The sequence below is a fragment of the Oncorhynchus kisutch genome, linkage group LG5, assembly GCF_002021735.2.
Source record: "Oncorhynchus kisutch isolate 150728-3 linkage group LG5, Okis_V2, whole genome shotgun sequence".
Classification (NCBI taxonomy): Eukaryota; Metazoa; Chordata; class Actinopteri; order Salmoniformes; family Salmonidae; genus Oncorhynchus; species Oncorhynchus kisutch.
In genome coordinates, this window is record NC_034178.2 from 76,020,414 (window position 1) to 76,091,187 (window position 70,774).

A 70,774-nucleotide genomic window follows, 5' to 3' on the forward strand; every position below is an offset into this window, starting at 1 on the left:
GTTGAGCTCCGAGAAGGGATTGTGTCGAGGCACAGATCTGGGGAAGCGTACCAAAAAAAATGTCTGCAGCATTGAAGGTCCCCAAGAACACAGTGGCCTCCCTCATTCTTAAATGGAAGAAGTTTGGAACCAACAAGACTCTTCTTAGAACTGGCCTGAGCAATCAGGGGAGAAGGGTCTTGGACAGGGGAGTGACCAAGAACCCGATGATGACCAGAGTTCCTCTGTGGAGATGGGAGAACCTTCCAGAAGGACAACCATCTCTACAGAACTCCACCAATCAGGCCTTCATGGAAGAGTGGCGAGAGGGAAGCCACTCCTCAGTAAAAGGCACATAACAGTCCGCTTGGAGTTTGCCAAAAGGCCCCTAAAGACTCACACCATAAGAAACAAAATTCTCTGGTCTGATGAAACCAAGATTGAACTCTTTGGCCTGAATGCCAAGCGTCACATTTGGAGGAAACCTGGCACCATCCCTATGGTGAAGCATGGTGATGGCAGCATCATGCTGTGGGGTTGTTTTTCAGCATCAGGGACTGGGAGAATAGTCAGGATCGAGGGAAAGATGTACAGAGCAAAGTAGAGAGATCCTTGATGAAAACCTGCTCCAGAGCACTCAGGAGTGCAGACTGTGGCAAAAGTACACCTTCCAACAGGACAACGACCCTAAGTACACAGCCAAGACAACACAGGAGTGGCTTCGGGACAAGTCTCAATTGTCCTTGAGGGGCCCAGCCAGAGTCTGGACTTGAACCCTATCGAACATCTCTGTGGAGCAAAAAGGGTCTGAATATTTATGTAAATGTGTTATCTAAATTCTATTTCAGTATTTTATTTTGAATAAAATGAGCAAAAATTCTAAAAACCTGTTTTTGCTTTGTCATTATGGGGTGTTGTGATGTCATTATGGGGTGTTGTGATGTCATTATGGGGTGTTGTGATGTCATTATGGGGTGTTGTGATGTCATTATGGGGTGTTGTGATGTCATTATGGGGTGTTGTGATGTCATTATGGGGTGTTGTGATGTCATTATGGGGTATTGTGATGTCATTATGGGGTGTTGTGTGTAGATTGATGAAGGGCAAAAAACTATTATCCATTTTAGAATAAGGCTGTAACGTAACAACATTTGGAAAAAGTCAAGGGGTCTGAATACTTTCCAAAGGCACTGTATATATGAAATATAAATGTGATGAAATGTTATACACCTTTAGTATTTATAGTTACCTGATTTGATATATTCTGTTATTAGTGTACCTTAGTTCATGGCTCTCCCTCTTGCACATTCATTGTACTGTGACGTGTGTTAGTGTTAGGATTAAGGCGGGATTAAGGCAGGAAGTTGGGCCCTGGGTGGGAGGAGTCCTAGGTAGACGCGGTATAGTGTTTTGATCACACACACACATACTATATTATGTCTTTTCATTGCCAGTTATCTATGATTTAAGTTGATCAGATCATTATTTTGTTTGTTAAAAAAAGGAAAATAAATCCTGTTTTGTTGCATCATATCAGATCTTTGTGAAATATGTTTTGCCATTTGGGAACTTTGAATGTGGACTGTATATGCATCCAAAACAACCCTGCCTCAGGCTTGGGCATTTTTAAATGGTAAGGAAGGAAATCTCTCTCTAACACACACACTCCCTGTCCTGAGGGGCTGTACACATGAATAACATATAATATATCCCACAAGGCACTCTATTCACTATTTAGTACACTACTACCCATAGGGCCCTGGTCAAAAGTAGTGCACTACATAGGGATTAGGGTGCCATTTGGGACCGGTGAAGAAACATAATCATGTCTCCCGTGAGACAACCGTAAACACAGTAAACAAACAAGGTGTTGGCTTGACGAAGTAATTTCAAACTACAACCCGTAACAACCAACCAGAGGAGTTTCCTGTCCCCCAGTGTGACCAAACAGAGGAGTTTCCTGTCCCCCAGTGTGACCAAACAGAGGAGTTTCCTGTCCCCCAGTGTGACCAACCAACCAGAGGAGTTTCCTGTCCCCCAGTGTGACCAACCAGAGGAGTTTCCTCTCCCCCAGTGTGACCAACCAACCAGGGGAGTTTCCTGTCCCCCAGTGTGACCAACCAACCAGAGGAGTTTCCTGTCCCCCAGTGTGCCCAACCAGAGGAGTTTCCTCTCCCCCAGTGTGACCAACCAACCAAACAGAGGAGTTTCCTGTCCTCCAGTGTGACCAACCAACCAGAGGAGTTTCCTATCCCCCAGTGTGAGCATGGAGCAGCATCCTCATTCCGGTAGCAACGCACATGCCCTGCCCACCTGAGGATCGGTCTCCTTCAGTCATCTCGTTCCTGTGTTTGATGTAAAAATCCACTTGTCACCTAAATTTTCCTGGATTGTCCGTTTTCATTTTACTCCTGCGACTCTTTCATACTCTTGCTTGTGCCTGTCGTTTTCCCCACGTTAACGTTACGACAGCGGAAATGTTTGTATTGACCTGTCAAACACCACGGTAATGAGTGAAATGGGCTCAATAGAGTACGTTGTCTTTCCGCTGCATCTATAAGAACGCTAAAGCTTTGTCGGGGATTCAATGCCTCGACGTTTACATCACAGGGAAGATAACTTTATTTTGATGGGTGTTATTTTTTTGGTGGAATTGAAAAAAAAGAAGTTATAATTTAATACAATTGAAATGTTTACAAATTAAAAGCTCTGAAATGAAACTAACTTCCTGAAAATGAACATTATATTATATTAATTTATATTATGTCTGATCTCACAATGTAAAGTATTTTTAGATAGGTGTCATCTAGAACCTGTTGATTTTTAAACCTAGGGTGTCCTGCTATTGAATTGTACAACAGAATGTGACAACAGTAATTAATGAGGTCTAGACACAGGTGAGTGCAGGTGACACAGGTGAGTGCAGGTAGGCTGAGACAAAGCACATTTTTTTTTGTGGTTGCAGCCTTGTCCCAATAGTTTATGTTAATGTATTCATATATGCAAATACACCCTGTGTATTTATGCAAATGAGGTACTTAGAAATTGTATTTATTTTCACACAAAATATAGAAAGATACCTGATACCATCAGAACATGTAAATATGAGAGCATTAAAATACACTGCTCCAAAAAATGAAGGGAACACTAAAATAACACGTCCCAGATCTGAATGAATGAAATATTCTTATTAAATACTTTTTTCTTTACATAGTTGAATGTGCTGACAACAAAATCACACAAAAATGATCAATGGAAATCAAATGTATCAACCCATGGAGGTCTGAATTTGGAGTCACACTCAAAATTAAAGTGGACAACCACACTACAGGCTGATCCAACTTTGATGTAATGTCCTTAAAACAAGTCAAAATGAGGCTCAGTAGTGTGTGTGGCCTCCACGTGCCTGTATGACCTCCCTACAACGCCTGGGCACGCTCCTGATGAGGTGGGGGATGGTCTCCTGAGGGATCTCCTCCGATGTCCCAGATGTGCTCAATTGGATTCAGGTCTGGGGAATGGGCGGGCCAGTCCATAGCATCAATGCCTTCCTCTTGCAGGAACTGCTGACACACTCCAGCCACATGAGGTCTAGCATTGTCTTGCATTAGGAGGAACCCAGGGCCAACCGCACCAGCATATGGTCTCACAAGGGGTCTGAGGATCTCATCTCGGTACCTAATGGCAGTCAGGCTACCTCTGGCGAGCACATGGAGGGCTGTGAGGCCCCCTAAAGAAATGCCACCCCACACCATGACTGACCCACCACCAAACCGGTCATGCTGAAGAATGTTGCAGGCAGCAGAACGTTCTCCACGGCGTCTCCAGACTCTGTCACGTCTGTCATGTGCTCAGTGTGAACCTGCTTTCATCTGTGAAGAGCACAGGGCGCCAGTGGCGAATTTGCCAATCTTGGTGTTCTCTGGCAAATGCCAAACGTCCTGCACGGTGTTGGGCTGTAAGCACAACCCCCACCTGTGGACGTCGGGCCCTCATACCACCCTCATGGAGTCTGTTTCTGACCGTTTGAGCAGACACATGCACATTTGTGGCCTGCTGGAGGTCATTTTGCAGGGCTCTGGCAGTGCTCCTCCTGCTCCTGCTTGCACAAAGGCGGAGGTAGCGGTCCTGCTGCTGGGTTGTTGCCCTCCTCCGGCCTCCTCCACATCTCCTGATGTACTGGCCTGTCTCCTGGTAGTGCCTTCATGCTCTGGACACTACGCTGACAGACACAGCAAACCTTCTTGCCACAGCTCGCATTGATGTGCCATCCTGGATGAGCTGCACTACCTGAGCCACTTGTGTGGGTTGTAGACTCCGTCTCATGCTACCACTAGAGTGAAATCACCGCCAGCATTCAAAAGTGACCAAAACATCAGCCAGGAAGCATAGGAACTGAGAAGTGGTCTGTGGTCACCACCTGCAGAACCACTCCTTTATTGGGGGTGTCTCGCTAAATGCCTATAATTTCCACCTGTTGTCTTTTCCATTTGCACAACAGCATGTGAAATGTATTGTCAATCAGTGTTGCTTCCTAAGTGGACAGTTTGATTTCACAGAAGTGTGATTGACTTGGAGTTACATTGTGTTGTTTAAGTGTTCCCTTTATTTTTTTGAGCAGTGTATATTTAATACCCAAATTCCCATCAAAATACCAGAACCATTATTCGTCTGCACCCAGCAACATGTTTTATGTGTTATAATTCAGTTAATACCTGATGGATTTTTTTTTACTCAAAACATTGAGTATCTTCATCTATTGTTCAAATTGTTGCATTTATTATATATATAAAAATATATATTTTTTATTGTTCTTAATTTTTGGGGTGATTGTTGCTACATTCAGGTCGATGACGGGCAGAATGTCAGGTGTCACTCTACACTCCATGACCAAAAGTATGTGGACAACTGCTCATCAAATATATTCCAAAAACATTTTATAACTCGGTGTTCCCGCTCTGTGAACTTGTGTGGCCTACCACTTCCCGAATGAGCCGTTGTTGCTCCTAGACTATTCCACTTACAGTTGACTTACAGTTGACCGGGGCAGCTCTAACAGGACAGAAATTTGGCTAACTGACTTGTTGGCAATGTGGCATCCTATGACGGTGCCACGTTGAAAGTCACTGAGCTCGTAGGGGTGGAGTCCCGTAGGCCAGGGAAACCAGAATGTCACCACACCTCTCAGTGAGATATAGGGAGGCTTGCTGTTTCTGTGTCCCAAATTCCCAATAAAAAGCGCCCAAATCATTTTTACCCCTTTTTCTCCTCAATTTCATTGTTTCCAATTGGTAGTTACAGTCTTGTCTCATCACTGCAACTCCCGTATGGACTTAGGAGAGGTGAAGCTTGAGAGCTGTGCGCCCTCCGAAATATGACCCTGCCAAGCCACACTGCTTCTTAACACAAACCCTCCCCTAACCTGGACGACGCTGGGCCAATTGTGAGACACCTCATAGATCTAACGGTCACGGCCGGCTGTGACACAGCCTGGGATCGAACCCGGGTCTGTAATGACGCAGCTAGCAGGCCTACTTGTGACCCACAGTGAGAGGATGCAGGAACACACATACACACAAACACACGAGACACAAAGTGACAATAAGATTCTGCAACACTATATTTATACACAAAATCAAAGCAGTATCAAAATGATGTAGAAGGTAGTTTTGGGGTGAAGCCCTCTGCATAGCATTCACACAGTACAAAGTCTGAGCAGAAAGTGATTCTTAACATTGTAACAGCCAGGATAAGAACTACAACTGAAAAGACTAGAAAGACTACAAACCCCTAGAGAACAGCATCAGGCTGAAATGGCCTCTGGCTGCATTCCATTATGAAACATGGCTGCCTTGTCTCTGCCCTTAAACACTTGTACACTGGGCATATCAGCTCTCCACAAGTGCATAGGGGATAGAGGGAAGTGGTTAAGGACTTTGGATGAAAGCCAGCGAGATGGGTGACTGAGGCCAAGTGAACTGTACTCAACTATTCACCTTGTACTGTGGGAAAGTGGTTCATGAATGGGGCGTGACTTCATATGTCTCTGAATGGGACGTGGCCGGGGCATGACTTCATATGTCTCTGAATGGGACGTGGCCGGGGCATGACTTCATATGTCTCTGAATGGGACGTGGCAGGGGGGGGGAGACTTCATAGGTCTCTGAATGAGACGTAGCCGGGGGGACGACGACGACGACGACTTCATATGTCTCTGAATGGGACGTGGCCGGGCCGTGACGTCACAGACCTCGATGTGTAAGTGTGCGTTTACATTCCCACAAGCCATTTCAATAACACACATGGTTTGTTAATCTATCACTAACTGATACAGGGAAGTCTGTTTGGATTTAGTCATTTGGAAAAACCATGGACTCATACGTTCTTCTCCTCTCTTCTCATAATCTCTTGGTTGTTTTAAAAGGTGAACGTAGCAGAGTGGTTGATTAGGTAAAACCATGGACTCATACGTTCTTCTCCTCTCTTCTCATAATCTCTTGGTTGTTTTAAAAGGTGAACGTAGCAGAGTGGTTGATTAGGTAAAACCATGGACTCATACGTTCTTCTCCTCTCTTCTCATAATCTCTTGGTTGTTTTAAAAGGTGAACGTAGCAGAGTGGTTGATTTGGAAAAACCATGGACTCATACGTTCTTCTCCTCTCTTCTCATAATCTCTTGGTTGTTTTAAAAGGTGAACGTAGCAGAGTGGTTGATTAGGTAAAAACATTGGACTCATACGTTCTTCTCCTCTCTTCTCATAATCTCTTGGTTGTTTTAAAAGGTGAACGTAGCAGAGTGGTTGATTAGGTAAAAACATTGGACTCATATGTTCTTCTCCTCTCTTCTCATAATCTCTTGGTTGTTTTAAAAGGTGAACGTAGCAGAGTGGTTGATTAGGTAAAACCATGGACTCATACGTTCTTCTCCTCTCTTCTCATAATCTCTTGGTTGTTTTAAAAGGTGAACGTAGCAGAGTGGTTGATTAGGTAAAACCATGGACTCATACGTTCTTCTCCTCTCTTCTCATAATCTCTTGGTTGTTTTAAAAGGTGAACGTAGCAGAGTGGTTGATTAGGTAAAACCATGGACTCATACGTTCTTCTCCTCTCTTCTCATAATCTCTTGGTTGTTTTAAAAGGTGAACGTAGCAGAGTGGTTGATTAGGTAAAACCATGGACTCATACGTTCTTCTCCTCTCTTCTCATAATCTCTTGGTTGTTTTAAAAGGTGAACGTAGCAGAGTGGTTGATTAGGTAAAACCATGGACTCATACGTTCTTCTCCTCTCTTCTCATAATCTCTTGGTTGTTTTAAAAGGTGAACGTAGCAGAGTGGTTGATTAGGTAAAAACATTGGACTCATACGTTCTTCTCCTCTCTTCTCATAATCTCTTGGTTGTTTTAAAAGGTGAACGTAGCAGAGTGGTTGATTAGGTAAAAACATTGGACTCATACGTTCTTCTCCTCTCTTCTCATAATCTCTTGGTTGTTTTAAAAGGTGAACGTAGCAGAGTGGTTGATTAGGTAAAAACATTGGACTCATACGTTCTTCTCCTCTCTTCTCATAATCTCTTGGTTGTTTTAAAAGGTGAACGTAGCAGAGTGGTTGATTAGGTAAAACCATGGACTCATACGTTCTTCTCCTCTCTTCTCATAATCTCTTGGTTGTTTTAAAAGGTGAACGTAGCAGAGTGGTTGATTAGGTAAAAACATTGGACTCATACGTTCTTCTCCTCTCTTCTCATAATCTCTTGGTTGTTTTAAAAGGTGAACGTAGCAGAGTGGTTGATTAGGTAAAAACCATGGACTCATACGTTCTTCTCCTCTCTTCTCATAATCTCTTGGTTGTTTTAAAAGGTGAACGTAGCAGAGTGGTTGATTAGGTAAAAACATGGACTCATACGTTCTTCTCCTCTCTTCTCATAATCTCTTGGTTGTTTTAAAAGGTGAACGTAGCAGAGTGGTTGATTAGGTAAAACCATGGACTCATACGTTCTTCTCCTCTCTTCTCATAATCTCTTGGTTGTTTTAAAAGGTGAACGTAGCAGAGTGGTTGATTAGGTAAAAACATTGGACTCATACGTTCTTCTCCTCTCTTCTCATAATCTCTTGGTTGTTTTAAAAGGTGAACGTAGCAGAGTGGTTGATTAGGTAAAAACATTGGACTCATACGTTCTTCTCCTCTCTTCTCATAATCTCTTGGTTGTTTTAAAAGGTGAACGTAGCAGAGTGGTTGATTAGGTAAAACCATGGACTCATACGTTCTTCTCCTCTCTTCTCATAATCTCTTGGTTGTTTTAAAAGGTGAACGTAGCAGAGTGGTTGATTAGGTAAAACCATGGACTCATACGTTCTTCTCCTCTCTTCTCATAATCTCTTGGTTGTTTTAAAAGGTGAACGTAGCAGAGTGGTTGATTAGGTAAAACCATGGACTCATACGTTCTTCTCCTCTCTTCTCATAATCTCTTGGTTGTTTTAAAAGGTGAACGTAGCAGAGTGGTTGATTAGGTAAAACCATGGACTCATACGTTCTTCTCCTCTCTTCTCATAATCTCTTGGTTGTTTTAAAAGGTGAACGTAGCAGAGTGGTTGATTAGGTAAAACCATGGACTCATATGTTCTTCTCCTCTCTTCTCATAATCTCTTGGTTGTTTTAAAAGGTGAACGTAGCAGAGTGGTTGATTAGGTAAAAACATTGGACTCATACGTTCTTCTCCTCTCTTCTCATAATCTCTTGGTTGTTTTAAAAGGTGAACGTAGCAGAGTGGTTGATTAGGTAAAAACATTGGACTCATACGTTCTTCTCCTCTCTTCTCATAATCTCTTGGTTGTTTTAAAAGGTGAACGTAGCAGAGTGGTTGATTAGGTAAAAACCATGGACTCATACGTTCTTCTCCTCTCTTCTCATAATCTCTTGGTTGTTTTAAAAGGTGAACGTAGCAGAGTGGTTGATTAGGTAAAAACATTGGACTCATACGTTCTTCTCCTCTCTTCTCATAATCTCTTGGTTGTTTTAAAAGGTGAACGTAGCAGAGTGGTTGATTAGGTAAAAACATTGGACTCATACGTTCTTCTCCTCTCTTCTCATAATCTCTTGGTTGTTTTAAAAGGTGAACGTAGCAGAGTGGTTGATTAGGTAAAAACCATGGACTCATACGTTCTTCTCCTCTCTTCTCATAATCTCTTGGTTGTTTTAAAAGGTGAACGTAGCAGAGTGGTTGATTAGGTAAAAACCATGGACTCATACGTTCTTCTCCTCTCTTCTCATAATCTCTTGGTTGTTTTAAAAGGTGAACGTAGCAGAGTGGTTGATTAGGTAAAAACATTGGACTCATACGTTCTTCTCCTCTCTTCTCATAATCTCTTGGTTGTTTTAAAAGGTGAACGTAGCAGAGTGGTTGATTAGGTAAAAACCATGGACTCATACGTTCTTCTCCTCTCTTCTCATAATCTCTTGGTTGTTTTAAAAGGTGAACGTAGCAGAGTGGTTGATTAGGTAAAAACATTGGACTCATACGTTCTTCTCCTCTCTTCTCATAATCTCTTGGTTGTTTTAAAAGGTGAACGTAGCAGAGTGGTTGATTAGGTAAAAACATTGGCTAATCAAAATAAATGCTTTTTAAAAACATTAAAACTGGTCATGAAAAATAAACTTCTATGCTTTAAGAAAATCCATGCACTCCCCAGTGAGTCGATAACCCTTATTGCTTCTGTTTTACAACACGTGTATGAGTGGGTGTTTCCCTGTGTGTGTGTGTATATATGTCTCATAGGGCAGGTCTCTGTGTGTCTGGGACCGTGTGATTGGCTGAGGGCTGTAATTTCTTCCTCCTCTTCATCAGAAGGGGATTGGAGGACTCCTCAATGGTCTTGATTTTGACTTGCTCATAGTCCACTCTCATGGTCGCTAAGGCGCTATTCATCTCCTCCTGAGACACACACAGACAGGAAGTTCATCAGACAACGTTCTGTAAAAACATCCCACTGACGTCTAGGTAGGAAGACATATTTAATTAAAAAATTTCTTTACCAAGACACCGGCGGCCCCAAAAACTGCATCCCACTAGGCTTGACTTGGACCCCCCCTCACTGGGCTTGGACTTCCCCCTCACTGGGCTTGGCTTGGCTTGGACCCCCCCCCCCCCCCCCCACCACTGGGCTTGGACACCCCCCCACCACATCTATAAGAACGCTAAAGCTTTGTCGGGGATTCAACGCCTCGACGTTTACATCACAGGGAAGATAACTTTATTTTGATGGGTGTTATTTTTTTGGTGGAATTGAAAAAAAAGAAGTTATAATTTAATACAATTGAAATGTTTACAAATTAAAAGCTCTGAAATGAAACTAACTTCCTGAAAATGAACATTATATTATATTAATTTATATTATGTTAATTTATATTATGTTAATTTATATTATGTCTGATCTCACAATGTAAAGTATTTTTAGATAGGTGTCATCTAGAACCTGTTGATTTTTAAACCTAGGGTGTCCTGCTATTGAATTGTGCAACAGAATGTGACAACAGTAATTAATGAGGTCTAGACACAGGTGAGTGCAGGTGACACAGGTGAGTGCAGGTAGGCCGAGACAAAGCACATTTTTTTTGTAGTTGCAGCCTTGTCCCAATAGTTTATGTTAATGTATTCATATATGCAAATACACCCTGTGTATTTATGCAAATGAGGTACTTAGAAATTGTATTTATTTTCACACAAAATATAGAAAGATACCTGATACCATCAGAACATGTAAATATGAGAGCATTAAAATACACTGCTCCAAAAAATGAAGGGAACACTAAAATAACACATCCTAGATCTGAATGAATGAAATATTCTTATTCAATACTTTTTCCCCTTTACATAGTTGAATGTGTTGACAACAAAATCACACAAAAATTATCAATGGAAATCAAATGTATCAACTCATGGAGGTCTGAATTTGGAGTCACACTCAAAATTAAAGTGGAAAACCACACTACAGGCTGATCCAACTTTGATGTAATGTCCTTAAAACAAGTCAAAATGAGGCTCAGTAGTGTGTGTGGCCTCCACGTGCCTGTATGACCTCCCTACAATGCCTGGGCACGCTCCTGATGAGGTGGGGGATGGTCTCCTGAGGGATCTCCTCCGATGTCCCAGATGTGCTCAATTGGATTCAGGTCTGGGGAATGGGCGGGCCAGTCCATAGCATCAATGCCTTCCTCTTGCAGGAACTGCTGACACACTCCAGCCACATGAGGTCTAGCATTGTCTTGCATTAGGAGGAACCCAGGGCCAACCGCACCAGCATATGGTCTCACAAGGGGTCTGAGGATCTCATCTCGGTACCTAATGGCAGTCAGGCTACCTCTGGCGAGCACATGGAGGGCTGTGAGGCCCCCTAAAGAAATGCCACCCCACACCATGACTGACCCACCACCAAACCGGTCATGCTGAAGAATGTTGCAGGCAGCAGAACGTTCTCCACGGCGTCTCCAGACTCTGTCACGTCTGTCATGTGCTCAGTGTGAACCTGCTTTCATCTGTGAAGAGCACAGGGCGCCAGTGGCGAATTTGCCAATCTTGGTGTTCTCTGGCAAATGCCAAACGTCCTGCACGGTGTTGGGCTGTAAGCACAACCCCCACCTGTGGACGTCGGGCCCTCATACCACCCTCATGGAGTCTGTTTCTGACCGTTTGAGCAGACACATGCACATTTGTGGCCTGCTGGAGGTCATTTTGCAGGGCTCTGGCAGTGCTCCTCCTGCTCCTGCTTGCACAAAGGCGGAGGTAGCGGTCCTGCTGCTGGGTTGTTGCCCTCCTCCGGCCTCCTCCACATCTCCTGATGTACTGGCCTGTCTCCTGGTAGTGCCTTCATGCTCTGGACACTACGCTGACAGACACAGCAAACCTTCTTGCCACAGCTCGCATTGATGTGCCATCCTGGATGAGCTGCACTACCTGAGCCACTTGTGTGGGTTGTAGACTCCGTCTCATGCTACCACTAGAGTGAAATCACCGCCAGCATTCAAAAGTGACCAAAACATCAGCCAGGAAGCATAGGAACTGAGAAGTGGTCTGTGGTCACCACCTGCAGAACCACTCCTTTATTGGGGGTGTCTCGCTAAATGCCTATAATTTCCACCTGTTGTCTTTTCCATTTGCACAACAGCATGTGAAATGTATTGTCAATCAGTGTTGCTTCCTAAGTGGACAGTTTGATTTCACAGAAGTGTGATTGACTTGGAGTTACATTGTGTTGTTTAAGTGTTCCCTTTATTTTTTTGAGCAGTGTATATTTAATACCCAAATTCCCATCAAAATACCAGAACCATTATTCGTCTGCACCCAGCAACATGTTTTATGTGTTATAATTCAGTTAATACCTGATGGATTTTTTTTTACTCAAAACATTGAGTATCTTCATCTATTGTTCAAATTGTTGCATTTATTATATATATAAAAATATATATTTTTATTGTTCTTAATTTTTGGGGTGATTGTTGCTACATTCAGGTCGATGACGGGCAGAATGTCAGGTGTCACTCTACACTCCATGACCAAAAGTATGTGGACAACTGCTCATCAAATATATTCCAAAACATTTTATAACTCGGTGTTCCCGCTCTGTGAACTTGTGTGGCCTACCACTTCCCGAATGAGCCGTTGTTGCTCCTAGACTATTCCACTTACAGTTGACTTACAGTTGACCGGGGCAGCTCTAACAGGACAGAAATTTGGCTAACTGACTTGTTGGCAATGTGGCATCCTATGACGGTGCCACGTTGAAAGTCACTGAGCTCGTAGGGGTGGAGTCCCGTAGGCCAGGGAAACCAGAATGTCACCACACCTCTCAGTGAGATATAGGGAGGCTTGCTGTTTCTGTGTCCCAAATTCCCAATAAAAAGCGCCCAAATCATTTTTACCCCTTTTTCTCCTCAATTTCATTGTTTCCAATTGGTAGTTACAGTCTTGTCTCATCACTGCAACTCCCGTATGGACTTAGGAGAGGTGAAGCTTGAGAGCTGTGCGCCCTCCGAAATATGACCCTGCCAAGCCACACTGCTTCTTAACACAAACCCTCCCCTAACCTGGACGACGCTGGGCCAATTGTGAGACACCTCATAGATCTAACGGTCACGGCCGGCTGTGACACAGCCTGGGATCGAACCCGGGTCTGTAATGACGCAGCTAGCAGGCCTACTTGTGACCCACAGTGAGAGGATGCAGGAACACACATACACACAAACACACGAGACACAAAGTGACAATAAGATTCTGCAACACTATATTTATACACAAAATCAAAGCAGTATCAAAATGATGTAGAAGGTAGTTTTGGGGTGAAGCCCTCTGCATAGCATTCACACAGTACAAAGTCTGAGCAGAAAGTGATTCTTAACATTGTAACAGCCAGGATAAGAACTACAACTGAAAAGACTAGAAAGACTACAAACCCCTAGAGAACAGCATCAGGCTGAAATGGCCTCTGGCTGCATTCCATTATGAAACATGGCTGCCTTGTCTCTGCCCTTAAACACTTGTACACTGGGCATATCAGCTCTCCACAAGTGCATAGGGGATAGAGGGAAGTGGTTAAGGACTTTGGATGAAAGCCAGCGAGATGGGTGACTGAGGCCAAGTGAACTGTACTCAACTATTCACCTTGTACTGTGGGAAAGTGGTTCATGAATGGGGCGTGACTTCATATGTCTCTGAATGGGACGTGGCCGGGGCATGACTTCATATGTCTCTGAATGGGACGTGGCCGGGGCATGACTTCATATGTCTCTGAATGGGACGTGGCAGGGGGGGGAGACTTCATAGGTCTCTGAATGAGACGTAGCCGGGGGGACGACGACGACGACGACTTCATATGTCTCTGAATGGGACGTGGCCGGGCCGTGACGTCACAGACCTCGATGTGTAAGTGTGCGTTTACATTCCCACAAGCCATTTCAATAACACACATGGTTTGTTAATCTATCACTAACTGATACAGGGAAGTCTGTTTGGATTTAGTCATTTGGAAAAACCATGGACTCATACGTTCTTCTCCTCTCTTCTCATAATCTCTTGGTTGTTTTAAAAGGTGAACGTAGCAGAGTGGTTGATTAGGGAAAAACCATGGACTCATACGTTCTTCTCCTCTCTTCTCATAATCTCTTGGTTGTTTTAAAAGGTGAACGTAGCAGAGTGGTTGATTAGGTAAAACCATGGACTCATACGTTCTTCTCCTCTCTTCTCATAATCTCTTGGTTGTTTTAAAAGGTGAACGTAGCAGAGTGGTTGATTAGGTAAAACCATGGACTCATACGTTCTTCTCCTCTCTTCTCATAATCTCTTGGTTGTTTTAAAAGGTGAACGTAGCAGAGTGGTTGATTAGGTAAAACCATGGACTCATACGTTCTTCTCCTCTCTTCTCATAATCTCTTGGTTGTTTTAAAAGGTGAACGTAGCAGAGTGGTTGATTAGGTAAAACCATGGACTCATACGTTCTTCTCCTCTCTTCTCATAATCTCTTGGTTGTTTTAAAAGGTGAACGTAGCAGAGTGGTTGATTAGGTAAAACCATGGACTCATACGTTCTTCTCCTCTCTTCTCATAATCTCTTGGTTGTTTTAAAAGGTGAACGTAGCAGAGTGGTTGATTAGGTAAAACCATGGACTCATACGTTCTTCTCCTCTCTTCTCATAATCTCTTGGTTGTTTTAAAAGGTGAACGTAGCAGAGTGGTTGATTAGGTAAAAACCATGGACTCATACGTTCTTCTCCTCTCTTCTCATAATCTCTTGGTTGTTTTAAAAGGTGAACGTAGCAGAGTGGTTGATTAGGTAAAAACCATGGACTCATACGTTCTTCTCCTCTCTTCTCATAATCTCTTGGTTGTTTTAAAAGGTGAACGTAGCAGAGTGGTTGATTAGGTAAAAACCATGGACTCATACGTTCTTCTCCTCTCTTCTCATAATCTCTTGGTTGTTTTAAAAGGTGAACGTAGCAGAGTGGTTGATTAGGTAAAAACATTGGACTCATACGTTCTTCTCCTCTCTTCTCATAATCTCTTGGTTGTTTTAAAAGGTGAACGTAGCAGAGTGGTTGATTAGGTAAAACCATGGACTCATACGTTCTTCTCCTCTCTTCTCATAATCTCTTGGTTGTTTTAAAAGGTGAACGTAGCAGAGTGGTTGATTAGGTAAAAACATTGGACTCATACGTTCTTCTCCTCTCTTCTCATAATCTCTTGGTTGTTTTAAAAGGTGAACGTAGCAGAGTGGTTGATTAGGTAAAAACCATGGACTCATATGTTCTTCTCCTCTCTTCTCATAATCTCTTGGTTGTTTTAAAAGGTGAACGTAGCAGAGTGGTTGATTAGGTAAAAACCATGGACTCATATGTTCTTCTCCTCTCTTCTCATAATCTCTTGGTTGTTTTAAAAGGTGAACGTAGCAGAGTGGTTGATTAGGTAAAAACATTGGACTCATACGTTCTTCTCCTCTCTTCTCATAATCTCTTGGTTGTTTTAAAAGGTGAACGTAGCAGAGTGGTTGATTAGGTAAAACCATGGACTCATACGTTCTTCTCCTCTCTTCTCATAATCTCTTGGTTGTTTTAAAAGGTGAACGTAGCAGAGTGGTTGATTAGGTAAAAACATTGGACTCATACGTTCTTCTCCTCTCTTCTCATAATCTCTTGGTTGTTTTAAAAGGTGAACGTAGCAGAGTGGTTGATTAGGTAAAAACATTGGACTCATACGTTCTTCTCCTCTCTTCTCATAATCTCTTGGTTGTTTTAAAAGGTGAACGTAGCAGAGTGGTTGATTAGGTAAAAACCATGGACTCATACGTTCTTCTCCTCTCTTCTCATAATCTCTTGGTTGTTTTAAAAGGTGAACGTAGCAGAGTGGTTGATTAGGTAAAAACATTGGACTCATACGTTCTTCTCCTCTCTTCTCATAATCTCTTGGTTGTTTTAAAAGGTGAACGTAGCAGAGTGGTTGATTAGGTAAAAACATTGGACTCATACGTTCTTCTCCTCTCTTCTCATAATCTCTTGGTTGTTTTAAAAGGTGAACGTAGCAGAGTGGTTGATTAGGTAAAAACATTGGACTCATACGTTCTTCTCCTCTCTTCTCATAATCTCTTGGTTGTTTTAAAAGGTGAACGTAGCAGAGTGGTTGATTAGGTAAAAACCATGGACTCATACGTTCTTCTCCTCTCTTCTCATAATCTCTTGGTTGTTTTAAAAGGTGAACGTAGCAGAGTGGTTGATTAGGTAAAAACATTGGACTCATACGTTCTTCTCCTCTCTTCTCATAATCTCTTGGTTGTTTTAAAAGGTGAACGTAGCAGAGTGGTTGATTAGGTAAAAACCATGGACTCATATGTTCTTCTCCTCTCTTCTCATAATCTCTTGGTTGTTTTAAAAGGTGAACGTAGCAGAGTGGTTGATTAGGTAAAAACATTGGACTCATACGTTCTTCTCCTCTCTTCTCATAATCTCTTGGTTGTTTTAAAAGGTGAACGTAGCAGAGTGGTTGATTAGGTAAAAACATTGGACTCATACGTTCTTCTCCTCTCTTCTCATAATCTCTTGGTTGTTTTAAAAGGTGAACGTAGCAGAGTGGTTGATTAGGTAAAAACATTGGACTCATACGTTCTTCTCCTCTCTTCTCATAATCTCTTGGTTGTTTTAAAAGGTGAACGTAGCAGAGTGGTTGAAGGTAAAAACATTGACTAATCAAAATAAATGCTTTTTAAAAACATTAAAACTGGTCATGAAAAATAAACTTCTATGCTTTAAGAAAATCCATGCACTCCCCAGTGAGTCGATAACCCTTATTGCTTCTGTTTTACAACACGTGTATGAGTGGGTGTTTCCCTGTGTGTGTGTGTATATATGTCTCATAGGGCAGGTCTCTGTGTGTTTGGGACCGTGTGATTGGCTGAGGGCTGTAATTTCTTCCTCCTCTTCATCAGAAGGGGATTGGAGGACTCCTCAATGGTCTTGATTTTGACTTGCTCATAGTCCACTCTCATGGTCGCTAAGGCGCTATTCATCTCCTCCTGAGACACACACAGACAGGAAGTTCATCAGACAACGTTCTGTAAAAACATCCCACTGACGTCTAGGTAGGAAGACATATTTAATTAAAAAATTTCTTTACCAAGACACCGGCGGCCCCAAAAACTGCATCCCACTAGGCTTGACTTGGACCCCCCCTCACTGGGCTTGGACTTCCCCCTCACTGGGCTTGGCTTGGACCCCCCCCCCCCCCCCACCACTGGGCTTGGACTCCCCCCCCCCACCACTGGACTTGGACTCCCCCCCCCCCCCCCACCACTGGACTTGGACTCCCCCCCCCACCACTGGACTTGGACTCCCCCCCCCCACCACTGGGCTTGGCTTGGACCCCCCCTCACTGGGCTTGGACTCCCCGCTCACTGGGCTTGGACTCCCCGCTCACTGGGCTTGGACTCCCCGCTCACTGGGCTTGGACTCCCCGCTCACTGGGCTTGGACTCCCCGCTCACTGGGCTTGGACTCCCCGCTCACTGGGCTTGGACTCCCCGCTCACTGGGCTTGGACTCCCCGCTCACTGGGCTTGGACTCCCCGCTCACTGGGCTTGGACTCCCCGCTCACTGGGCTTGGACTCCCCGCTCACTGGGCTTGGACTCCCCGCTCACTGGGCTTGGACTCCCCGCTCACTGGGCTTGGACTCCCCGCTCACTGGGCTTGGACTCCCCGCTCACTGGGCTTGGACTCCCCGCTCACTGGGCTTGGACTCCCCGCTCACTGGGCTTGGACTCCCCGCTCACTGGGCTTGGACTCCCCGCTCACTGGGCTTGGACTCCCCGCTCACTGGGCTTGGACTCCCCGCTCACTGGGCTTGGACTCCCCGCTCACTGGGCTTGGACTCCCCGCTCACTGGGCTTGGACTCCCCGCTCACTGGGCTTGGACTCCCCGCTCACTGGGCTTGGACTCCCCGCTCACTGGGCTTGGACTCCCCGCTCACTGGGCTTGGACTCCCCGCTCACTGGGCTTGGACTCCCCGCTCACTGGGCTTGGACTCCCCGCTCACTGGGCTTGGACTCCCCGCTCACTGGGCTTGGACTCCCCGCTCACTGGGCTTGGACTCCCCGCTCACTGGGCTTGGACTCCCCGCTCACTGGGCTTGGACTCCCCGCTCACTGGGCTTGAACCCCTCGGTGTTATGTAAGTTCTCTGCCAAATGGAACCCTATTGGTCCTGGTCAAAAGAGGTGCACTACATAGGGACTAGTGTGCACTACATAGGGACTAGTGTGCACTACATAGGGAATATTGTGCACTACATAGGGAATAGTGTGCACTACATAGGGAATAGTGTTCCATTTAGGATGCATTCAGTCTCACCCTGAGGTCCTCCCAAGCATCTCTGTCCTCGATCAGAACTCGCCTGGTGTGGAGAGGAATCTGGGGAACCTCCATCGACTGCTACAGAGAAAGAGACACACACTAGGGATGAGACACACGCGCTAGGGATGAGACACACACACGCGCTAGGGATGAGACACACACACGCGCGCTAGGGATGAGACACACACACGCGCGCTAGGGATGAGACACACACACGCGCGCTAGGGATGAGACACACACACGCGCGCTAGGGATGAGACACACACACACACACACACACACACACACACACACACACACTAGGGATGAGACACACACACACTAGGGATGAGACAGACACTAGGGATGAGACAGACACTAGGGATGAGACAGACACTAGGGATGAGACACACACACTAGGGATGAGACACACACACTAGGGATGAGACACACAGAGACACACACCCTAGGGATGAGACACATACACACACGCGATGTGACACACACACTCACACACAAGCGATGTGACACACACACTCACACACAAGCGATGTGACACACACGCTAGGGATGAGACACACACAGAGACACACATGCGCTAGGGATGAGAGACACACACACACTAGGGATGAGACACACACACTAGGGATGAGACAGACACTAGGGATGAGACACACAGAGACACACACACACTAGGGATGAGACACACACACACACGCGATGTGACACACACACTCACACACAAGCGATGTGACACACACGCTAGGGATGAGACACACACAGAGACACACATGCGCTAGGGATGTGAGACACACACACGCGATGTGACACACACACTCACACACAAGCGATGTGACACACACGCTAGGGATGTGACAAATGGAAAATGTTAATTGTTTTCCGTTAAATTAATAACATATAATGTACAGTACCAGTCAAAAGATTGGACACATCTGCTCATTCAAGGGTTTTTCTTTATTTTTACTATTTTCTACAATGTAGAATAATAGTAAAGACATCAAACCTATGAAATAACACATATGGAATCATGTAGTAACCAGAAAAGTGTTTAACAAATATTCATTTATTTGATATATGAGATTCTTTAAAGTAGCCACCATGTGCCTTGACAGCTTTGCACACTCTTGGCATTCTCTCAACCAGCTTCACCTGGAATGCTTTTCCAACAGTCTTGAACGAGTTCCCACATATGCTGAGCACTTGTTGGCTACTTTCCTTCAGTCAGAGGTTCAACTCATCCCAAACCATCTCAATTGGGTTGAGGTCAGGTGATTGTGGAGGCCAGGTCATCTGATGCAGCAGTCCATCACTCTCCTTCTTGGTCAAATAGCCCTTAGACAGTCTGGAGGTGTGTTGGGTCATTGTCCTGTTGAAAAACAAATGATAATGGGACTAAGCGCAAACCAGATGTGATGGTGTATCACTGCAGAATGCAAAAAAATGTGACTCAAATTTGGACTCACTTTCCACCGGTCTAATGTCCATTGCTTGTGTTTCTTGGCCCAAGAAAGTCTCTTCTTCTTATTGGTGCACTTTAGTAGTGGTTTCTTTGCAGAAATTCGACCACGAAGGCAAGATTCATGCAGTCTCCACTGAAGAAATCAAATCAAATCGAACAGTTGATATTGAGATGTGTCTGTTACTTGAACTCTGTGAATCATTTATTTGGGCTGTAATTTCTGAGGCTGGTAACTCTACTGAACTTATTCTCTGCAGCAGAAGTAACTCTGGGTCTTCCTTTCCTGTGGCGGTCCTCATGAGAGCCAGTTAACTCTACTGAACTTATCCTCTGCAGCAGAGGTAACTCTGGGTCTTCCTTTCCTGTGGCGGTCCTCATGAGAGCCAGTTAACTCTACTGAACTTATCCTCTGCAGCAGAGGTAACTCTGGGTCTTCCTTTCCTGTGGCGGTCCTCATGAGAGCCAGTTAACTCTACTGAACTTATCCTCTGCAGCAGAAGTAACTCTGGGTCTTCCTTTCCTGTGGCGGTCCTCATGAGAGCCAGGTAACTCTGGGTCTTCCTTTCCTGTGGCGGTCCTCATGAGAGCCAGTTTCATCATAGCGCTTGATGGTTTTTGAGACTGCACTTGAAGAAACTTTCAAAGTTCTTGAAATTTTCCGTGACTGACCTTCACGTCTTAAAAGTAGTTTCTCTTTGTACATTTTTTGGAGATGTATTTTTCTTTTAACTCTATGAAATTATAGGCATTTAGCAAGACACCCCCAATAAAGGAGTGGTTCTGCAGGTGGTGACCACAGACCACTTCTCAGTTCCTATGCTTCCTGGCTGATGTTTTGGTCACTTTTGAATGCTGGCGGTGCTTTCACTCTAGTGATAGCATGAGACGGAGTCTACAACCCACACAAGTGGCTCAGGTAGTGCAGCTCATCCAGGACGGCTGTGTCTGTCAGCGTAGTGTCCAGAACATGAAGGCACTACCAGGAGACAGGCCAGTACACCAGGAGACGTGGAGGAGGCCGTAGGAGGGCAACAACCCAGCAGCAGGACCGCTACCTCCGCCTTTGTGCAAGGAGGCACACTGCCAGAGCCCTGCAAAATGACCTCCAGCAGGCCACAAATGTGCATGTGTCTGCTCAAACGGTCAGAAACAGACTCCATGAGGGTGGTATGAGGGCCCGACGTCCACAGGTGGGGGTTGTGCTTACAGCCCAACACCGTGCAGGACGTTCGGCGTTTGCCAGAGAACACCAAGATTGGCAAATTCGCCACTGGCGCCCTGTGCTCTTCACAGATGAAAGCAGGTTCACACTGAGCACATGACAGACGTGACAGAGTCTGGAGACGCCGTGGAGAACGTTCTGCTGCCTGCAACATTCTTCAGCATGACCGGTTTGGTGGTGGGTCAGTCATGGTGTGGGGTGGCATTTCTTTGGGGGGCCTCACAGCCCTCCATGTGCTCGCCAGAGGTAGCCTGACTGCCATTAGGTACCGAGATGAGATCCTCAGACCCCTTGTGAAACCATATGCTGGTGCGGTTGGCCCTGGGTTCCTCCTAATGCAAGACAATGCTAGACCTTATGTGGCTGGAGTGTGTCAGCAGTTCCTGCAAGAGGAAGGCATTGATGCTATGGACTGGCCCGCCCGTTCCCCAGACCTGAATCCAATCGAGCACATCTGGGACATCATGTCTCGCTCCATCCACCAACGACACGTTGGACCACAGACTGTCCAGGAGTTGGCGGATGCTTTAGTCCAGGTCTGGGAGGAGATCCCTCAGGAGACCATCCCCCACCTCATCAGGAGCATGCCCAGGCGTTGTAGGGAGGTCATACAGGCACGTGGAGGCCACACACTACTGAGCCTCATTTTGACTTGTTTTAAGGACATTACATCAAAGTTGGATCAGCCTGTAGTGTGGTTTTCCACTTTAATTTTGAGTGTGACTCCAAATCCAGACCTCCATGGGTTGATACATTTGATTTCCATTGATAATTTTTGTGTGATTTTGTTGTCAGCAACATTCAACTATGTAAAGAAAAAAGTATTTAATAAGAATATTTCATTCATTCAGATCTAGGATGTGTTATTTTAGTGTTCCCTTCATTTTTTGGAGCAGTGTATTTTAATGCTCTCATATTTACATGTTCTAATGGTATCAGGTATCTTTCTATATTTTGTGTGAAAATAAATAAAATGTCTAAGTGCCTCATTTGCATAAATACACCGGGTGTATTTGCATATATGAATATATATGAATATATATATATATGCATATATATATATATATATTCATATATGCAAATACACCCTGTGTATTTATGCAAATGAGGCACTTAGAAATGTGTGTATATATATATATATATATATATATATATATATATATAATACATTTGTAATGTATTTATTATTTTGAAACTTCTGTGAGTAATACTTACTGTTCATTTTTATTGTTTATTTCACTTGTTTATCCCTCACTTGCTTTGGCAATGTTAACACATGTTTCCCATGCCAATAAAGCCCCTTGAATTGAATTCACAGGGGAGAGAGAGAAACTCACGTTGATCCATGGATGGTTCATGAACTCGGTGATGGTCATCCTCTGCGTGGGCTCGGTCTTCAGCAGGGTTCTGATGAGCTGCTTGGCTATACACACACACACACACTAGAATTCAGTAACTATTAAGGTACATTTATATTGTGGAAATGCAGGATGGCGAAGTACACTCTATATGTGAATTACCACGTACCGGAGCGCCAAGTGTGGACCAAAATATTCCTGAACATCTTCTACCCCCAAACCATTAGACTGCTGAACAGCTTCTACCCCCAAGCCATCAGACTGCTGAACAGCTTCTACCCCAAAGCCATCAGACTGCTGAACAGCTTCTACCCCAAAGCCATCAGACTGCTGAACAGCTTCTACCCCAAAGCCATCAGACTGCTGAACAGCTTCTACCCCAAAGCCATCAGACTGCTGAACAGCTTCTACCCCAAAGCCATCAGACTGCTGAACAGCTTCTACCCCAAAGCCATTAGACTGCTGAACAGCTTCTACCCCAAAGCCATCAGACTGCTGAACAGCTTCTACCCCAAAGCCATCAGACTGCTGAACAGCTTCTACCCCAAAGCCATCAGACTGCTGAACAGCTTCTACCCCAAAGCCATCAGTCTGCTGAACAGCTTCTACCCCAAAGCCATCAGACTGCTGAACAGCTTCTACCCCAAAGCCATCAGACTGCTGAACAGTTTCTACCCCCAAGCCATCAGACTGCTGAACAGCTTCTACCCCCCAAGCCATCAGACTGCTGAACAGTTTCTACCCCCAAGCCATCAGACTGCTGAACAGCTTCTACCCCAAAGCCACCAGACTGCTGAACAGCTTCTACCCCAAAGCCACCAGACTGCTGAACAGCTTCTACCCCAAAGCCATCAGACTGCTGAACAGCTTCTACCCCCCCAAGCCATCAGACTGCTGAACAGCTTCTACCCCCCCAAGCCATCAGACTGCTGAACAGCTTCTACCCCCCCAAGCCATCAGACTGCTGAACAATTATTTATTATACAAGTCCACCATACAAGCCCACTATACAAGCCCACTATACAAGCCCACTATACAAGCCCACCATACAAGCCCACTATACAAGCCCACTATACAAGCCCACCAAACAAGCCCACCATACAAGCCCACCAAACAAGCCCACTAAACAAGCCCACCATACAAGCCCACCATACAAGCCCATTATACAAGCCACACTTACCCTCTTCTGATACGTCGGACCACTCTGGGTTAGGAAACTCGTACTGTCCCATCCTGATTCTCTTCTTCATCCCAGGAGAGATGGCCAGACCATGGTTAGAGTAGAACGGTGGATAACCACATAACCTAGGGGGGGGGGGGGGGGGGGGGACAGAAGAGAGGAGAGAGAGATGGCCAGACCATGGTTAGAGTAGAACGGTGGATAACCACATAACCTGGGGGGGGGGGGGGGGGGGGGGGGAGACAGGGGACAGAAGAGAGGAGAGAGAGATGGACAGACCGTTAGAGTAGAACCAAGGTTAGAAGGAAGGAGAGATGAGACTAGAATCATTCAATATTCTGTTTAGAAACACACAACCCGTTTAGGAAACACAACCCGCTGAGAAACACATGACAGGTAGGAGTGTAAAGGGTTAAAACCCTATAATAATGATACTGATATAGAGGTAGGAGTGTAAAGGGTTAAAACCCTATAATAATGAGACAGATATAGAGGTAGGAGTGCATATGTATTCACCCCCTGTGCATATGTATTCACCCCCTGTGCATATGTATTCACCCCCTGTGCATATGTATTCACCCCCTGTGCATATGTATTCACCCCCTGTGCATATGTATTCACCCCCTGTGCATATGTATTCACCCCCTGTGCATATGTATTCACCCCCTGTGCATATGTATTCACCCCCTGTGCATATGTATTCACCCCCTGTGCATATGTATTCACCCCCTGTGCATATGTATTCACCCCCTGTGCATATGAAGCCCCTAAATAAGATCTGGTGTAACCAATTACCTTCAGAAGTCACACAATTAGTTAAATAAAGTCCACCTGTGTGCAATCTAAGTGTGACATGATCTGTCACATGATCTCAGTACATATACACCTGTTCTGAAAGGCCCCAGAGTCTGCAACACCACTAAGCAAGGGGCATCACCAAGCAAGCGGCACCATGGAGACCAAGGAGCTATCCAAACAGGTCAGGGACAGAGTCTCTCCAAACAGGTCAGGGACAGAGTCTCTCCAAACAGGTCAGGGACAGAGTCTCTCCAAACAGGTCAGGGACAAAGTTGTTGAGAAGTACAGATCAGGGTTGGGTTAGAAAAAAAACGGAAACTTTGAACATCCCACAGAGCACCATTAAATCCATTATTAAAACATGGAAATAATATGGAACAGGCAAGGAGAGGCAACAAAGATGAAGGAGCTGCGGAGATGGGAGTATCTGTCCATAGGTCCACTTTAAGCCGTACACTCCACAGAGCTGGGCTTTAGGGAAGAGATTGGAGTATCTGTCCATAGGATCACTTTAAGCCGTACACTCCACAGAGCTGGGCTTTACGGAAGAGATTGGAGTATCTGTCCATAGGACCACTTTAAGCCGTACACTCCACAGAGCTGGGCTTTACGGAAGAGATTGGAGTATCTGTCCATAGGATCACTTTAAGCCGTACACTCCACAGAGCTGGGCTTTACGGAAGAGATTGGAGAATCTGTCCATAGGACCACTTTAAGCCGTACACTCCACAGAGCTGGGCTTTAGGGAAGAGATTGGAGTATCTGTCCATAGGATCACTTTAAGCCGTACACTCCACAGAGCTGGGCTTTATGGAAGAGATTGGAGTATCTGTCCATAGGATCACTTTAAGCCGTACACTCCACAGAGCTGGGCTTTAGGGAAGAGATTGGAGTATCTGTCCATAGGACCACTTTGCCGTACACTCCACAGAGCTGGGCTTTACAGAAGAGATTGGAGTATCTGTCCATAGGACCACTTTAAGCCGTACACTCCACAGAGCTGGGCTTTATGGAAGAGATTGGAGTATCTGTCCATAGGACCACTTTAAGCCGTACACTCCACAGAGCTGGGCTTTAGGGAAGAGATTGGAGTATCTGTCCATAGGACCACTTTGCCGTACACTCCACAGAGCTGGGCTTTATGGAAGAGATTGGAGTATCTGTCCATAGGACCACTTTAAGCCGTACACTCCACAGAGCTGGGCTTTATGGAAGAGATTGGAGTATCTGTCCATAGGACCACTTTAAGCTGTACACTCCACAGAGCTGGGCTTTAGGGAAGAGATTGGAGTATCTGTCCATAGGATCACTTTAAGCTGTACACTCCACAGAGCTGGGCTTTACGGAAGAGATTGGAGTATCTGTCCATAGGATCACTTTAAGCCGTACACTCCACAGAGCTGGGCTTTAGGGAAGAGATTGGAGTATCTGTCCATAGGACCACTTTAAGCTGTACACTCCACAGAGCTGGGCTTTACGGAAGAGATTGGAGTATCTGTCCATAGGACCACTTTAAGCCGTACACTCCACAGAGCTGGGCTTTATGGAAGAGATTGGAGTATCTGTCCATAGGACCACTTTAAGCCGTACACTCCACAGAGCTGGGCTTTAGGGAAGAGATTGGAGTATCTGTCCATAGGACCACTTTGCCGTACACTCCACAGAGCTGGGCTTTACGGAAGAGATTGGAGTATCTGTCCATAGGACCACTTTAAGCCGTACACTCCACAGAGCTGGGCTTTAGGGAAGAGATTGGAGTATCTGTCCATAGAATCACTTTAAGCCGTACACTCCACAGAGCTGGGCTTTATGGAAGAGATTGGAGTATCTGTCCATAGGATCACTTTAAGCCGTACACTCCACAGAGCTGGGCTTTATGGAAGAGATTGGAGTATCTGTCCATAGGACCACTTTAATCCGTACACTCCACAGAGCTGGGCTTTAGGGAAGAGATTGGAGTATCTGTCCATAGGACCACTTTAATCCATACACTCCACAGAGCTGGGCTTTAGGGAAGAGATTGGAGTATCTGTCCATAGGACCACTTTAAGCCGTACACTCCACATAGCTGGGCTTTACGGAAGAGATTGGAGTATCTGTCCATAGGATCACTTTAAGCCGTACACTCCACAGAGCTGGGCTTTATGGAAGAGATTGGAGTATCTGTCCATAGGACCACTTTAATCCGTACACTCCACAGAGCTGGGCTTTAGGGAAGAGATTGGAGTATCTGTCCATAGGATCACTTTAAGCCGTACACTCCACAGAGCTGGGCTTTAGGGAAGAGATTGGAGTATCTGTCCATAGGATCACTTTAAGCCGTACACTCCACAGAGCTGGGCTTTATGGAAGAGATTGGAGTATCTGTCCATAGGACCACTTTAAGCCGTACACTCCACAGAGCTGGGCTTTATGGAAGAGATTGGAGTATCTGTCCATAGGACCACTTTAAGCTGTACACTCCACAGAGCTGGGCTTTACGGAAGAGATTGGAGTATCTGTCCATAGGATCACTTTAAGCCGTACACTCCACAGAGCTGGGCTTTATGGAAGAGATTGGAGTATCTGTCCATAGGACCACTTTAAGCTGTACACTCCACAGAGCTGGGCTTTATGGAAGAGATTGGAGTATCTGTCCATAGGATCACTTTAAGCTGTACACTCCACAGAGCTGGGCTTTATGGAAGAGATTGGAGTATCTGTCCATAGGACCACTTTAAGCCGTACACTCCACAGAGCTGGGCTTTATGGAAGAGATTGGAGTATCTGTCCATAGGATCACTTTAAGCCGTACACTCCACAGAGCTGGGCTTTAGGGAAGAGATTGGAGTATCTGTCCATAGGACCACTTTAAGCTGTACACTCCACAGAGCTGGGCTTTACGGAAGAGATTGGAGTATCTGTCCATAGGATCACTTTAAGCTGTACACTCCACAGAGCTGGGCTTTACGGAAGAGATTGGAGTATCTGTCCATAGGACCACTTTAAGCTGTACACTCCACAGAGCTGGGCTTTACGGAAGAGATTGGAGTATCTGTACATAGGACCACTTTAAGCTGTACACTCCACAGAGCTGGGCTTTACGGAAGAGATTGGAGTATCTGTCCATAGGACCACTTTAAGCTGTACACTCCACAGAGCTGGGCTTTACGGAAGAGATTGGAGTATCTGTCCATAGGACCACTTTAAGCTGTACACTCCACAGAGCTGGGCTTTACGGAAGAGATTGGAGTATCTGTCCATAGGACCACTTTAAGCTGTACACTCCACAGAGCTGGGCTTTACGGAAGAGATTGGAGTATCTGTCCATAGGACCACTTTAAGCCGTACACTCCACAGAGCTGGGCTTTATGGAAGAGATTGGAGTATCTGTCCATAGGACCACTTTAAGCCGTACACTCCACAGAGCTGGGCTTTAGGGAAGAGATTGGAGTATCTGTCCATAGGACCACTTTGCCGTACACTCCACAGAGCTGGGCTTTACGGAAGAGATTGGAGTATCTGTCCATAGGACCACTTTAAGCCGTACACTCCACAGAGCTGGGCTTTAGGGAAGAGATTGGAGTATCTGTCCATAGGATCACTTTAAGCCGTACACTCCACAGAGCTGGGCTTTATGGAAGAGATTGGAGTATCTGTCCATAGGATCACTTTAAGCCGTACACTCCACAGAGCTGGGCTTTAGGGAAGAGATTGGAGTATCTGTCCATAGGACCACTTTGCCGTACACTCCACAGAGCTGGGCTTTAGGGAAGAGATTGGAGTATCTGTCCATAGGATCACTTTAAGCCGTACACTCCACAGAGCTGGGCTTTATGGAAGAGATTGGAGTATCTGTCCATAGGATCACTTTAAGCCGTACACTCCACAGAGCTGGGCTTTAGGGAAGAGATTGGAGTATCTGTCCATAGGACCACTTTAATCCGTACACTCCACAGAGCTGGGCTTTAGGGAAGAGATTGGAGTATCTGTCCATAGGACCACTTTAATCCGTACACTCCACAGAGCTGGGCTTTAGGGAAGAGATTGGAGTATCTGTCCATAGGATCACTTTAAGCCGTACACTCCACAGAGCTGGGCTTTATGGAAGAGATTGGAGTATCTGTCCATAGGACCACTTTAATCCGTACACTCCACAGAGCTGGGCTTTAGGGAAGAGATTGGAGTATCTGTCCATAGGATCACTTTAAGCCGTACACTCCACAGAGCTGGGCTTTAGGGAAGAGATTGGAGTATCTGTCCATAGGATCACTTTAAGCCGTACACTCCACAGAGCTGGGCTTTATGGAAGAGATTGGAGTATCTGTCCATAGGACCACTTTAAGCCGTACACTCCACAGAGCTGGGCTTTATGGAAGAGATTGGAGTATCTGTCCATAGGACCACTTTAAGCTGTACACTCCACAGAGCTGGGCTTTAGGGAAGAGATTGGAGTATCTGTCCATAGGATCACTTTAAGCTGTACACTCCACAGAGCTGGGCTTTACGGAAGAGATTGGAGTATCTGTCCATAGGATCACTTTAAGCCGTACACTCCACAGAGCTGGGCTTTAGGGAAGAGATTGGAGTATCTGTCCATAGGACCACTTTAAGCTGTACACTCCACAGAGCTGGGCTTTACGGAAGAGATTGGAGTATCTGTCCATAGGATCACTTTAAGCTGTACACTCCACAGAGCTGGGCTTTACGGAAGAGATTGGAGTATCTGTACATAGGACCACTTTAAGCTGTACACTCCACAGAGCTGGGCTTTACGGAAGAGATTGGAGTATCTGTCCATAGGATCACTTTAAGCCGTACACTCCACAGAGCTGGGCTTTAGGGAAGAGATTGGAGTATCTGTCCATAGGACCACTTTAAGCTGTACACTCCACAGAGCTGGGCTTTAGGGAAGATATTGGAGTATCTGTCCATAGGACCACTTTAAGCTGTACACTCCACAGAGCTGGGCTTTACGGAAGAGATTGGAGTATCTGTCCATAGGATCACTTTAAGCTGTACACTCCACAGAGCTGGGCTTTACGGAAGAGATTGGAGTATCTGTCCATAGGACCACTTTAAGCTGTACACTCCACAGAGCTGGGCTTTACGGAAGAGATTGGAGTATCTGTCCATAGGACCACTTTAAGCCGTACACTCCACAGAGCTGGGCTTTATGGAAGAGATTGGAGTATCTGTCCATAGGACCACTTTAAGCCGTACACTCCACAGAGCTGGGCTTTATGGAAGAGATTGGAGTATCTGTCCATAGGACCACTTTAAGCCGTACACTCCACAGAGCTGGGCTTTATGGAAGAGATTGGAGTATCTGTCCATAGGATCACTTTAAGCTGTACACTCCACAGAGCTGGGCTTTATGGAAGAGATTGGAGTATCTGTCCATAGGACCACTTTAAGCTGTACACTCCACAGAGCTGGGCTTTATGGAAGAGATTGGAGTATCTGTCCATAGGACCACTTTAAGCCGTACACTCCACAGAGCTGGGCTTTATGGAAGAGATTGGAGTATCTGTCCATAGGATCACTTTAAGCCGTACACTCCACAGAGCTGGGCTTTAGGGAAGAGATTGGAGTATCTGTCCATAGGACCACTTTAAGCTGTACACTCCACAGAGCTGGGCTTTACGGAAGAGATTGGAGTATCTGTCCATAGGATCACTTTAAGCTGTACACTCCACAGAGCTGGGCTTTACGGAAGAGATTGGAGTATCTGTCCATAGGACCACTTTAAGCTGTACACTCCACAGAGCTGGGCTTTACGGAAGAGATTGGAGTATCTGTACATAGGACCACTTTAAGCTGTACACTCCACAGAGCTGGGCTTTACGGAAGAGATTGGAGTATCTGTCCATAGGACCACTTTAAGCCGTACACTCCACAGAGCTGGGCTTTATGGAAGAGATTGGAGTATCTGTCCATAGGACCACTTTAAGCCGTACACTCCACAGAGCTGGGCTTTAGGGAAGAGATTGGAGTATCTGTCCATAGGACCACTTTGCCGTACACTCCACAGAGCTGGGCTTTACGGAAGAGATTGGAGTATCTGTCCATAGGACCACTTTAAGCCGTACACTCCACAGAGCTGGGCTTTAGGGAAGAGATTGGAGTATCTGTCCATAGGATCACTTTAAGCCGTACACTCCACAGAGCTGGGCTTTATGGAAGAGATTGGAGTATCTGTCCATAGGATCACTTTAAGCCGTACACTCCACAGAGCTGGGCTTTAGGGAAGAGATTGGAGTATCTGTCCATAGGACCACTTTGCCGTACACTCCACAGAGCTGGGCTTTAGGGAAGAGATTGGAGTATCTGTCCATAGGATCACTTTAAGCCGTACACTCCACAGAGCTGGGCTTTATGGAAGAGATTGGAGTATCTGTCCATAGGATCACTTTAAGCCGTACACTCCACAGAGCTGGGCTTTAGGGAAGAGATTGGAGTATCTGTCCATAGGACCACTTTAATCCGTACACTCCACAGAGCTGGGCTTTAGGGAAGAGATTGGAGTATCTGTCCATAGGACCACTTTAATCCGTACACTCCACAGAGCTGGGCTTTAGGGAAGAGATTGGAGTATCTGTCCATAGGACCACTTTAAGCCGTACACTCCACAGAGCTGGGCTTTACGGAAGAGATTGGAGTATCTGTCCATAGGATCACTTTAAGCCGTACACTCCACAGATCTGGGCTTTATGGAAGAGATTGGAGTATCTGTCCATAGGACCACTTTAATCCGTACACTCCACAGAGCTGGGCTTTAGGGAAGAGATTGGAGTATCTGTCCATAGGATCACTTTAAGCCGTACACTCCACAGAGCTGGGCTTTAGGGAAGAGATTGGAGTATCTGTCCATAGGATCACTTTAAGCCGTACACTCCACAGAGCTGGGCTTTATGGAAGAGATTGGAGTATCTGTCCATAGGACCACTTTAAGCCGTACACTCCACAGAGCTGGGCTTTATGGAAGAGATTGGAGTATCTGTCCATAGGACCACTTTAAGCTGTACACTCCACAGAGCTGGGCTTTAGGGAAGAGATTGGAGTATCTGTCCATAGGATCACTTTAAGCTGTACACTCCACAGAGCTGGGCTTTACGGAAGAGATTGGAGTATCTGTCCATAGGATCACTTTAAGCCGTACACTCCACAGAGCTGGGCTTTAGGGAAGAGATTGGAGTATCTGTCCATAGGACCACTTTAAGCTGTACACTCCACAGAGCTGGGCTTTACGGAAGAGATTGGAGTATCTGTCCATAGGATCACTTTAAGCTGTACACTCCACAGAGCTGGGCTTTACGGAAGAGATTGGAGTATCTGTCCATAGGACCACTTTAAGCTGTACACTCCACAGAGCTGGGCTTTACGGAAGAGATTGGAGTATCTGTCCATAGGATCACTTTAAGCTGTACACTCCACAGAGCTGGGCTTTACGGAAGAGATTGGAGTATCTGTCCATAGGACCACTTTAAGCTGTACACTCCACAGAGCTGGGCTTTATGGAAGAGATTGGAGTATCTGTACATAGGACCACTTTAAGCTGTACACTCCACAGAGCTGGGCTTTACGGAAGAGATTGGAGTATCTGTCCATAGGATCACTTTAAGCCGTACACTCCACAGAGCTGGGCTTTAGGGAAGAGATTGGAGTATCTGTCCATAGGACCACTTTAAGCTGTACACTCCACAGAGCTGGGCTTTAGGGAAGAGATTGGAGTATCTGTCCATAGGACCACTTTAAGCTGTACACTCCACAGAGCTGGGCTTTACGGAAGAGATTGGAGTATCTGTCCATAGGACCACTTTAAGCCGTACACTCCACAGAGCTGGGCTTTACGGAAGAGATTGGAGTATCTGTCCATAGGACCACTTTAAGCCGTACACTCCACAGAGCTGGGCTTTATGGAAGAGATTGGAGTATCTGTCCATAGGATCACTTTAAGCTGTACACTCCACAGAGCTGGGCTTTACGGAAGAGATTGGAGTATCTGTCCATAGGACCACTTTAAGCTGTACACTCCACAGAGCTGGGCTTTACGGAAGAGATTGGAGTATCTGTCCATAGGACCACTTTAAGCCGTACACTCCACAGAGCTGGGCTTTACGGAAGAGATTGGAGTATCTGTCCATAGGACCACTTTAAGCCGTACACTCCACAGAGCTGGGCTTTATGGAAGAGATTGGAGTATCTGTCCATAGGACCACTTTAAGCCGTACACTCCACAGAGCTGGGCTTTATGGAAGAGATTGGAGTATCTGTCCATAGGACCACTTTAAGCTGTACACTCCACAGAGCTGGGCTTTATGGAAGAGATTGGAGTATCTGTCCATAGGATCACTTTAAGCTGTACACTCCACAGAGCTGGGCTTTATGGAAGAGATTGGAGTATCTGTCCATAGGACCACTTTAAGCTGTACACTCCACAGAGCTGGGCTTTACGGAAGAGATTGGAGTATCTGTCCATAGGACCACTTTAAGCCATACACTCCACAGAGCTGGGCTTTAGGGAAGAGATTGGAGTATCTGTCCATAGGACCACTTTAAGCCATACACTCCACAGAGCTGGGCTTTAGGGAAGAGATTGGAGTATCTGTCCATAGGACCACTTTAAGCCGTACACTCCACAGAGCTGGGCTTTATGGAAGAGATTGGAGTATCTGTCCATAGGATCACTTTAAGCCGTACACTCCACAGAGCTGGGCTTTATGGAAGAGATTGGAGTATCTGTCCATAGGACCACTTTAAGCCGTACACTCCACAGAGCTGGGCTTTACGGAAGAGATTGGAGTATCTGTCCATAGGACCACTTTAAGCCGTACACTCCACAGAGCTGGGCTTTATGGAAGAGATTGGAGTATCTGTCCATAGGACCACTTTAAGCCGTACACTCCACAGAGTTGGGCTTTATGGAAGAGATTGGAGTATCTGTGCATAGGACCACTTTAAGCCGTACACTCCACAGAGCTGGGCTTTATGGAAGAGTGGCCAGAAAAAAGTCATTGCTTAAAGAAAAAAATAAGCAAACACGTTTGGTGTTCACCAAAAAGGATCACTGAAAGGCATGTGGGAGACTCCCGAAACATATGGAAGAAGGTACTCTGGTCAGATGAGGCTAAAATTTAGCTTTTTGGCCATCAAGGAAAAAGCTATGTCTGGCGCAAACACCTCTCATCACCCCGAGAACACCATATTTTTCATCAGCAGGGACTGGAAAACTGGTCAGAATTGAAGGAATGATGGATGGAGCTAAATACAGGGAAATTCTTGAGGGAAACCTGTTTCAGTCTTCCAGAGATTTGAGACTATGACGGAGGTTCACCTTCCAGCAGGACAGTGACCCTAAGCATACTGCTAAAGCAACACTCTAGTGGTTTAAGGGGAAGCATTTAAATGTCTTGGAATGGCCTGGTCAAAGGCCAGACCTCAATCCAATTGAGAATCTGTGGTATGACTTAAAGACTGCTGTACACCAGCGGAACCCATCCAACTTGAAGGAGCCAGAGCAGTTTTGCCTTGAAGAATGGGCAAAAATCCCAGTGGCTAGATGTGCCAAGCTAATAGAGACACACCCCAAGATACCTGCAGCTGTAATTGCTGCAAAAGGGTGACTCTACAAAGTATTGACTTTGGGGGGGGGGTGAATAGCTATGCATGCTCAAGTTCAGTTTTTCACAATAAAACATATTTTGCATCTTCTAAGTGGTAGCCATGTTGTGTAAATCAAATGATACAACAACAACAACCCCCCCCCCCCCCCCCCCCCAATTTTTTTTTAATTCCAGGTTATAAGGCAACAAAATAGGAAAAACGCCAAGGGGGGGTGGATACTTTCACAAGCCACCGTATGGGGGTAGGAGTGTAAAGTTAACTTACAGGATGTACATGATGACACCTAGCGACCACATGTCACATGACTTATCATACTTCTCTGGTCCCAACACCTCTGGAGCTGAGAGATAGAGAGAGAGTGAGATACATATCACCAATATTAATCTCCCCCTCACTATTAGTAATACAACTATTGGCAACATTGTTAAGACACTGGACGCAGCTGATCATACAAACACTTTGCAATGTTCACTGTTCATTTCTAATGGGTTTGTTTGTTCTGTTTATTTCATTTGTAAACATGAAGCCCTTTGAAGAGACAGAGAAAATTCAAGCCCGTAAACTATCCTAATGGTACATTCTGTATAGTTCAAGCAAGATGAGTGTGAGGTGCGTGGGTCGGTGCGTGTCCTTACCAACGTAGTATGGTGTGTAGCAAGGGGTGACCAGTGAGTTGTGTGTGGTGGTCTCTTTAGCAAAACCAAAGTCTGTCAGTTTCAGCAGCGCATTAGGCCTCTTAGATAAATACAGTAGGTTCTCTGGCTACAGGGGGGAGAGAGAGAGTCACTATGGTTATATAATCATATTTTAGAGTCAGCGATATCAGAAGGGGCAGCTTACAAGTCAGCGGTAAGGGGTTAGAGGTGGAGGGGCAGGGGTTAGCTACCTTGACATCTCTGTGAGCGATGTTGATGGCATGAAGGAACTGAATGGCCTCTCCTATACTCTTCATGATATCAGAGGCCTCTGAAATACACACACAAAGTTAGCAAACAGATAATGTTTTTGCCTCTGTGTCTGTGTGTGTTCTACCTCTCTCTGTGAAGGCCTGGTCTCCTCTGTCCTGGATACGATTGAACAGCTCTCCCCCATCCATGCTGTAACACACACACACACACACACACACACACACACGGTTAGGGCCGAATTATAGTAAATCTAATCTCGATTCTCACGATGAGGTAGACCACACACACACCACTCTGCATGCTACAGGCGGAAGGGTCTGAAACAAAACCAAGTGTTTGTCAGAACGTGTCATCTCTGGCAGCTTTCCAGTAAACTAACCCCAACACCCCCCTCCCATCTCTCTGGGGTTAGTTTACTGGAAAGCAGCCAGAGAGGGCCAGGGGTCTCAGTCATTCAGAAAGAGAAACAGAAGAAAAAACAAGACGGTAGAAGAGATTTAAAAAAAAGAGAAACAGAGAGAAGAAAAAAAACTGACAGAGAGACCATCTTAATTATCCGCACCAGTCATGTGAACAGGCTCAACCAACCAACAACCTCAAAACACAATTAAGAAAAATGCATTGGAAATGTTACCTTTTCTGCTAACATCAAACATACTGTTTGTCATTGTCCTTTTTGTCATGAAAAGCTATTGAAAACTGCTGCTACTGCTGTAAATGCTGTGACCACAAAAAACACCATCCCCAAGTGACAGCGATTACCACACCATGAGAATGTGCACCCCGGTGTGTGTGTGTGTGTGTGTGTGTGTGTGAGAGAGAGAAGAAGTTCAGTGGTTTGATATCTCTCACGCCTCGTTAGTGGAAATAGAACAGTAAGTCAACGGAACTAACCTGGTTTAGGAGAAACCAATCAGCTTCATTTAACTCAACATGCTACTCTGCCAGCTCAGACGGCATCCCAAGCCGTGTCCTCAGAGCACGCGCAGACCAGCCGGCTGGTGTGTTTACGGACATATTAAAGTCGAAGTGACCCCAAACTTTTGAACGGTCGTGTTTGTCTCGTGTCTGAGCCGTTGAATTGGCGACTTCACTTTTAGACAAAACATCCTGATTATTATAAATATGAAAATATTAAAAAACTATTGATTTGTTTGTGTTTCTATAACAAAGTAATGCGGTCAACAACGTGAAACTGGTTGTAAACAGTGTATGTAAAGTGATGCCACATACAATTGAAGGAGTAGAGAAATAATGTTTCCAGATCTTTTATGCATTTCTATGGGCTCATGGCAGTATGGGCTCATGGCAGTATGGGCTCATGGCAGTATGGGCTCATGGCAGTATGGGCTCATGGCAGTATGGGCTCATGGCAGTATGGGCTCATAGCAGTATGGGCTCATAGCAGTATGGGCTCATAGCAGTATGGGCTCATAGCAGTATGGGCTCATAGCAGTATGGGCTCATAGCAGTATGGGCTCATAGCAGTATGGGCTCATAGCAGTATGGGCTCATAGCAGTATGGGCTCATAGCAGTATGGGCTCATAGCAGTATGGGCTCATAGCAGTAAGGCCAAATACACCTTTTCATCAAATAATTATTTTTTATATACAGAACCAGTCAACAGTTTGGACACACCTACTCTTTCAAGGGGTTTTCTTTATTTTGACTATTTTCTACATTGTAGAAACAAAACAATGAAATAACACACATAGAATCATGTAGAGTGTACAAAGCTGTCAAGGCAAAGGGTGGCTGCTTTGAATAATCTAAAATCGATGTATATTTTTTTAAACACTTTTTTGGTTACTACATGACTCCATATACGTTATTTCATAGGTTTTGATGACTTCACTATTATTCTACATTGTTCCCTTCTATGGCTCTCACAACGTCACAGCATAATAGAGAAAAGAAAACATGTTTGAGAAAACATTTAAATTGGGAATATATTTCGAAGAACAGACATGATTCCGTCATGTGTTAGGCTACGTCGTGTGTTAGGCTACGTCGTGTGTTAGGCTACGTCGTGTGTTAGGCTACGTCGTGTGTTAGGCTACGTCGTGTGTTAGGCTACGTCGTGTGTTAGGCTACGTCGTGTGTTAGGCTACGTCCAAACCATATAACCACTGTCTCCCGAATTTCTAGCACAATCCTCTTTTTTTTTGTCCCAAGTGTGTGTATTTTTAAATGTGGGCAGTGTCGTGTAGCACCCACCATTCCATGACTATGAGCAGACACTTCCTGCCCTGGTAGAGGTTTTCAAAGACGTCCACGATGCGTACGATGGTGGAACAGGGCGACGCCCTACAGTGAAGATCCACCTCCCTCCGAGCCTTCGCACAGTCCTGCAGCATCTACACACACACACACACACACACACACACACACACGCACACGCACACGCACACGTTAAAGAAGCTTGTGAAAGGCTCAAAAGGAGTCCACCTCCTGTTTCTGCAGGGCGACAGCTTGATGTACCAGGACACCCCCTGGACAGGATGCTAGTTTATCTCCTGTTTCTGCAGGGAGACAGCTTGATGTACCAGGACACCCCCTGGACAGAATGCTAGTTTATCTCCTGTTTCTGCAGGGAGACAGCTTGATGTACCAGGACACCCCCTGGACAGGACACTAGTCTATCTCCTGTTTCTGCAGGGAGACAGCTTGATGTACCAGGACACCCCCTGGACAGGATGCTAGTTTATCTCCTGTTTCTGCAGGGAGACAGCTTGATGTACCAGGACACCCCCTGGACAGGACACTAGTCTATCTCCTGTTTCTGCAGGGAGACAGCTTGATGTACCAGTACACCCCCTGGAGAGGATGCTAGTCTATCTCCTGTTTCTGCAGGGAGACAGCTTGATGTACCAGTACACCCCCTGGACAGGACACTAGTCTATCTCCTGTTTCTGTAGGGAGGCAGCTTGATGTACCAGGACACCCCCTGGACAGGATGCTAGTTTATAGCAGGGTCACATTATCAACAGTACTCTCATTTTATCACAGTTAACCCAAACCTCTAGGATACATCCACATTGCCCTTATAACCAAGGTCTCTAGTAATGTAGTGGCAGAGAGAAAAGAATATCTGTGTTCGTGGTGCGGTGTAGTGGCGCCCTCTATGGGTGGCAGTCAGTAATTACAGCTAGGTTACCAGAGTCGTTCCACCTCAAAAAGCACCAGAAACCATTCAGATTGTTCTGAAATTGTGTCTGTAGTTAGAAACAGATAAGATTTACATTCCTGAAACATCATTTAAAAAAATATTATTTGATCAAGAGAAATTATTCTAATTAACTAAACTCAAAATTGTACATGGTGTCCAGCCCAGGATAACCAAAACATTTCTTTATTAAAAGACTATCAGAAAGAACGTATTCAGTCAAGATATATATATATTTTAAGAATATCATGGAACATAATTGAACATTATAGTTACTCCATGCTTGTCTCAGAGCAGCGCAAAACGGTGCTGAAATAGTTGATCACAGTGGGTAGGCTAATATTATAATCACGATATTTAAGATAATTTAGTTTTCAAAAAAACGAAAGTGAGCGATTGTAATCTGAATAAAGGCCAAAATATTTACTGTTGTTTTTAGAGGGAGAGAAACCATAAGCCCACCTTGCCTATTTTTTTTGGGACAAGGACATCCCGGCCAGCCAAACCCTCCCTATGGGACTCCCAATGTGATACAGCCTGGATTCGAACCAGGGACTGTAGAGATTCCTCTCGTTAATAACAACACTTTTTTTTTTTTACACTTCCATGTTATTAAAAGGTTCCAATTGATAACGTTTTTATTTAATTTTATGCATCAATTAGTATATTTGAATTTAACCACAATATTTGTTGTGTCTTTAATAATAATTCGCTTTGTTAAAAAAAAAGATATATTTTGGAGATCATTTTGTTTTCAAATGAGGGCCATTCTTGAACGTGGGGTGAGACATTGTTACTAATTTGTAAATAAAGTTGGTTTGTCGCCTCATGGCTCCCAGTCACGGCCGGCACGGGTATTGAACCAGCATCTGTAGTAGGGCAGTTTGCAATGCGATGCAGTGTCTTAGACCACTGCGCCACTCGGGCGCTGTACAATGTGACCGGTCGGGAGTAGGCTACAGTACTACAGTAAGAGCAAAATAATCCTAACATTTCCACACCCTAATCGCAGTCTACGTTTCTCTTAGAATAAAAACCTTAGTGTAACAACAGTATTAGTAAGTAATACTGAAGTTGTGCACAATTATCAGTTTCTATTTAGGTTTATGTCGCCCATTCATTGTCAGTTAGAGACACAGTAGGACCCAAAAGCATAACCAGTGCTCTAACTCCCCCTGGTGGTGGTCTGGAGCAATGAACCAGTGACGCAGGGTACCGTACTAAACAACGAATTACCTCTAAGTCCCGCAGCATAATCTCAAAACCTTTAGTTGAGCAAACACAGTGCATTCGGAAAGTATTCAGACCCCTTGACTTTTTCCACCTTTTGTTACGTTTACAGCTAGGGCTGTGGCGGTCACGAAATTTCATAAGATGGTGATTGTCATTGCACATAACTGTCAGTCTCACGGTAATTGACCGTTAATTAACATAACACATTTTACATCTCCTGGCTTCCACACACAGACTACAAGCCACTGATGCAGACCTTTGGAACATCTACACTTAAAGTCCAATAAATCCATATAGTCTACACCATCACAATAAATCCATGTAATATAGTCTACACCATCACAATAAATCCATGTAATATAGTCTACACCATCACAATAAATCCATGTAATATAGTCTACACCATCACAATAAATCCATGTAATATAGTCTACACCATCACAATAAATCCATGTAATATAGTCTACACCATCACAATAAATCCATGTAATATAGTCTACACCATCACAATAAATCCATGTAATATAGTCTACACCATCACAATAAATCCATGTAATATAGTCTACCTACACCATCACAATAAATCCATGTAATATAGTCTACACCATCACAATAAATCCATGTAATATAGTCTATACCATCACAATAAATCCATGTAATATAGTCTATACCATCACAATAAATCCATGTAATATAGTCTACACCATCACAATAAATCCATGTAATATAGTCTACACCATCACAATAAATCCATGTAATATAGTCTACACCATCACAATAAATCCATGTAATATAGTCTACACCATCACAATAAATCCATGTAATATAGTCTACACCATCACAATAAATCCATGTAATATAGTCTACCTAGACCATCACAATAAATCCATGTAATATAGTCTACACCATCACAATAAATCCATGTAATATAGTCTACACCATCACAATAAATCCATGTAATATAGTCTACCTACACCATCACAATAAATCCATGTAATATAGTCTACACCATCACAATAAATCCATGTAATATAGTCTACACCATCACAATACATCCATGTAATATAGTCTACACCATCACAATAAATCCATGTAATAGTCTACCTACACCATCACAATAAATCCATGTAATATAGCCTACACCATCACAATAAATCCATGTAATATAGCCTACACCATCACAATAAATCCATGTAATATAGTCTACACCATCACAATAAATCCATGTAATATAGTCTACACCATCACAATAAATCCATGTAATATAGCCTACACCATCACAATAAATCCATGTAATAGTCTACCTACACCATCACAATAAATCCATGTAATATAGTCTACACCATCACAATAAATCCATTATTTATTTTAGACTATTAATATTAGCCATATTGGCTATGCTCAGTAGGCCATAGACCCAATACATTATCTCTGCATATTGGCTATGCTCAGTAGGCTATAGGCCCAATACATTATCTCTGCATATTGGCTATGCTCAGTAGGCCATAGACCCAATACATTATCCCTGCATATTGGCTATGCTCAGTAGGCTATAGGCCCAATACATTATCTCTGCATATTGGCTATGCTCAGCAGGCTATAGACCCAATACATTATCTCTGCATATTGGCTATGCTCAGCAGGCTATAGACCCAATACATTATCCCTGCATATTGGCTATGCTCAGCAGGCTATAGGCCCAATACATTATCTCTGCATATTGGCTATGCTCAGTAGGCCATAGACCCAATACATTATCTCTGCATATTGGCTATGCTCAGTAGGCTATAGGCCCAATACATTATCTCTGCATATTGGCTATGCTCAGCAGGCTATAGACCCAATACATTATCTCTGCATATTGGCTATGCTCAGCAGGCTATAGACCCAATACATTATCCCTGCATATTGGCTATGCTCAGCAGGCTATAGGCCCAATACATTATCTCTGCATATTGGCTATGCTCAGTAGGCCATAGACCCAATACATTATCTCTGCATATTGGCTATGCTCAGTAGGCTATAGGCCCAATACATTATCTCTGCATATTGGCTATGCTCAGTAGGCTATAGACCCAATACATTATCCCTGCATATTGGCTATACTCAGTAGGCTATAGACCCAATACATTATCTCTGCATATTGGCTATGCTCAGTAGGCCATAGACCCAATACATTATCTCTGCATATTGGCTATGCTCAGTAGGCTATAGACCCAATACATTATCCCTGCATATTGGCTATGCTCAGTAGGCCATAGACCCAATACATTATCTCTGCATATTGGCTATGCTCAGTAGGCTATAGACCCAATACATTATCTCTGCATATTGGCTATGCTCAGTAGGCTATAGGCCCAATACATTATCTCTGCATATTGGCTATGCTCAGTAGGCTATAGACCCAATACATTATCTCTGCATATTGGCTATACTCAGTAGGCTATAGGCCCAATACATTATCTCTGCATATTGGCTATGCTCAGTAGGCCATAGACCCAATACATTATCTCTGCATATTGGCTATGCTCAGTAGGCTATAGACCCAATACATTATCCCTGCATATTGGCTATGCTCAGTAGGCCATAGGCCCAATACATTATCCCTGCATATTGGCTATGCTCAGTAGGCTATAGGCCCAATACATTATCCCTGCATATTGGCTATGCTCAGTAGGCCATAGACCCAATACATTATCTCTGCATATTGGCTATGCTCAGTAGGCCATAGGCCCAATACATTATCCCTGCATATTGGCTATGCTCAGTAGGCCATAGGCCCAATACATTATCCCTGCATATTGGCTATGCTCAGTAGGCCATAGGCCCAATACATTATCCCTGCATATTGGCTATGCTCAGTAGGCTATAGGCCCAATACATTATCCCTGCATATTGGCTATGCTCAGTAGGCCATAGACCCAATACATTATCTCTGCATATTGGCTATGCTCAGTAGGCCATAGACCCAATACATTATCTCTGCATATTGGCTATGCTCAGCAGGCTATAGACCCAATACATTATCCCTGCATATTGGCTATGCTCAGCAGGCTATAGACCCAATACATTATCACTGCATATTGGCTATGCTTGAATTGACTTGCCAATGTTGTTATTCTGACCATTTAGAAATGATGTTAAAACATTTTAGGTAAATTATCACACCGGTAATATATAATTTGTCGTTTTACTTGTGAGGCACATCCGAGTGACTGATGGCCTGCATCTGATGGTCAGTCTGAGGGGAGAGAGAGAGCTGTGGTGAGGATCCCTCCCTCCCTCCAAGGACACCGAATCAATCACCTATTGACAATAGGAACGAATTCAGTCAACGAAAACGAATGAGCAAGAATTGGCGGGAGACAACTGAGCCATTTTGGAGAGAGACTTCACCACATACCCCTCCCCTCCCCAATTTAAATTATACTCAAGACATCTCATCTTCACACATATGAGATGTTTTACAGTGACAGCCGCAACTCGATAATCAGCCGTTGGCCTACTGCCAATCGTGCTGCCTAAATTACGGGCTTCCTAAATAGGCCTATGAGCATGTGATATGGAACAATCTAAAGCCATTTAAAAAGCGAATGATCCTCGATTCCTCTGTGACGAAGTTATGCTTTCTGGTAAAGGATTTAGAATGATTCAAATGTATTTCTGTACAGACAGGTGTAATTATATAACTGTGGCAAATGTATTTCCAATTACTTCCCTATTGGATCCACCACTATGTCATTTCTCTCCCGTTCTATTGGATCCACCACATATAATTTCTGTAAAATATGGAACCGCTATCAGGTGTTCTGTCTAGAATGGTGTTCTCCCCAGGTGCTCTGTCTAGAATGGTGTTCTCCCCAGGTGCTCTGTCTAGAATGGTGTTCTCCCAGGTGCTCTGTCTAGAATGGGGTTCTCCCCAGGTGCTCTGTCTAGAATGGGGTTCTCCCCAGGTGCTCTGTCTAGAATGGGGTTCTCCCCAGGTGCTCTGTCTAGAATGGTGTTCTCCCCAGGTGCTCTGTCTAGAATGGTGTTCTCCCACGTACTCTGTCTAGAATGGTGTTCTCCCACGTGCTCTGTCTAGAATGGTGTTCTCCCCAGGTGCTCTGTCTAGAATGGTGTTCTGCCCAGGTGCTCTGTCTAGAATGGTGTTCTCCCCAGGTGCTCTGTCTAGAATGGTGTTCTCCCCAGGTGCTCTGTCTAGAATGGTGTTCTCCCAGGTGCTCTGTCTAGAATGGTGTTCTCCCAGGTGCTCTGTCTAGAATGGTGTTCTCCCAGGTGCTCTGTCTAGAATGGTGTTCTCCCAGGTGCTCTGTCTAGAATGGTGTTCTCCCAGGTGCTCTGTCTAGAATGGTGTTTTCCGGCAAATTGCATTTTGGCAAATGTTTGAAAAAGCCGTTTTATTAGCCGTTTCATTAATAAATGCACGACCACAATCTACATATGACTTCTGTCCTGAGCACAGTGTGTGGACACCCTCATGGGTTATGACCCACAATGCATAGGAGTTGGGTACATTTCTAAAATGGTCGGTCAATTTAAATCTTACAGGTCACGTTGTTCGACACCACATTTCCCTAACAGAAACCCTGCCCCCCGTGCGCACACACACACACACACACACACACACACACACACACACACACACACACACACACACACACACACACACACACACACAAGGAAGTGAGAGCAGAGTGTTTAGTAAAGAGGGGTGGAGGTGTCAGAGAAACACTTCCTCCCTCTTGTATTCCCCCCTCAAAAGAAAATAGACCAACACTCATTAGAAGATGGTGGCTGACCACCGAACATCGGCCACCATTTCCTGTTGATTTTCCGGGATATTCAACAAGCTGTCTGCTGTAGTATGCTACCTGAAGCATCTCTAATGTAGAGGTTGGTTCTCAGTCGAGGCCTTTGATTTCTCCTCTGTCCATGCCGTATCACATACGCACCTATCCCTCCATTCCTTTCTCAGTCTCTCTCTTCCCTTTCTCAGTCTCTCTCTCTCTCTCTCTCTCTGATGGATACTAATCTGCAGTGTAATATCCTGGTGTGTAGCTGATATCTGTGTCACAGCTTTGACAGATATCCCATCAGATGTCAGGAGAGCTTACCGGGCAGAGGAGTGTTACCAGCAGCCCTCCAGGCAGTCTCTGACACACTTTCTGGCATAAAAGCTGTAGTCCCCATCCATCAACACACATATTCGGTCTACTGAAACTTCTGTACTTTTTAGATACTAGAATATGTTCGTTTCGGTATTTCTGAAAAATGTGTCAAACCTGTTCATATCAGACCCCTTATCATAGTGCACTCTGCCTGCTCCACTAACTCACTAATAGCCTGGGAGTCTGGGCTGCATCATGTTAGCTCCACTAACTCACTGCTAGCCTGGGAGTCTGGGCTGCATCATGTTAGCTCCACTAACTCACTGCTAGCCTGTACTGGGAGTCTGGGCTGTATCATGTTAGCTCCACTAACTCACTGCTAGCCTGGGGGTCTGGGCTGCATCATGTTAGCTCCACTAACTCACTGCTAGCCTGGGAGTCTGGGCTGCATCATGTTAGCTCCACTAACTCACTGCTAGCCTGGGAGTCTGGGCTGTATCATGTTAGCTCCACTAACTCACTGCTAGCCTGGGAGTCTGGGCTGCATCATGTTAGCTCCACTAACTCACTGCTAGCCTGGGAGTCTGGGCTGCATCATGTTAGCTCCACTAACTCACTGCTAGCCTGGGAGTCTGGGCTGCATCATGTTAGCTCCACTAACTCACTGCTAGCCTGTACTGGGAGTCTGGGCTGCATCATGTTAGCTCCACTAACTCACTGCTAGCCTGGGAGTCTGGGCTGCATCATGTTAGCTCCACTAACTCACTGCTAGCCTGGGAGTCTGGGCTGTATCATGTTAGCTCCACTAACTCACTGCTAGCCTGTACTGGGAGTCTGGGCTGTATCATGTTAGCTCCACTAACTCACTGCTAGCCTGTACTGGGAGTCTGGGCTGTATCATGTTAGCTCCACTAACTCACTGCTAGCCTGGGAGTCTGGGCTGCATCATGTTAGCTCCACTAACTCACTGCTAGCCTGTACTGGGAGTCTGGGCTGTATCATGTTAGCTCCACTAACTCACTGCTAGCCTGGGAGTCTGGGCTGCATCATGTTAGCTCCACTAACTCACTGCTAGCCTGTACTGGGAGTCTGGGCTGCATCATGTTAGCTCCACTAACTCACTGCTAGCCTGTACTGGGAGTCTGGGCTGTATCATGTTAGCTCCACTAACTCACTGCTAGCCTGTACTGGGAGTCTGGGCTGCATCATGTTAGCTCCACTAACTCACTGCTAGCCTGTACTGGGAGTCTGGGCTGTATCATGTTAGCTCCACTAACTCACTGCTAGCCTGTACTGTGAGTCTGGGCTGTATCATGTTAGCTCCACTTATATGAGTAGGCTGGAGGTCTGCTGGGTGCAGGATCGACCCTGCTGGAGGCCTGCTGGAGGTCTGCTGGGTGCAGGGTTCTGTTTTAGCCCATCAATAACACACCTGATACAACAAATCGAATGAGTTGATAATCAAGTGTGCTATTGCTGGTCTGGAACAGAAGTCTGTTCCCCCCCAGTAGATCGGGGATCAGTAGAGCAATGGTTGGCCACCGCTGGTATGCAGTTTTATATGTTCATCTGAAATGATGCTTTAGTAATAATAACCTACTCCACTATCTGCTGATGTTTAGACAAACATATGAATGGTGCTCTGTCTAGAACGGTGTTCTCCCCAGGTGCTCTGTCTAGAACGGTGTTCTCCCCAGGTGCTCTGTCTAGAACGGTGTTCTCCCCAGGTGCTCTGTCTAGAACGGTGTTCTCCCCAGGTGCTCTGTCTAGAACGGTGTTCTCCCCAGGTGCTCTGTCTAGAACGGTGTTCTCCCCAGGTGCTCTGTCTAGAACGGTGTTCTCCCCAGGTGCTCTGTCTAGAACGGTGTTCTCCCCAGGTGCTCTGTCTAGAACGGTGTTCTCCCCAGGTGCTCTGTCTAGAACGGTGTTCTCCCCAGGTGCTCTGTCTAGAACGGTGTTCTCCCCAGGTGCTCTGTCTAGAACGGTGTTCTCCCCAGGTGCTCTGTCTAGAACGGTGTTCTCCCAGGTGCTCTGTCTAGAACGGTGTTCTCCCCAGGTGCTCTGTCTAGAACGGTGTTCTCCCCAGGTGCTCTGTCTAGAACGGTGTTCTCCCAGGTGCTCTGTCTAGAACGGTGTTCTCCCAGGTGCTCTGTCTAGAACGGTGTTCTCCCAGGTGCTCTGTCTAGAACGGTGTTCTCCCAGGTGCTCTGTCTAGAACGGTGTTCTCCCAGGTGCTCTGTCTAGAACGGTGTTCTCCCAGGTGCTCTGTCTAGAACGGTGTTCTCCCAGGTGCTCTGTCTAGAACGGTGCTCTGTCTAGAATGGTGCTCTGTCTAGAACGGTGCTCTGTCTAGAATGGTGCTCTGTCTAGAATGATGCTCTGTCTAGAATGGTGTTCTCCCCAGGTGTTCTGTCTAGAATGGTGCTCTGTCTAGAACGGTGTTCTCCCCAGGTGCTCTGTCTAGAACGGTGTTCTCCCCAGGTGCTCTGTCTAGAACGGTGTTCTCCCCAGGTGCTCTGTCTAGAACGGTGTTCTCCCCAGGTGCTCTGTCTAGAACGGTGTTCTCCCCAGGTGCTCTGTCTAGAACGGTGTTCTCCCCAGGTGCTCTGTCTAGAACGGTGTTCTCCCCAGGTGCTCTGTCTAGAACGGTGTTCTCCCCAGGTGCTCTGTCTAGAACGGTGTTCTCCCCAGGTGCTCTGTCTAGAACGGTGTTCTCCCCAGGTGCTCTGTCTAGAACGGTGTTCTCCCCAGGTGCTCTGTCTAGAACGGTGTTCTCCCCAGGTGCTCTGTCTAGAACGGTGTTCTCCCCAGGTGCTCTGTCTAGAACGGTGTTCTCCCCAGGTGCTCTGTCTAGAACGGTGTTCTCCCCAGGTGCTCTGTCTAGAACGGTGTTCTCCCCAGGTGCTCTGTCTAGAACGGTGTTCTCCCCAGGTGCTCTGTCTAGAACGGTGTTCTCCCCAGGTGCTCTGTCTAGAACGGTGTTCTCCCCAGGTGCTCTGTCTAGAACGGTGTTCTCCCCAGGTGCTCTGTCTAGAACGGTGTTCTCCCCAGGTGCTCTGTCTAGAACGGTGTTCTCCCCAGGTGCTCTGTCTAGAACGGTGTTCTCCCCAGGTGCTCTGTCTAGAACGGTGTTCTCCCCAGGTGCTCTGTCTAGAACGGTGTTCTCCCCAGGTGCTCTGTCTAGAACGGTGTTCTCCCCGGTGCTCTGTCTAGAACGGTGTTCTCCCAGGTGCTCTGTCTAGAACGGTGTTCTCCCAGGTGCTCTGTCTAGAACGGTGTTCTCCCAGGTGCTCTGTCTAGAACGGTGTTCTGTCTAGAATGGTGTTCTCCCCAGGTGCTCTGTCTAGAATGGTGTTCTGTCTAGAATGGTGTTCTCCCCAGGTGCACCATTCTAGACAGATACATCTTTCTATACCAATTAGCTTATTTGACACTTTAGAAGTTTTGATTCTTTGAAGTGTTTAAAACTTGTAATTTTTGAACAATTCAAAATGAACTAGTGTCAATGTTGAATAATCACATATCACAATCCTACAATAAAAATGGGGAAGAGGTTCCATTTCCTCGTTGTAACAGCTCCAACACTCCGTCCAGAGTGTAGTTTGAGAGAGAGATACAGTATTCAAGATTGGCCTATCACTGACCTGGAAAAGCTAGACCAGGATGGGCAACTTCAGTCTTCAGGGAACTTATTGGTCATGCTACTACCCTAGCTAACACATGACCTCAATAATCAACTAATCATGATCTTCAGTTTAGAATGGAATTAGTTTAATCAGCTGTGTTCGCTAGGGATGGGGTAAAAGGGTTACACCACTCTGGCCCCATGAGGACTGAAGTTACCCATGCCTGAGCTAGATACTGGCCTCACGTTTAGGTCAATATAAGGCTGTTTTTATACAAACGCTGTTGGCTTTATAATCGTGAGAGGAATTGAACGAGCTAGTAGCTAATATCATTCCAGAAATGTTCAAATTAAAAATATGAATATATGGACAGCATTATAAACAATTCCTCCCGTTGCTCCAGGTGATCTTCAAATAACAGAGAAATGCTGTGAAAACCAGCGCACTGCAAACATTCCAAAATGTTTAGTCAGCAGTGCTTGTTTTGTTGACATTTAGTCCTCACTGTAGCTCCTACAGCACTACCCTGGTGAGCCGTACGTAGCAGCAAGGTATTTGATTGGTTTGACGTACTTTGAGGAGTCATTGATTTTACACCGGGTATAACCCCTCTTCAGCTGATTTCTGCCAGGGAATTTCCCCAGGCTTCCCGTTTTAGGGAAACCTGTTTCATGACGAGGCTATGACCAGACAGTGTCTCTCACACACACACACCTCTACCCCAGTCAGTCTGCTCTGCATGCCTGGGGACGTTGCCAGACAGTGACTCAGTGTAATGTTGACGTCAGCTACTGTCGGGAGACAAGCTGGCATGGCAGGACTTGTTCTAACCGTGTAATGAAATAATTCATAGCTAGAACCTACTACTTCTGTCTTTCTACTGTCAGGGCTATATCGACTGATTGTGGTCTTTAGTCTGGACAACCATTAGTTGGATCAGATAACCATGAACGAATTTGACTATGACTTCATAACAGCGTTTAATGGTCTGGTTAGAAACAACATTAGCCTAACCTACGTCAGCCTTCTTCAACTGGTCCTGGACAACCACTAGATGTGCAGGTATTTCCTCCAGCCCGTCACTAAAACACCGGATTCAACTAGGCCTAATTGTTGTCTAACCTCACCCCCCCAGGCTAAATGCACATAAACCTGCAGCGACTCAAATCTGGTCTACAGGGGTGTGAGGTAACGCCTAGTCAATAGTCAAAGGGATGGCCCGGGACGTTTTATCAATCTTTCTGTTGTGTTAACGAAGGCCACTTTTGACTTGTTGATTAACCAGACCTTCCGAGGATTTGTCAGAAGTGTCAAGGTGAGATTAGAGGATTTGTCAGAAGTGTCAAGGTGAGATTAGAGGATTTGTCAGAAGTGTCAAGGTGAGATTAGAGGATTTGTCAGAAGTGTCTGGTGAGATTAGAGAGCTTGACCAGGGTGACGCTCATGGAGTCAGCTAATGACATCACGCCACTGGTGCGTTCAGGTCGATTAAATGTTTGCGTGACGTTTCCTTAAAATATTCTGCAACATTCTCGAACAGACTTACATTTGCACTGTTTGTTGGGTATGGCGTAGTGTGGCTTGAAGCCATGAGTGACGTATTTAAAAAAGGTCAGTGGCCATGGTGACAGCGGTACCCAACCCCTCCCCAATTTTCAACTTGTCGATCAGAACACCACTGTATTCATTTAAATTTGAACTTTGTACACCATTGTTCCGTACTGAAAGCAGCCCAGCGTATAGTATAGTGATGACATCACAGCAGTATAGAGAGAGCGGAGTGATCAATAAGGCCTATCAGATCTGCTGCCCATCATTCTGTCTGCTGATCAATCATTAGAATGTGTTCTTAACTGACTTGCCTAGTTAAATAAACGGTTAACAGACAGGAGAGAATAATGAGAGGGAAAGCAGCCGTTGTTCTCAACACACCTATATTTAAAATGTTGATTGTTTACCAACACTGTTTATTCTTAGTTACAGCAAACATGTCAGGTAGTTACTCTGTCAAAAAATAAATACATGACCAAGTCGCACTGTTTCAACAAAACTATAGTGGGACATTGAAAGTGTAGCTAAAACAACTTCTTATCCAACAGACTACTAGATATGTATAACACACTTCCCCGTTAATCTATGATATTACCTTGAGGGCGTATTTGTCTCCGCTTTTCTTGTGGAAGATCTCCAGCACCCTTCCGTTGATGCCGTGTCCCAGTACCTGACTGGTCACTTTGTACTCGTCCGTTATTGCGTTCTTCTTGATTTGAAGGGTCGGTTTCACATGAAACTGTGAGAGGTGACCCGAAGGGGGCGGGTTAGGTTGGCCCGCCGGGTTAGCTGGGCCCTGGGTCGGGGGGAACAGAGGCTGGGTCCCGGTGTTGGACAACATATTGGGTCAGCTCAACCAGACAATGACAGCACTTTCCTTCTCTCCTTCCTGGGTTACAGGTAGGTAGTTGGCCTCCGAAAGTGAAGTTGGATCCTCAACAACAACAAAAAAGGACAGCGAGTTTGAAAATAAGTCCGCTAAAAACAAATGGTGTTCACGACAACGTTATAGTCCAGGTTGAAGGGGCTAAATAAATTAGCCCGGTTAGTTAGCTGCTTTAGGCTAAGCTAACGTTAGCTGAAATCCATCTCGGTGGTCCGTCCGCCTATTCCAGGTAGATTCAAACAGATTTCAAGCCGTTTCAAATTGTGTAGGTTAAATAACAACTATGGCACTAACTGCGAAATTATATTTCAACACGTTACGGTGTAAGATTAAAACACAAACGGACTTAAATTAAGAAAACACAAAAACTCAAGACACCAGAGTGCACACTCACAATCACCGACTTTCCGATAATAGTTATGGTGCGTTCAAGACTACTGAGTTCTCGGAAAAAAACGAGGTAATATCGTGACTTCGGTGATCTTTAGATAGGAAAGTTGGAGCTCAAGGAATACCAGACTTTCCGAGTTGGATGACTGTTAAAAAACGACTTTTCCCAGTCGTAACTTGTTTTTTTTCCGAGTTCCCAGTTGCCATGAAATTCGCATGTTGGGGATTTCCGAGTTCAAAGTTCCCAAGTTGTCGTGAATGCAACATCACACAAGGAGGGGCTCCTCTGATGACGTCATGGCACGAGATATGACGCCTGCTGAAATTTTCTGCGTTCAAAACAACTGGGAACTCGGGAAAAATAAGGTCAAATCATGACGCCAGTGATCTTTAGGACGGAGCTCTAGGAAGATGCCCGAGTTTCCGACTTGAAATCCCAATTTGGATGACCTTTCAAACTATTTTTCCAAGTTGGAGCTCATTTTTTCCACGAGTATCCAGTTGTTTTGAACGCTCTGAAATCGGAAGTGAAATTTCCGAGTTCCCAGGGGTTATGAACGCGGCAATTCTCCTTCAAATATGGTTAGCTGCAGCCCAATATGGCGACCGGAGTATGGGCGAGTGGGTGTGTCGAAAGGGTGGGTGTATGGAAAGCGAATCAGTTGATTGGGCAGATTTGTTGCCACTCAAGACCGTTTTGCGTGCCTGATTGGGGTGTTCCTTCCTTTTGAAGCGCTTCCTACTGTGTATCATCAAATGAAATTGTATTGGTCACATACACATGGTTAGCAGATGTTATTGCAGGTGTAGCGAAATGCTTGTGTTTCTAATTCCGACAATGCAGTAATATCTAATATGTAATCTAAAAATTCCCTAACAACTACCTAATACTCATAAATCTAAGTATAGGAATGGAATAAGAATATGTACATATAAATATATGGATGAGAAATGTCAGAGCGGCATAGGAAAGATGCAATAGATGGTATAAAATACAGTATATACATATGAAATGAGTAATGCAAGATGTGTAAACATTATTAAAGTGGCCAATGATTTCAAGTCTGTATGTAGGCAGCAGCCTCTCTGTTAGTGATGGCTGTTTAAAGATAGAAGCTGTTTTTCAGTCTTTCGGTCTCAGCTTTGAGGCACCTGTACTGACCTCACCTTCTGGATGGTAGCGGCGTGAACAGGCAGTGGCTCGGGTGGTTGTTGTCCTTGATAATCTTTTTGGCCTTCCTGTGACATCGGGTGCTGTAGGTGTCCTGGAGGGCAGGTAGTTTGCCCCCGGCGATGCATTGTGCAGACCGCACCACCCTCTGGATAGCCATGCGGTTGTGGGCGGTGCAGTTGCCGAACCAGTTGGTGATGCAGCCTGACAGGATACTCTCAATTGTGCATCTGTAAAAGTTTGTGAGGGTTTTAGGTGACAAGCCACATTTCTTCAGCCTCCTGAGGTTGCTGAAGTTGCACCTTCTTCACCACAGTCTGTGTGGGTGGACCATTTCAGTTTGTCTGTGATGTGTACGCCGAGGAACTTAACTTTTCACCTCCTCCACTACTGTCCCGTCGATGTGGATAGGGGGACCTCCCTCCGCTGTTTCCTGAAGTCCACGATCATCTCTTTTGTTTTGTTGACATTGAGTGAGAGATTGTTTTGCTGACACCACACTCCGAATGACCTCACCTCCTCCCTGTGGGCTGTCTCATTGTTGTTGGTAATCAAGCCTACGACTGTTGTGTCATCTGCAAACTTGGTGATTGAGTTGGAGGCGTGCATGGCCACACAGTCATGGGTGAACAAGGAGTACAGGAGGGGGCTGAACACGCACCCCTGTGGGGCCCCAGTGTTGAGGATCAGCGAAGTGGAGATGTTGTTTCTGCCTTCACCACCTGGGAGCGGCTCATCAAGAAGTCCAGGATCCAATTTCACAGGGCGGGGTTGAGACCCAGGGCCTCTAGCTTAATGATGAGCTTGGAGGGTACTGTGGTGTTGAATTCTGAGCTGTAGTCTATGAACAGCATTCTCACATAGGTATTCCTCACAATATAACCTCACACTCAACGTCAACAAAACTAAGGAGATGATTGTGGACTTCAGGAAACAGCAGAGGGAACACCCCCCTATCCACATCGATGGAACAGTAGTGGAGAGAGTAGTAAGTTTTAAGTTCCTCGGCGTACACATCACAGACAAACTGAATTGGTCCACCCACACAGACAGCATCGTGAAGAAGGCGCAGCAGCGCCTCGTCAACCTCAGGAGGCTGAAGAAATTCGGCTTGTCACCAAAAGCACTCACAAACTTCTACAGATGCACAATCGAGAGCATCCTGTCGGGCTGTATCACCGCTTGGTAACTGCTCCGCCCACAACCGTAAGGCTCTCCAGAGGGTAGTGAGGTCTGCACAACGCATCACCGGGGGCAAACTACCTGCCCTCCAGGACACCTACACCACCCGATGTCACAGGAAGGCCATAAAGATCATCAAGGACAACAACCACCCGAGCCACTGCCTGTTCACCCCGCTATCGTCCAGAAGGCGAGGTCAGTACAGATGCATCAAAGCTTGGACCGAGAGACTGAAAAACAGCTTCTATCTCAAGGTCATCAGACTGTTAAACAGCCACCACTAACATTGAGTGGCTGCTGCCAACACACTGACTCAACTCCAGCCACTTTAATAATGGGAATTGATGTAAAATATATCACTAGCCACTTTAAACAATGCTACTTAATATAATGTTTACATACCCTACATTATTTATCTCATATGTATACGTATATACTGTACTCGATACCATCTACTGCATCTTGCCTATGCCGCTCTGTACCATCACTCATTCATATATCTTTATGTACATATTCTTTATCCCTTTACACTTGTGTGTATAAGGTAGTAGTTTTGGAATTGTTAGCTAGATTACTCGTTGGTTATTACTGCATTGTCGGAACTAGAAGCACAAGCATTTCGCTACACTCGCAATAACATCTGCTAACCATGTGTATCTGACAAATAAAATTTGATTTGATTTGACATGACTAATCAAATTACCTGTGCAGTCAGATCGAAATGTCAGCAGGGATGGAAATGAATCTAGCCCGAGGCTAGTAATTTTCAGACTGGATAGTAGACAATGTGCCAAACCATCCTGACACAGCTGTGAAATTTTGCCTTCACAAACATCGCATGTCACAGATTTATGACCTGAATGTAGAAATCGTTGTCAGCTGGCCAGTGCACAAAATCCTTATGTTCCATCCCTGCATGCCAGTCCCTTTCAGATGACCCCCCCCCCCCCCCTGTCACTGTTAGTCCTCCTCAGTGACCTCATGGCTGAGGGTTTTACCTATCCTCTTGAGAATTAAAATTAGAAGTACACTCACATAGCTCAATACTTCACCTTTTTTGGGCAAATAGTAACATAGACTGTCCTGATGATCCTAGTTGAGCATTCCAGATCATTCCTCCATCTCAGCAGAAATGTCCCCAATCCACATAGTAAAAGTTTAGATGTGCAGATAGTAAAATAGACTGGGTTTTGGTCTGTCACTAAAGTCAAGTCTGTGGATAAATGGTATTTTAATATAGATGTTACCATTTTAGTAATCAACTTAGCTAGCTAGTCAAAGTAAATAACAAATGTGTCTTTCAGATGGGTGTACCGGAAACCTAGTTACAACACTCGGGTCTGCAGCTGCCAGTTTCCGGGTAGGTAAGAGAAATGTCCCTGTATTTACCAGAAAAGGCCATTCATCCACCAGAAGGCAGAAGAGGAAAATCCGGACTGTTGATTGGGAAACAGGAACTAAACAATGAGGCATGAGGATTGGATGTTAAGTGACCAATTGTCACATTGTCCAATGCTTTTTCTGTCCTTTTTCTGTCCAGATAAAGATGGTGATACAGCATTGGAAAAATACCTACCACTGACAAAATGTGTCTTTGTTTTCCAGTCCAACAACAGTGCATCCCTCAGGACATCCGGTGCCAGTGTGATCCAGTTGTAGAGGTTCACGCCTGGGGACGGACAGATGAATAATTCATCAAGTATGATACAATAGCGTAAAACATTGGATTAGTAGATGCATCGAAAGTTGACATTGTCTCCTTTTCCCCATGTTTTAGAGACATGAGGCGTAACATGCGGAACATCAGGCTCACCCCAGGAGAAGCAGTGCATGATCAACGCTACTCTCAGCAAGGAGATCTGCTGGAAATGATCGTTCTCTAAGACATTTAAACTTCATAGATAGAAATTCGCACACGATAAAATGCAACGTGGATTGTATTGTACTACTGGATGAAACTGAGGAGATGCACTCAGATCTTTGTGATTGAACTTACGTTAACTTAGACATAGTAACCAGGAGTGGTATGGTGTAGGCATAGTAACCAGGAGTGGTATGGTGTTGATATCGTGTAGGCATAGTAACCAGGAGTGGTATGGTGTTGATATCGTGTAGGCATAGTAACCAGGAGTGGTATGGTGTTGATATCGTGTAGGCATAGTAACCAGGAGGGGTATGGTGTTGATATCGTGTAGTCATAGTAACCAGGAGGGGTATGGTGTTGATATCGTGTAGGCATAGTAACCAGGAGTGGTATGGTGTTGATATCGTGTAGGCATAGTAACCAGGAGGGGTATGGTGTTAATATCGTGTAGTCATAGTAACCAGGAGGGGTATGGTGTTGATATCGTGTAGTCATAGTAACCAGGAGTGGTATGGTGTTGATATCGTGTAGGCATAGTAACCAGGAGGGGTATGGGGTTAATATCATGTAGTCATAGTAACCAGGAGGGGTATGGTGTTGATATCGTGTAGGCATAGTAACCAGGAGGGGTATGGGGTTAATATTGTGTAGTCATAGTAACCAGGAGGGGTATGGTGTTGATATCGTGTAGTCATAGTAACCAGGAGGGGTATGGTGTTAATATCGTGTAGTCATAGTAACCAGGAGGGGTATGGTGTTGATATCATGTAGTCATAGTAACCAGGAGGGGTATGGTGTTGATATCGTGTAGTCATAGTAACCAGGAGGGGTAAGGTGTTAATATCGTGTAGTCATAGTAACCAGGAGGGGTATGGTGTTGATATTGTCCGTATCTAAAGAACAAAAGGCAGTCCCTCCAGGATTAAGCAACATTTTTTCGGAATTTCTGCAGCCAAAAATGCTTGATTTTGCGGCAGCTTTTCTGAAATTCTGCGATACACTTCACAATGTTTTTTTGTTGCGGCGATAATTTCATATAAACCAGTAAAAGTCATATGTGCTCAGGTTTAGGACCACTTTAAGCAGAAAACATTATACAAAAACAATTAACCATATAAAGTGCTCAATTGTGTTTATTTTCCTGAACAAACAACTCATAATAACTCAACGTCATAATCCACTCACACCTCTCCTCTCCATCAGGCTTGGGGCTTGCTATCAACACAAGATGCACCTCCCATTCCTTCTCTCCCTCTCTCTTAAAAAAACAAATAGATTCTAAGCTGATCACTCACCTTTCAATTTGAGGATCGATATTTCTTTCAAATAAATTGTCTTCAAAATTCTTGCGATTGTGATTTTTTCTGAAAGGGTCGTAAGGGAGAATAAGAACAGGACACGTAAGAATGGAGTTGTGGTTGATTATTATTCAATTTCTAATAAATCCTGAATAATAGTTTTTTCGTGATCCATATGAAGTTTTACACAGAGTTTAAAACGACAAATTGCCCTCAGTGCTTTGAGCAGCGCTCTCCATAGACAGACTGGGGAGAGCAGAGTGCCGACCACCCTACTAAAGCCAAGGTTAGACTGGGGAGAGCAGAGTGCCAACCACCCTACTAAAGCCAACCACCCTACTAAAGCCAACCACCCTACTAAAGCCAAGGTTAGACTGGGGAGAGCAGCATGCCGACCACCCTGCTAAAGCCAAGGTTAGACTGGGGAGAGCAGATAGCCGACGACCCTACTAAAGCCAAGGTTAGACTGGGGAGAGCAGAGTGCCGACCACCCTACTAAAGCCAAGGTTAGACTGGGGAGAGCAGAGTGCCGACCACCCTGCTAAAGCCAAGGTTAGACTGGGGAGAGCAGAGTGCCGACCACCCTGCTAAAGCCAAGGTTAGACTGGGGAGAGCAGAGTGCCGACCACCCTACTAAAGCCAAGGTTAGACTGGGGAGAGCAGAGTCCCGACCACCCTGCTAAAGCCAACCACCCTGCTAAAGCCAAGGTTAGACTGGGGAGAGCAGAGTGCCGACCACCCTACTAAAGCCAAGGTTAGACTGGAGAGAGCAGCATGCCGACCACCCTTCTAATGCCAAGGTTAGACTGGGGAGAGCAGAGTGCCGACCACCCTACTAAAGCCAAGGTTAGACTGGGGAGAGCAGAGTGCCGACCACCCTACTAAAGCCAAGGTTAGACTGGGGAGAACAGAGTGCCGGCCACCCTACTAAAGCCGACCACCCTACTAAAGCCAAGGTTAGACTGGGGAGAGCAGAGTCCCGACCACCCTGCTAAAGCCAACCACCCTGCTAAAGCCAAGGTTAGACTGGGGAGAGCAGAGTGCCGACCACCCTACTAAAGCCAAGGTTAGACTGGGGAGAGCAGAGTGCCGACCACCCTACTAAAGCCAAGGTTAGACTGGGGAGAACAGAGTGCCGGCCACCCTACTAAAGCCAACCACCCTACTAAAGCCAAGGTTAGACTGGGGAGAGCAGAGTCCCGACCACCCTGCTAAAGCCAACCACCCTGCTAAAGCCAAGGTTAGACTGGGGAGAGCAGAGTGCCGACCACCCTACTAAAGCCAAGGTTAGACTGGAGAGAGCAGCATGCCGACCACCCTTCTAAAGCCAAGGTTAGACTGGGGAGAGCAGAGTGCCGACCACCCTACTAAAGCCAAGGTTAGACTGGGGAGAGCAGAGTGCCGACAACCCTACTAAAGCCAAGGTTAGACTGGGGAGAACAGAGTACCGGCCACCCTACTAAAGCCGACCACCCTACTAAAGCCAAGGTTAGACTGGGGAGAGCAGAGTGCCGACCACCCTACTAAAGCCAAGGTTAGACTGGGGAGAGCAGAGTGCTGACCACCCTACTAAAGCCAACCACCCTGCTAAAGCCAAGGTTAGACTGGGGAGAGCAGCATGCCGACCACCCTACTAAAGCCAAGGTTAGACTGGGGAGAGCAGAGTGCTGACCACCCTACTAAAGCCAACCACTCTGCTAAAGCCAAGGTTAGACTGGGGAGAGCAGCATGCCGACCACCCTACTAAAGCCAAGGTTAGACTGGGGAGAGCAGAGTGCCGACCACCCTACTAAAGCCAAGGTTAGACTGGGGAGAGCAGAGTCCCGACCACCCTGCTAAAGCCAACCACCCTGCTAAAGCCAAGGTTAGACTGGGGAGAGCAGAGTGCCGACCACCCTACTAAAGCCAAGGTTAGACTGGAGAGAGCAGCATGCCGACCACCCTTCTAATGCCAAGGTTAGACTGGGGAGAGCAAAGTGCCGACCACCCTACTAAAGCCAAGGTTAGACTGGGGAGAGCAGAGTGCCGACCACCCTACTAAAGCCAAGGTTAGACTGGGGAGAACAGAGTGCCGGCCACCCTACTAAAGCCGACCACCCTACTAAAGCCAAGGTTAGACTGGGGAGAGCAGAGTCCCGACCACCCTGCTAAAGCCAACCACCCTGCTAAAGCCAAGGTTAGACTGGGGAGAGCAGAGTGCCGACCACCCTACTAAAGCCAAGGTTAGACTGGGGAGAGCAGAGTGCCGACCACCCTACTAAAGCCAAGGTTAGACTGGGGAGAACAGAGTGCCGGCCACCCTACTAAAGCCGACCACCCTACTAAAGCCAAGGTTAGACTGGGGAGAGCAGAGTCCCGACCACCCTGCTAAAGCCAACCACCCTGCTAAAGCCAAGGTTAGACTGGGGAGAGCAGAGTGCCGACCACCCTACTAAAGCCAAGGTTAGACTGGAGAGAGCAGCATGCCGACCACCCTTCTAAAGCCAAGGTTAGACTGGGGAGAGCAGAGTGCCGACCACCCTACTAAAGCCAAGGTTAGACTGGGGAGAGCAGAGTGCCGACCACCCTACTAAAGCCAAGGTTAGACTGGGGAGAAAAGAGTGCTGACCACCCTACTAACGCCAAGGTTAGACTGGGGAGAGCAGAGTGCCGACCACCTTACTAAAGCCAAGGTTAGACTGGGGAGAACAGCATGCCGACCACCCTACTAAAGCCAAGGTTAGACTGGGGAGAGCAGCGTGCCGACCACCCTACTAAAGCCAAGGTTAGACTGGGGAGAGCAGCGTGCCGACCACCCTACTAAAGCAGAGGTTAGACTGGGGAGTACAGAGTGCCGACCACCCTGCTAAAGCCAACCACCCTGCTAAAGCCAAGGTTAGACTGGGGAGAGCAGAGTGCCGACCACCCTACTAAAGCCGACCACCCTACTAAAGCCGACCACCCTACTAAAGCCAACCACCCTACTAAAGCCAAGGTTAGACTGGGGAGAGCAGAGTGCCGACCACCCTACTAAAGCCAAGGTTAGACTGGGGAGAGCAGAGTGCCGACCACCCTACTAAAGCCAAGGTTAGACTGGGGAGAACAGAGTGCCGGCCACCTTACTAAAGCAGAGTTTACCAGAGTAAACGTTTGAGTAAAACGCCTTGATTCATTCAGCGTTTGTCTTCCCTGCTACCACTTCAGTCATGGTGATCTGCCGCTGTTGTGGGAACTGTTCTGACATTCTCATATGCTCGCTGACTCGAACTGAACTGACTGATGATTGTCGACTTTCTCTAGTTTCCAAAAACATTTGGAAATTGTTTTGCACGGTCGTTAGCTGTTATTTTTGTTGGCAAATGAGATTGATTTCTGTTCATTGTACTGCCAACAATCACCCATCATCTTCGCACGTTATTGACGTGTGGTTGAATTGGGCCATTTTCCACGGTAACAGTGCCGTAATTTATAAAAATTACAAACCCGCTTTTGATTGGGCCCTTTTAGGCGCAAAAAATGCGGGGGAATTGGTCAAAAATGCATAATACGTGCTGATTGGTTGATTTTGCATTGAATTATGCGATCGCGCAATCCTGGAGGGACTGAAAAAGAGCATTGTGAAGTGAACAGCTTAGATTTTTCGGGGCACCGGTAAAATGTGTTCGCTGTTGCGTTCCATTGGACATTGATAATATCTTAACCATTACAGGAGCAGTTAATGAACGTTGCATGATCCAAAGCAGATGTTATTGCTCACATACATGTTTTTAGCAGATGTTATTGCGGGTGTAGCGAAATGCTTGTGTTCCAAGCTCCGACAGTGCAGTAATATCTAACAAGTAATATCTAACAATTTCACAACATATACCCAATACACACAAATCTAAGTAAAGTAATAAGGAATTACGAATATATAAATATATGGACGAGCAATATCAGAGCGCCATAGAATAAGATACAGTAGAATAGAATACAGTATATACATATGAGATGAGTAATGTAAGATATGTAAACATTATTAAATTGACTAGTGTTCCATTATTAAAGTGGCCAGTTAGGGTGAAAGAGGTTGAGGTGTCAGGGCTGTACAGAAAATCTCTAACTTATTTATTTAATTTAATATTTATTTAACGAGGCAAATCAGTTAAGAACAAATTCTTATTTGTAATGACAGCCTACCAAAAGGCCTCTTGCGGGGACGGGGGCTGGGATAAAAAATAAAAAATATATAAAAATAGGATAAAAACACACAACACTACATGAAGAGAGACTCCTCCTGCGGGGTTGGGGGATTAAAAATAAATTAAATAAAAATATAGTACAAAACACACATCACGACAAGAGAGACGACACTACATAAAGAGACCTAAGACCACAACATAGCATGGCAGCAACACATGACATCACAGCATAGTAGCAACACAACATGACAACAATGTGGTAGCAACACAACATGGCAGCAGCACAACACAGGGTACAAACATTATTGGGCCCAGACCACAGCACAAAGGGCAAGAAGGTAGCGACAACAATACATCACGCAAAGCAGCCACAACTGTCAGTAAAAGTGTCCATGATTGAGTCTTTGAATGAAGAGATTGAGATAAAACTGTCCAGTTTGGGTGTTTGTTGCAGCTCATTCCAGTCGCGAGCTGCAGCAAACTGAAAAGACGAGCGACCCAGGGGTGTGTGTGCTTTGGGGACCTTTAACAGAATGTAACTGGCAGAACAGGTGTTGTATGTGGAGGATGAGGGCTGTAGTAGATATCTCAGATAGGGGGGGAGTGAGACCTAAGAGGGATTTATAAATAAGCATGAACCAGTGGGTCTTGCGACCGGTATACAGAGAAGACCAGTTTACAGAGGAGTATAGAGTGCAGTGATGTGTCCTGTAAGGAGCATTGGTGAAAAGTCTGATGGCCGAATGGTAAAGAACATCTTGCCGCTCGAGAGCACCCTCACCTGCCAATCTATAAATCACGTCTCCGTAATCTAGCATGGGTAGGATGGTCATTTGAATCAGGGTTAGTTTGTCAGCTGGGGTGAAAGAGGAGCGATTACGATAGAGGAAACCAAGTCTAGATTTAACTTTAGCCTGCGGCTTTGATATGTGCTGAGAGACGGACAGTGTACCGTGTAGCCATACTCCCAAGTACTTGTATGAGGTGACTACCTCAAGCTCTAAAATCTGAGAGGTAGTGATCACACCTGTGGGGAGAGGGGCATTCTTCTTACCAAACCACATGGCCTTTGTTTTGGAGGTGTTCAGAACAAGGTTTAGGACAGAGAAAGCTTGTTGGACACTAAGAAAGCTTTGTTGTAAAGCGTTTAACACAAAATCCGGGGAAGGGCCAGCTGAGTATAAGGCTGTATCATCTGCATAGAAATGGATGAGAGAGCTTCCTATTGCCTGAGCTATGTTGTTGATGTAAACTGAGAAGAGCATGGGACCTAGGGTCGAGCCTTGGGGTACACCCTTGGTGACAGGCAGTGGCTGAGACAGCAGATGTTCTGACTTTATACATTGCACTCTTTAAGAGAGGTAGTTAGCAAACCAGGCCAAAGACACCTCGGAGATACCAATACTCCTTAACCGGCCCACAAGAATGGAATGGTCTACCGTATCAAAAGCTTTGGCCAAGTCAATAAAAATAGCAGCACAACATTGCTTAGAATCAAGGACAATGGTGACATCATTGAGAACCTTTAAGGTTGCAGTGACACATCCATAACCTGAGCGGAAACCAGGTTGCATACCAGAGCGAATACTATAGACATCAAGAAAGCCAGTCAGTTGATTATTGACACATTTTTCCCAACACTTTTGATAAACAGGGCAAAATAGAAATAGGCCTACAACAGTTAGGATCAGCTTGTCTATGACAAATCAGGACAGGATGTTTCCCTGAGCGGCCATTACGAACACAGGCTGTAAAACAGCAATCACTAAGGTCATTACAGAAAACACCAGACTGGTACCCATCAGGATCATTTGTGAGGATAACATTGAGGAGAGTAGCCTGTTCTGGGTGTTTGGAGTCATACCTTGTGGGATTGATAATAATCTGAGAAAGATTTAGGGACTTCCATTGCTTCAGGACTTGGTCAGGTGGTTTAAGCATGTCCCAGGTTAGGTCACCTAGCAGGACAAATTCAGACTTAGTTTAAGGAGCCAGGAGAGAGCTTAGGGCAGGTAGGGTACAGGCCGGTGCTGATGGGGGACGATAGCACCCAGCAACAGTCAACAAAGAGCTATTTGAAAGTGTAATGCTTTAAACCATCAGATAAAATTTTTGGGGACAGACCTGGTGGAGACAACTGAGCACTGAAGTTGATCCTTGGTAAAAGATTGCCACTCCACCACCTTTGGAAGATCTAAAAGGTTATAGTCAGAAAGGTTAACATCAGTATTCAAAACACTCTTCCTTATTAAACCACGTCTCAGTAATGACCAACACATCTAGATTGGAGCTGTGAACCCACACTTCCTATGTGGCATTGAAGGGGCCACAGTTCAGGAGAAGATATGGCGGTGGATGCTCCACAACCAACAAGTTGCAAATGTTATACGTCAATCAAGTGATCTGGATACACTTATTGTAAAGAAGGTGGATCTTGTAACATTTATAGTCACAGTTATTAATTGTACTGCAAAAGTAAGTGTCCAAGAAGTCCAGGAAGCTGGACATCATTATATCTGCAGCTGAGAAGTTTTTGGGCCTCGAAGACTTAACGGCAGAAGCACTGCAAGTATAACATTTCAGGTAAGACCCAAATGCAGTGTTGAAGTATCACTGTTTATTATGGCAACAGGGACAGAAAAAGAGAGACTGGGGAAAAGCAGGAGCTGAGACAAAACGCTGTTTGACTTGACAAACAAGACGAACTGGCAACAGACAAACTGAAAACACAGCTATAAATACACAGGGGATAATGGGGAAGATGGGTGACACCTGGAGGGAGTGGAAACAATCACAAGGTCAGATTAAACAGATCAGGGAGTAACACCTTTGAAGTAGCATGTGTAACCTCATGTCCTTGTAGATTTCCCCAATATGTCTAGATGTTGTCTTCTTCACTTTAACGGCATCTCTCCCAGCTCTACCTGCATCACTGCCAAATGTTTCGGGTAGCCTCCCACAAGCTCCCACAATAAGTTCCTCCTGACAGAGCTGGTGTAACTGAGTCAGGTTTGAAGGCCTCCTTGCTCTCACACACTTTTTCATTTTTCTGCCCCAAATTTTCTATATGATTGAGGTCAGGGCTTTGATGACTCCAATACCTTGACATTGTTTTCCTTAAGTATTTTCCTTGGAAGTGTGTTTGGGGTCATTGTCCATTTGGAAGACCCATTTGCGACGAAGCTTTAACTTCCTGACGGATGTCTTGAGATGTTGCTTCAATATATTCACGTAATTTTCCTACCACATGACGCCATCTATTTTGTGAAGTGCACCAGTCCCTCCTGCAGCAAAACACCCACACAACATGATGCTGCAACCCCTGTGCTTCACGGTTGGGATGGTGTTCTTCGGCTTGCAAGACCCCCCCCTTTTTCCTCCAAACGTAACGATGGTCATGATTGCCAAACAGTTCTATTTTTGTTTCGTCAGACCACAGGACATTTCTCCAAAAAGTACAATGTTTGTCCCTATATGCAGTTGCAAACCCTAGTCTGGCTTTTTTTATGGAGGTTTTGGAGCAGTGGCTTCTTCCTTGCTGAGCGGCCTTTCAGGTTATGTCGATATAGGACTCGTTTTACTGTGGATGTAGATACCTCTGTACCTGTTTCCTCCATTATCTTCACAAGGTCCTTTGCTGTTGTTCTGGGATTGATTTGCACTTTTCGCACCAAAGTACGTTCATCTCTAGGAGACAGAACGTGTCTCCATCCTGAGGGGTATTTATTTATTTTTCTTTATTTCACCTTTATTTTACCAGGTAGGCTAGTTGAGACCAAGTGCTAATTTGCAACTGCTACCTGGCCAAGATAAAGCACAGCAATTCGACACATACAACAACACAGAGTTACACATGGAATAAACAAAGCATACAGTCAATAATACAATAGGAAAAAAGAAAACAAAAAAGTCTATATACAGAGTGCAAATGAGGTAAGTTAAGGGAGTTAAGGCAATAAATAGGCCATGGTGGCGAAGTAATTACAATATAGCAATTAAACACTGGAATGGTAGATCGGCAGAAGATGAATGTGCAAGTAGAGATACTGGGGTGCACAGGAGCATGGGGATGAGGTAGCTAGATGGGCTGTTTACAGATGGGCTGTGTACAGGTGCAGTGATCTGTGAGCTGCTCAGACAGCTTGTGCTTAAAGTTAGTGAGGGAGATATGAGTCTCCAGCTTCAGTGATTTTTGCAGTTCATTCCAGTCATTGGCAGCAGAAAACTGTAAGGAAAGGTGGCCAAAGGAGGAATTGGCTTTGGGGGTGACCAGTGAGATATATCTGCTGGAACACGTGCTACGGGTGGGTGTTGTTATGGTGTGTGACGAGTATGACGGCTGTGTGGTCCCATGGTGTTTATACTTGCATACTATTGTTTGTACAGATGAACGTGGTACCTTCAGGCGTTTGGAAATTGCTCCCAAGGATGAACCAGACCTGTGGAGGTCTACTGTCACGAATACCACTGAAGGTGGCTCCCCTTCCTGTTTGGGTGGTGCTCGGCGGTCGTCGACTCCGGTCTACTAGCTGCCACCGATCCCTTTTTCTTTTCCTTTGTTTTTGTCTAATTGTTTTCACTTGTTCCTTGTCTGGGTTTTGGGACGGGTGTTATTATTATTATTATATTATTATTATTATATATTAAAGTTTGTTTTGCCCGCTGGTGTTTGTGCGTGTGTGTTTGTTACATTTGTGGTGTATCGTCAGTTTCGAGTTTTCGCTGTCCGGGTTTATGTTAATGGAATTTGATTTAGTATTCCCATTTGTTTTAAATAGTTTTTAATTAAAAGTTTTCAATGTAGACTTTTTTTTTTAAATATAATGACATTTTCTCATTGTACATTTCGAGTTTTGAAATATAGGCCTGATTATCCCCTGTTGAGATGGACTGTCCTCACATACTACTTTTGTTTTTTTTTATTAAAGTTGGTTCAACAGTAAAAAATAAAAGGCATTCACCCATGTTTGGACCTGTTACTTTGTTAAGGACATTAAAGCGTTTTTTTACCATTTACTCTCTGCGTTTGACTCCTCACCCACCGTTACATCTACAATCTTTTGTCTGAGGTCTTGGCTGATTTCCTCTGATTTACCCATGATGTCAAACAAAGAGGCACTGAGTTTGAAGGTAAGTCTTGAAATACATCCACAGGTACACCTCCAATTGACTCAAATGATGTCAATTAGCCTATCAGAAGCTTCTAAAGCCATGACATCATTTTATGGTATTTTCCAAGCTGTTTAAAGGCACAGTAAACTTAGTGTATGTAAACTTCTGACCCACTGGAATTGTAATACAGTGAATTATAAGTGAAATAATCTGTCTGTAAACAATTGTTGGATAAAATGACTTGTGTCATCCAGACCGACTTGCCATCTTGTTTATTAACAAGACATTTGTGGAGTGGTTGAAAAACGAGTTTTAATGACTTCAACCTAAGTGTTTGTAAACTTCTGACTTCCACTGTAACTGATACCTAGTCAGGTGTACCACTGAAATGTGTCTTTCACATTTAACCCCTATGAAATACAGTTAGGAAAAGGTATTTATATTTGTGCTATGTTAATAGCATTCCAAACATATAACGTATCTTTATAAAACAACTTATTACACCTGAACAGGATTTACCATCTACTATCTCTGGATGAAAGACAGATGGAAAACCTCAACGTATGAATAAACATGGATGGGTGATTACACAGGCCTTCTGGAAGATCTGATGAAAGACGAGACGATGGACAAGATAAAAAAGGAGCGACATGGAAAATGTTTTGAGTGAATATGGTATGGAGGATCGCACAGAACCTTTGGAAGAGCTTGAGGAGGAAATGGGACAGGAAGAGAGTGAGGATGAATTAAACGTGGGGCAGGTGGGACAGGAAGAGAGTCAGGATGAATTAAACGTGGTGGCAGGTGGGACAGGATGAGAGTCAGGATGAATTAAACGTGGGGCAGGTGGGACAGGATGAATTAAACATGGTGGCAGGTGGGACAGGATGAGAGTCAGGATGAATTAAACATGGTGGCAGGTGGGACAGGACGAGAGTCAGAATGAATTAAACGTGGTGGCAGGTGGGACAGGATGAATTAAACATGGTGGCAGGTGGGACAGGACGAGAGTCAGGATGAATTAAACATGGTGGCAGGTGGGACAGGATGAGAGTCAGGTTGAATTAAACGTGGGGGCAGGTGGGACAGGAAGAGAGTGAGGATGAATTAAACGTGGTGGCAGGTGGGACAGGATGAATTAAACATGGTGGCAGGTGGGACAGGATGAATTAAACATGGTGGCAGGTGGGACAGGATGAGAGTCAGGTTGAATTAAACGTGGGGGCAGGTGGGACAGGATGAGAGTCAGGTTGAATTAAACGTGGGGGCAGGTGGGACAGGAAGAGAGTGAGGATGAATTAAACGTGGGGCAGGTGGGACAGGATGAGAGTCAGGTTGAATTAAACGTGGGGGCAGGTGGGACAGGATGAGAGTCAGGATGAATTAAACATGGTGGCAGGTGGGACAGGATGAGAGTCAGGATGAATTAAACATGGTGGCAGGTGGGACAGGATGAGAGTCAGGTTGAATTAAACATGGTGGCAGGTGGGACAGGATGAGAGTCAGGATGAATTAAACATGGTGGCAGGTGGGACAGGATGAGAGTCAGGATGAATTAAACGTGGTGGCAGGTGGGACAGGATGAATTAAACGTGGTGGCAGGTGGGACAGGATGAGAGTGAGGATGAATTAAACATGGTGGCAGGTGGGACAGGATGAATTAAACATGGTGGCAGGTGGGACAGGATGAATTAAACATGGTGGCAGGTGGGACAGGATGAATTAAACGGGGTGGCAGGTGGGACAGGATGAATTAAACATGGTGGCAGGTGGGACAGGATGAATTAAACATGGTGGCAGGTGGGACAGGATGAATTAAACGTGGTGGCAGGTGGGACAGGATGAGAGTGAGGATGGATTAAACGTGGTGGCAGGTGGGACAGGATGAATTAAACGTGGTGGCAGGTGGGACAGGATGAGGGTGAGGATGGATTAAACGTGGTGGCAGGTGGGACAGGATGAATTAAACGTGGTGGCAGGTGGGACAGGACGAGAGTGAGGATGAATTAAATGTGGTGGCAGGTGGGACAGGACGAGAGTGAGGATGAATTAAATGTGGTGGCATGTGGGACAGGATGAGAGTGAGGATGGATTAAACGTGGTGGCAGGTGGGACAGGATGAATTAAACGTGGTGGCAGGTGGGACAGGATGAGAGTGAGGATGAATTAAACCTGGTGGCAGGTGGGACAGGACGAGAGTGAGGATGAATTAAACGTGGTGGCAGGTGGGACAGGACGAGAGTGAGGATGAATTAAACGTGGTGGCAGGTGGGACAGGATGAATTAAACGTGGTGGCAGGTGGGACAGGATGAGAGTGAGGGTGAACTAAACGTGGTGGCAGGTGGGACAGGATGAGAGTGAGGGTGAATTAAACGTGGTGGCAGGTGGGACAGGATGAGAGTGAGGGTGAATTAAACGTGGTGGCAGGTGGGACAGGATGAATTAAACGTGGTGGCAGGTGGGACAGGATGAATTAAACGTGGTGGCAGGTGTGAGGACAGTGATGACTGCTGAGAAGAAGTTGAATGTAGAGGGAAGTAGTGAGGTGAAAAAGGTGGGCGTCAAGTCTAAAAACAATAGAGACAGTAGATCTAGCTGGTCTGTCATAATATAATAGAGACAGTAGATCTAGCTGGTCTGTCATATTATAATAGAGACAGTAGATCTAGCTGGTCGGTCATATTATAATAGAGACAGTAGATCTAGCTGGTCTGTCATAATATAATAGAGACAGTAGATCTAGCTGGTCTGTCATATTATAATAGAGGCAGTAGATCTAGCTGGTCTGTCATAATACAATAGAGACAGTAGATCTAGCTGGTCTGTCATAATATAATAGAGACATAGAGACAGTAGATCTAGCTTTTCTGTCCTAATATAATAGAGACATAGAGACAGTAGATCTAGCTGGTCTGTCATAATATAATAGAGACAGTAGATCTAGCTGGTCTGTCACAATATGATAGAGAGAGTAGATCTAGCTGGTCTGTCATAATATAGTAGAGACAGTACATCTAGCTGGTCTGTCATAATATAATAGAGACAGTAGATCTAGCTGGTCTGTCAAAATATAATAGAAACTAAAACAAGAAGCTCCCACGCTGAGGTCTGTCCAACGCTGGTCCGACCAAGCTGACTCCACACTCCAAGACTGCTTCCATCACGTGGACTGGGAGATGTTTCGTATTGCGTCAGCCAACAACATTGACGAATACGCTGATTCGGTGTGCGAGTTCATTAGAACGTGCGTTGAAGATGTCGTTCCCATAGCAACGATTAAAACATTCCCCAACCAGAAACCGTGGATTGATGGCAGCATTCGTGTGGAACTGAAGGCGCGAACCACTGCTTTTAATCAGGGCAAGATGTCTGGTAACATGACTGAATACAAACAGTGCAGCTATTCCCTCCGCAAGGCTATCAAACAAGCTAAGCGCCAGTACAGAGACAAAGTAGAATCTCAATTCAACGGCTCAGACACAAGAGGCATGTGGCAGGGTCTACAGTCAATCACGGACTACAGGAAGAAACCCAGCCCAGTCACGGACCAGGATGTCTTGCTCCCAGGCAGACTAAACAACTTTTTTGCCCGCTTTGAGGACAATACAGTGCCACTGACACGGCCTGCAACGAAAACATGCGGTCTCTCCTTCACTGCAGCCGAAGTGAGTAAGACATTTAAACGTGTTAACCCTCGCAAGGCTGCAGGCCCAGACGGCATCCCCAGCCGCGCCCTCAGAGCATGCGCAGACCAGCTGGCCGGTGTGTTTACGGACATATTCAACCAATCCCTATACCAGTCTGCTGTTCCCACATGCTTCAAGAGGGCCACCATTGTTCCTGTTCCCAAGAAAGCTAAGGTAACTGAGCTAAACGACTACCGCCCCGTAGCACTCACATCCGTCATCATGAAGTGCTTTGAGAGACTAGTCAAGGACCATATCACCTCCACCCTACCTGACACCCTTGACCCACTCCAATTTGCTTACCGCCCAAATAGGTCCACAGACGATGCAATCTCAACCACACTGCACACTGCCCTAACCCATCTGGACAAGAGGAATACCTATGTGAGAATGCTGTTCATCGACTACAGCTCGGCATTCAACACCATAGTACCCTCCAAGCTCGTCATCAAGCTCGAGACCCTGGGTCTCGACCCCGCCCTGTGCAACTGGGTACTGGACTTCCTGACGGGCCGCCCCCAGGTGGTGAGGGTAGGCAACAACATCTCCTCCCCGCTGATCCTCAACACTGGGGCCCCACAAGGGTGCGTTCTGAGCCCTCTCCTGTACTCCCTGTTCACCCACGACTGCGTGGCCACGCACGCCTCCAACTCAATCATCAAGTTTGCGGACGACACAACAGTGGTAGGCTTGATTACCAACAACGACGAGACGGCCTACAGGGAGGAGGTGAGGGCCCTCGGAGTGTGGTGTCAGGAAAATAACCTCACACTCAACGTCAACAAAACTAAGGAGATGATTGTGGACTTCAGGAAACAGCAGAGGGAACACCCCCCCCATCCACATCGATGGAACAGTAGTGGAGAGGGTAGCAAGTTTTAAGTTCCTCGGCATACCCATCACAGACAAACTGAATTGGTCCACTCACACAGACAGCATCGTGAGGAAGGCGCAGCAGCGCCTCTTCAACCTCAGGAGGCTGAAGAAATTCGGCTTGTCACCAAAAGCACTCACAAACTTCTACAGATGCACAATCGAGAGCATCCTGGCGGGCTGTATCACCGCCTGGTATGGCAACTGCACCGCCCTCAACCGTAAGGCTCTCCAGAGGGTAGTGAGGTCTGCACAACGCATCACCGGGGGCAAACTACCTGCCCTCCAGGACACCTACACCACCCGATGCTACAGGAAGGCCATAAAGATCATCAAGGACATCAACCACCCGAGCCACTGCCTGTTCACCCCGCTGTCATCCAGAAGGCGAGGTCAGTACAGGTGCATCAAAGCTGGGACCGAGAGACTGAAAAACAGCTTCTATCTCAAGGCCATCAGACTGTTAAACAGCCACCACTAACATTGAGTGGCTACTGCCAACACACTGTCAATGCCACTGACTCTACTCCAGCCACTTTAATCATGGGAATTGATGGGAAATGATGTAAATATT

At 45.5% G+C, this 70,774-nt stretch overlaps 2 protein-coding genes and 1 long non-coding RNA gene across 7 annotated transcripts; 1 reads left to right on the forward strand and 2 right to left on the reverse strand.

Moving 5' to 3' along the window:
- Nucleotides 1-5,575: 5,575 nt before the first annotated feature.
- Nucleotides 5,576-16,651, reverse strand: LOC116374250 (rab11 family-interacting protein 3-like). Of its 4 annotated transcripts, none has more exons than XM_031825860.1 (2): nucleotides 16,550-16,651; nucleotides 5,576-9,518 (listed from the first exon to the last, which is right to left on the reverse strand). In XM_031825860.1, the coding sequence occupies exons 1-2, from the start codon at nucleotides 16,611-16,613 to the stop codon at nucleotides 8,542-8,544; spliced, it is 1,041 nt and encodes a 346-aa protein (XP_031681720.1). In that variant the 5' UTR covers nucleotides 16,614-16,651; the 3' UTR covers nucleotides 5,576-8,541. The 4 variants fall into 4 exon arrangements, with proteins under 4 accessions (XP_031681720.1, XP_031681718.1, XP_031681717.1 ...); XM_031825858.1 differs by having other exon boundaries at nucleotides 16,280-16,638; XM_031825857.1 differs by having other exon boundaries at nucleotides 16,100-16,638.
- Nucleotides 13,230-51,112, reverse strand: LOC109882374 (MAP kinase-activated protein kinase 2). Of its 2 annotated transcripts, none has more exons than XM_031825862.1 (10): nucleotides 50,173-51,112; nucleotides 37,108-37,247; nucleotides 35,014-35,078; nucleotides 34,868-34,947; nucleotides 34,617-34,743; nucleotides 34,246-34,321; nucleotides 23,578-23,702; nucleotides 22,377-22,462; nucleotides 18,356-18,433; nucleotides 13,230-17,025 (listed from the first exon to the last, which is right to left on the reverse strand). In XM_031825862.1, the coding sequence occupies exons 1-10, from the start codon at nucleotides 50,416-50,418 to the stop codon at nucleotides 16,864-16,866; spliced, it is 1,185 nt and encodes a 394-aa protein (XP_031681722.1). In that variant the 5' UTR covers nucleotides 50,419-51,112; the 3' UTR covers nucleotides 13,230-16,863. The 2 variants fall into 2 exon arrangements, with proteins under 2 accessions (XP_031681722.1, XP_031681721.1); XM_031825861.1 differs by having other exon boundaries at nucleotides 13,241-17,025; nucleotides 18,356-18,436; nucleotides 50,173-51,107.
- Nucleotides 50,365-55,813, forward strand: LOC109882375 (uncharacterized). The gene is made up of 4 exons (XR_002254002.2): nucleotides 50,365-50,477; nucleotides 54,511-54,566; nucleotides 54,812-54,905; nucleotides 54,984-55,813. It is a non-coding gene; the product is annotated as an uncharacterized LOC109882375 (long non-coding RNA).
- Nucleotides 55,814-70,774: the final 14,961 nt, after the last annotated feature.

Excerpts from the sequence above, each read along its gene's own strand:
- LOC116374250 (XM_031825857.1), bottom strand. The coding sequence starts at position 16,613 with ATGAGTCCAATGTTTTTACCTAATCAACCACTCTGCTACGTTCACCTT. Across the intron at positions 9,519-16,099 it reads CCTTTTAAAACAACCAAGAG|ATTATGAGAAGAGAGGAGAA; the intron begins ATTATGAGAAGA and ends AACAACCAAGAG.
- LOC109882374 (XM_031825861.1), bottom strand. The coding sequence starts at position 50,418 with ATGTTGTCCAACACCGGGACCCAGCCTCTGTTCCCCCCGACCCAGGGC. Across the intron at positions 34,948-35,013 it reads CCAGGCCTTCACAGAGAGAG|AGGCCTCTGATATCATGAAG; the intron begins GTAGAACACACA and ends TGTGTATTTCAG. Across the intron at positions 18,437-22,376 it reads TGAACCATCCATGGATCAAC|CAGTCGATGGAGGTTCCCCA; the intron begins GTGAGTTTCTCT and ends CTTTCTCTGTAG.